The sequence below is a fragment of the Barbus barbus genome (assembly GCF_936440315.1).
Source record: "Barbus barbus genome assembly, chromosome: 46".
NCBI lineage: Eukaryota > Metazoa > Chordata > Actinopteri > Cypriniformes > Cyprinidae > Barbus > Barbus barbus.
In genome coordinates, this window is record NC_136724.1 from 1433378 (window position 1) to 1505466 (window position 72089).

The following is a 72089-nucleotide window of genomic DNA, read 5'->3' on the forward strand; positions in this document are numbered from 1 at the left end:
CTGTATGAGAAACTTCTCACCGCTGTGGAGGAGACCAGCACCTTTGGTCTGGAGTGAAGAAGTGAGACTTGATTTTGTTTTTTTTATTACTGCAAAAACATTTTCAGTAACTCAGTCCACAAAAGACTTTTTAGAGATTTTTAAACTACATATATATGAGAATTTTGTTTCAAAATGACTTGAAATAGCATGTTTCTGCACTAACATGTACAGTACTTTGTGGGAGTGTGGGATCCAGCGTGTATGCAATAGTGAAAACTTTGCTCCTTACTCATGTTTGTCCTTGGCATCATTCTATTGGTTAGGCATCAGTACATCCCCTTTCTGATTGGCTATTCCCTTAAAATGTGGTAAAGTATGATTTTCAATGCCTGGCTATGTTTGAAATGGAATACTAACATATTGCTTACTGAATACTGCACAGTATATACTCTACTTCATCCTGCCAGTATTTATTTTTTTAAGTTCTGTAGTATGTAAAACATATGCACCAAATAAACACTTCCAAGTGTAGTATGCAATGTAGTTGTCACATGACCTCATTACACTGCATGTTTAATAATAAAGCATGTATCTCCCACTTTTCATATCAGAAATAATAATAAAAACAGTTATTTTGCATTTTTAATGTGTGAATGATCAGATAAATGTCCAAGATTGGAATTATATACTAGGTATTACATCAAGTAGTCACATTGCATTATGGCATACAGTACTCTAGATATGTAATGTGCACTGTGGTGAATGTAAAACATTATCTAGGTATTGTATGCTTGCTGTGCATGTTATGGATACTGCATAAATAGTATGAGTAGTATGCTAGTACACTATTCTGAACATAGCCCCTGGCCAAACCTTAAAGGGATAGTTCACCCAGAAATGAAAATGTGCTGTTATTTGACACACTCTCAGGCCATAAAAGATGTAGCTTACTTTTTTTTTTCTTGAGTAGAACAGTGAAGGCAATTTTTAGCTGAACCCACTCTCCTTGGTGATTCATGCAAGTCAGCAGTTGCCTGTATTTGAGAATAAAAAAGCATATAAAGGAGCACAAAATGAATACTTGTGGCCAGGGGCGTAGCAGCCACAGGTGATGTGACCCTCAAAGGCAAAGAAATCATGAACATAATGAACAAATTAAGTACATTCATGTTCATATAATAAATTCTCATTAGAATACCAATAGGCGTTTTAGAGCACCCTAGTTGCAATTTTGGGAACAAGCCATGATAGCTTACAGGAACCATTCTGTGATATACTCAAGTTTGAAAAATAACTTCAGGACTTGGGATTTTGAGACCACTGTGGACATCTATATTTTCTGATTAAATAAAATACACTTTTTTTCAGCGTGTTTGAAAAAAAAGGGACGTAATCGTCCTCTGCTTTTTTTCTGGGGTGCATTTTACCCCAGACCGCTAAAGAGCAAAGAAGTGAATGAATGAAAACCTCGAGAGCAACAGGAGATTTGAAGCTCATAGCAGACGCGCCCAAGAGATGAGTCGCCTTGTGATTGGCTGAATGTTAGTTCACTCAAATCTAAGTAACAAATCAGAGAACGCGGGTGGTAATATTAGCGGTGAAATATTGCTACGCCACTGCCTGTGGCGATATGTTGAGGTCTAATGAAGTGAAATGATCAGTCTGTCAAAAAGAATCAGATTTCCCTGTTTGCCTGAGGCTCTGGACTACAGGTAATAATATTGTAAATAATATTCAGTTTCATGCACAGACCTATCATTTCGTTGTGTTCCATAAGACCTCAATATATCGACAGGAGCCACAAGTATTCATTTTGTGTTCCTTGATATTATCTTTTTTTTTTACGATCACTGATTACTTGCATTTTATGAATCACCAAGGAGCATGATTTCATGTAAAAATCTACTGAAGGAAAAAAGTCACCTACGGCTTGGATGGCCTGAGGGTGAGTAAACACAGCGCATTTTCATTTTTGGGTGAACTATTCCTTTAAATCAGTTTAAAAATTCATTAAAAAGTCCAATCGACAGCGCTGTGTTGCTCTAATACCGTTGATAATGTCATTTAAAACTGATTCTGTTTGTGGAGCAGAAATGGTTAAACTCCAGTTTGTCACCTCACTCTCACTAATATGTGCTCAAGCACACTTGATAGTGATGTAAGCGACTTCATTGTGTAACCAAATTAGTGACACTACCACTAAGCTCATCAGAGCTTTCTGCCAGCAGTGTCCATGTGGCTACGTTAGAAATAACTCTCTAACTGTTTAAACAATGCTTCTTGAAGCCAAAGCTGTTTTAGAGCCCATTTGATATGACGCTGGCAATGGCAAGGCCTTGGATTCATTCCCAGATTCCCACAAGTCCTCTTTTTTCCCAGACATGTCCTGGACGGATTTTTCTAAATTGCCTAAAACAAAAGTCTGGGTTTTGGCTTTGTTTTCTTATTGGCAGTCTCTCTACAGTTCTCATATATTATATGTACATGTATTTACATTGCTTTTGACTGTCTGTAGATCCCGCCTTCTCACACGCCACGATTGGTTGATATGTACAATGCCTTCACGCTATTGGTCAAAACACTTTTCAGTCACTGGCTTCAGCAAGAATGAAAACAAAGCCTAAACAGAAATGTTTGTCAATTTAGAAGTCAAGGGGGAAAAAAGGACATATGATCACCCTGTATAATATATTCTGTTATGAAGCTGTTGGCATTGCCACGGATAACAAATTTCAGACCCCACATCCACCTTGTATATTGCAGGTATATCTTTATGAATTAAAATACATATTTTTAATGATTTATTTGTTTAATATATTGATGCACATCTTCCATTTCGACAGTCACACAAATATGAGTTGGTTTGTCAATCATAACTAAAACTTTAAATGCAAACAGGCTTTGTCTCCTAATATTAATAAAATGACTTTATAACCACAGATGACAAAACCAGATTTTCTGTATTAGTATGAAATATCCTAAGTGGTGCTTTTATGTGTTTATATATATATTCTTATGTTGGTCGAACGCCTCTCATCATCAAAAGAGAATCAGTTCCCGGATGTTTATCCAGGCTTAATGCATGCAGGCTCTTATGATGATGCTTATGGTTGTGTTATGTTTGCATTTATTGTTTATTTATTAAACATGTTCCCTATGACTCTGGACTTTCTTTGGAAGGATGTCCATTAACACTGAATCTGTTTATCACTGACAGAACTTGTGAATGACTGTCTGACCATCTACTGTACACTGTTCAGTTGATATTATAATGTTTTTTATTATTTTTATTTGTTGGCAGTTTTGTATTTTATATTATTTTTGTACATGAGTTCAAGATAATGTGGGAAATTAAATTGCATATGAAAACCCTTTACTTGCAATGCAAACTGATAAAGTTGTTAATGAAAATACACATGTAAATATAATTATGAACACAAATGACTCTATATCAGCCTTATTTTCTGATGTCCATCATCATGAACAGGCTTCGCTTTTGCCCAAATCCTTGTACATAAATGTCAATAAACAATCACTTTCTAGTGGGTTGTATTGATTATGTTGATTCATACACACACAAGTTCTCTCTCATCCTTACACAGCCCAAACACCAGAGGGCATCACAAGAATCTCTTCTATATGTGTGTGAGTGTGTTTCTAAACAGAGAGATACAAATATTTAAATATGCCCAGCATAAGAGCAGTAATAATAATAATAATAATAATAGGTATCATCGGAAAAGGGACACTTATTTTGATGTTACATATATATTTATATATTTAGAAGTAAAATTATTACAACTCAAAAGCCATATGATTTCATTGTCCTCTCAAAATAAAACCCAACAGCAATCTTTTTTATACATCTGTAACATAATTATTTAATTAATTAATTGTTCACCTCTTATTGGTCAAAAGTCACTGTCAAGGTCCACCTCCTCCCGCCCACCGGCAAGTGCTTGATCGTGATTGGTGGAGAGCGGTGTCAATCACGCACGTTGCCCTGGCAACTGAAGTCTGAGGAGCAGCTTGGCTTTGACTGGGTTCAGATGAAAGCAGAGGAGCTGAGGAGAGCAGCAGTCATAAACTCAAGCGTTTGTGCTCGCTTAGGAGGAGTTTTAATCGAAGATGAAAGTATTAACAGTTAATGTTTTAGACACGTTTCCATGTTTTTAGGTGAAAACTCAGCGAGAGGAACTGTTTTATTAAGTGAGGTAGCGTGATAGTATCAGGTCACCTGTTGAACTGGGCTTGCAGGTAAAAACGGGTGTCGGGACACAAATAAAACGAATTGACGTTTATAACAGCCGTTATGATTCCCGAATGTCCACGAACGACCGAGCCCAGAAACCGAATTCGGTGTGAATCCGGTCAGAACCGCTCCGGTTTGCTGCGCGAGATCCGGACCGCCATCAGGAGCGAGCCGTTCACCGAGCACTATGACGTCATCCCCGGCAAAGAGCTGGGCAGGTGAGGCGCACCTTTACCTGTGTCAGTTGTACCACGTGTTTCTAAATCTGATGCATGCACTCTGAACTTCTTGTTTGGATTTAAAAGCACTCTTTTTGAAGTCAGGGCTCGAATGCATGCTCAGTAAATGCTTGGCATGCTACATTAATCCTATTTGTATTATAGTCTGCATGTGTGTATGTGCATTGAAAATGTTTACATTCAAGAGTCCCTGTGTTTTATATGGATCTGCACTTTTATGGATATTGCATGCATTTATTGCTTGCATTGCATACAGTTCATTATGTTTGTACAGTGTTTAAAGGCATGCATCACAGTATTTTGAGCATCTACTCTGCTTCAAAGTGTGATTTGGCATTGCATTGTCATGTAGATGGATTTCAGATACTGATGTATCTTGTATTCCTTTTGGATACAAGTGTGTGAAAAGTCATGGAATTGCATATGAAACCCCTTTACCTGCAATGCAGATTGATTCAGTTGTTAATGAAAATAAATATATTGTAATTGACTTTCATATCGGCCTAATTTTCTGATGTCCATCTGTTCTACATGAACAGACTTTGCTTTTCCCCAAATCGGGGGGGAATATTGCATGCATTTATTGCTTACACTGCATACAGTCATGCATTTTAAGTCATGCATTAGTGTTTTTAAGTGCTTTAAAGTATTAGTTGGCATTGCTTTGTCTTTTAGATGGCTTTCCAATAAACTTTTGCATGTGGTGCATTATAGCTGGATCACATGATTGGAAAACAGAGCTGTTTGATGGCACACTGCGTTGATGCCAGGGCTCAGTGGTTTTTAAATCAGGGAATAAGTCATACAGGGCACTCCAAGTCGCTGTAAGACTTCAGCACTATGAAAACACTGCGCTTACTCTTGTTTGTACAGAGGAGGATTTGCAGTGCAAGCAAAACTATTGGGGAAAATCACTTTAATTTCCCCAAGAGATGGATAGGGACATTTAGCTTTTTGCATGCTGGACAGACGTTTGAACTCCAGTTGAACGCTTGTGAAATACACGTTACAATAGAGAGGCCTATTTGAATTGTTTATTATCTGCTGTATTAGTCACAAGACAAACTCTGGAACATGTAATATCAGCAGGCAATCTGATCCGTCTGTTTGCAAAACACATCAGGATTAATGGGCAGAGGTTTGAGAGCGCAACTGTCTGGATGTCTGCCATTGCCGTTTAGGCCAAGCCCAGAGTCCAGTGAAACAAGAGAAAAGACAAATCCGTGAGTAGTTGATGTCCAGCATGTTGTACTAATCTCTCAGCACGTTTCTTAAAGGTGAACTTGAATGGTTAGGATTTCAGCGATATGATTAGCTGCTCCAGCTGCTTGTTGGTTGTGTTTGTGGAGACGAGACATTTTTATTCTTCAGCGAGAGATTTCAGTGGCTGCCAAAGGGTTATGAATCTGATTTTTATTCTGAGAATCACATTAGCCCAGATATTGGCTCTGAAAAGGCAATGTAAACTATATTATCAATATAATAAGGATAATAGATGGAGTGGCAAGTGATCATGATAAAACTAAATTATGAGCGTTTCGGTTGCAACAATCCCTTACTAATATTATAAGTTGACATCAGTGAGAAAACATATTTTTGATGGACGTCTGGTAAAATGATCAGTTTTCTTACTTTTCCTCAATGTTAATCAAAAGTGATCTTTCTTTTTTTGAATTTGTTTTTAAGCACATCCTCTGCTAGTCTTTTCTCTCAAGCACTGGTATTCGGTAACAACGGCTGAAGACCTTGTTGTGTTTGCCTGTTGTATACCTGAAAATAGAGAAGAACATTTTTACCCTCATCATTCTCTAACATTATAAACTTATTGCATTGTGGAAATGACCATGCATATGTGCATATCTAATCAAACAGACCTTGAATTATTTTTGATCTTGTTTGCTTTGTCCTGTCTAAGAAAAAACTGCTCAATTTCTTTTTTAATTGCCACAATATGTTGCTACAAACAAGCAGTATGTTGTCTTGAGACTGATCCAGGTAAAATATCAATAGGAAGTCCTACAAAAAAGTTTGCAGAAAGGTGCATGTTAGTATGGTTAAAAACAGCTCAATGATTTGCAAAGCTAACCATGTATTTTGGCTAAACACATGTGGACGCCTGACCTGACCATCACACCTAACTGAGCATCCCATTAAATATGGGAATGCACTAAAAGTTGCTTTGTAATAATGTCAACTAAATGCATAAATGTGAGAGTGTTAAAGTCACTAAGTTCTTCCGTACATCCAATTAAATGATTATAACAGTTAATAATAATTAGTAAAGGTGCCCACATATTTTTAAACACAGTCGTAACTTACTCATGGTGGTCTTGCTGGCATCTCAGTCTTTAGGTTTCCTTGTAATCTTATGAATTTAACTGGATCCTTCATTTTTGGGAATATTTAAGCTTTCGTAGTGTCAGTTAGGTTCATTCAAGTGTCTCCATCAATTTCAGTATCTGTTAAAACAACAGGAGATATAAAATTATAGTTATAATTAGGGATGTCAACGATTAATTGACAATCGATTAATTGTCGATAAGCGATTTAATCGATAAAAGCTGTCGATTAAGCGGTTTCATTTTGGGGTGTGTGCGGCTCATGCTGGGCTGGGTCACACAAATAATTTACTAATGTACAAACGACGCTTTTAATGTGATCCAAGCTCTTTTGTATTGAAATGTAGTAATAAGTCATGTTCAGTTATAATTTCCCTAGATAATTGTTGCATATCGGGCACTTTGCTTTGACTTTGCACACGCGAGCAGGACAGATACTGTTCATTCATACAGCTTGTTAATTCGTTCATACGACATATTAATTTGTGGCCACTGTCCAGTTTTCATTAATTTGTTCCCTAAAAAATGCGGGAGCAGTATGTAACGAATTCTTAATTCATGGCCACGAAATCTTTAATTCCCCCCCATGTGTTTACCACAGTAAGAGATGCGAAAACAGTGATTACAACAACAATAAAATAAAACTGCGAACCTAGAGGGTGAGACAGTGAGGATTTGGGAAAAGAAACAATAAATAATATTAAATTCATGACCATCTGGCAAAACAGAACAGAAAGCCGCATACAGCTTGATTTAAATGCATGCATGCGCTTGAACGGCATCCAAAAGCATGGTGGCGATGGAACATTTGCCTGCTAACCAATTATTTCTCTTATTAACAAAGCTTTGTTCCTCACTTGTGGCATAATACTCGCATTAAAATATTGCAAATGGGTAACGGTGTGTTTTAACGTTGCAACGCCGGTGGTTTTGGAAACGGATCACTGCCCCACGCGCCGTACTTACGTTTGGGATCATTTTATTTTATATCCCGATAATGTCAATTGCAAACATTGCACCGATGTTTTAAAATTAAAACAACGAGCACCATGAAACCATTTAAAAAGGGTTCAATAGAAAGGTTCAATCTCTTCTAAGAGTGTACTGTACAACATAAAAAGGAATTGAAATTTGAAAATGATGACCAGGCTGGATTTTACAAATATATGAATGTTTGAAATAATGAGCAGGTGTGTGTATACGAATGGTTAAAAAATCAGTCCTTGGAATGTTTATGCATATTAATGTACATTTACATTTAGGATGATTGTATGTACATTTCTTTTATTTTTTATGATAGTCAGGTGTGGAGTTATTGGGACTATTATAGAACGTATTACTTCAACGGAACAGATTTAGAGAACTGTCATTCTATCACTTGCTCACTTGCTTGAATGGGTGCCGTCAGAATGAGAGTCCAAACAGCTGATAAAAACATCACAGTAATCCACACCACCATCAATGAATGTCTTGAGAAGCCAAAAGAAACAAATCCAGCATTAAGACGTTTTTAACTAAAATCCGAGTCCATAATAACTCTTCCTCCAGTGAAAAAGTGTTCTGGTCTGAATCAGGGGAGAAATCTGCAGATCAAGCAGCGTTTACAAGACAAAACAGTCCAAAACACACATGTGGCTGCATTTTGATGTGAGAGACAACAGCAGATGCACTTTTTCACTGGAGGAAGCGTTATTATGGATTATAGACTCAGATTTTAGTTAAAACGTCTTAATGCTGGATGTGTTTGAGCTTTTGTCTTCTCCAGATGTTAACTGATGGACTGGAGTGGTGTGGATTATTGTGATGTTTTTATCAGCTGTTTGGACTCTCATTCTGACGGCACCCATTCACTGCAGAGCATCCATTGCTGAGACACTGATGCAGAGACACATTTCTACAAACCTGATGAAGAAACTCATCTACATCTTGGATGATCCTGAGGGTGAGGACACTTTTAAGAAGACTTTCATATTTGGACAAACTGTTGCTTTAAAGCTTCAGATGTGTCTTGAGTGTATGAGGTGAAATCGGAGCAGTGCTGTGTGATGCTCAAATGTGGGTAATTGCAGGACCGCCACACTGCATTCCTTTGCCACTGTGCTTTGGGAACACCCAGCCCTGACGGATCAGAACCAGCTCTCTACCGTTGTGTGTGGACGCCGGCCAAGCGCTTTAGGACAACAAATGCCTTGCCTGTATGGGAACACATTCTGCACGCTGCAGATTAGGCCTGAGATATCTGGGCGCCATGTAAAATGAGAAGTGTAATTGTTCAAGCATTTGTGCAACATTTTATATTCTTGCATGTACGTGCCAAGTTTCTTAATGCCGTGTCGCCGATCCAATAATGGCAGCGTGCCATTTACAGTTCTGCTAGTGTTAAAAAGATATGCCATTTAAAACCATAAATTATATAAATTGCATAAAATGCATGTCACTGTGTTTTTCAATAATGATTTAAAAGAATATTTCACCCAAAAATAAACATTTGCTGAACATTTACTCCCCCATCAGGCCATCCAAGATGTAGGCCTACAGATGATGAGTGTGTTTCTTCATCAGGTTTGAAGAAATGTATCATTCCATCAGTGTCTCAGCAATGGATGCTCTGCAGTGAATGGGTGCCGTCAGAATGAGAGTCCAAACAAAAGTGAAAAGTTGCATGTTTGTAAAAAAAAAAAAAAAATTCCAAGGCATTTTTAACCATTGCTTCTGGACAAAATAATAGTCCATAATAACATGTTTCTCCTGTACACTCTAATATGTATTTTTGTCTTGATTCAGAAGGGACAACCTTTTCACAGGAGGAAGTGTTATTTTGGATTATTGACTCTGTCATAAGAGTAAATTTTTCAAAATTAAATAAGCTTTCAATTGGTGTATGGTTTGTTAGGATGGGACAATATTTGGCTGAGATACAACTATTGAAAATACAACTGAAAATCTGGAACCTGAGGGTGCACAAAAAAAAACAAAGAAAATTGTGAAAATCTCCTTTAAAGTTGTCCAAATTAAGTTCTTAGCAATGCATATTACTAATCAAAAATGAAGTTTTGATATATTTACAGTAGGAAATTTACAAAATATCTCCATGGAACATGATCTTTACTTAACCCATTTAAGCATACTTAAATGCAACTATAGTTGCCGCAGTTGATAGTTGTAAGTATTTTTCTAGATGTTATCCATGTTTGATGTCTCAATGACATGCAAGCTAACAGCCAAATAAAGGATTTCAAGGGGGAGGTATTCACTTCCTTCCTGTCACATGAGGCTGTCAACTTCCTACTCCTATTTTCCGGAAGCATGGAAAAGGCAAAAACTCCCAAAGAAAGGTCATTTTCATGTTACTAATAAGTATTTTTTTTGTTGCCATATATACATCTACACAATCACGAAGGTCTCATGAATCATCCAAACAAAACAAATCTTACTAGAGATCTATAGTGTTTTGTGTACTTAGTCAAAAGTCCAAGCGGCAACTATAGTTGCAACTATATATGTACTATATGCCAGTACATATAACATATCATGGGGAAATGGGGGTATACTGTTGCTAGCATCATGCTACTCATGTTACCTTGTTAAAAACAGCTTGCTAGCATCATGCTAGCAACATGAAAATGCTAACTTAATGCTATCATGTTAGTATGTTGCTAGCATCATGCTAATCACATTAACAGCTTGTTTAAAACATGTTAATTTTGTTTTAACATTTGCTTGTTAACATGTTGTTAGCATAATGCTAACACAATTAACATGTTAACATGATGCTGTTGTTAACATATTAGTGCCTAGTTTTGATCTTTCATTCACAAAATTCACAAAATCAATTGAAAGTGGGGAGAAAATCTCATGATGAAATGTTTTTCCAAATGCATGTTAGCCACAATTATTGGCACCCCTTGAAATTCTTATGAGTAAAATATTTCTGAAGTATATTCCCATTCATATTTACATTTTTTTTTTTTTTTTTTTTTAGCACACCAGAGCATACCATTGTCCAGCCATGACTTCTGTTCCACAGGATTATAAATGCCAACTGATATTTATATATTAAAAAAATCTTATTTCACACTGAGATTTCCCCCCACTTTCTATTTTTATTTCAATGATAGGTTAGAATTTTATGAATTCTTTGAGTGATTGATCAAAAGGATAAACAATGCAGATTTATTTTCACAGCCGCCTTTGCTCATATTTACCAAGGGTGCCAATATTAGTGGAGGGCACTGTACATATCTATTTTTATTTATATATTTTCATTTAACGTTTTGATACCCAATGCCCTGTTGGGGCAACTTGATGGCTGCACTTTGTTCTGCACTGCTCCACCACTTTAAGACAAATGGATTTGTTGTGTTTTCATATTCAAGAGATTATATGATAGATGCAGCTTTTTTGGGTTTGCATCGAATGTTCTTCGACTTTTATACATAATAAATATGCATGTTCACATAGGACACTATTAACACGACTATATGCATAAAACCATTCAGAAATATTTGGGCACAAATGGGTATCCTAATAATTTTTGGCATAAAAGAAAAATCAATAATTTTGACCCATACAATGTATTTTTGGCTATTGCTGCTTATGACTGCTTTTGTGCTCCAGGGTCACATTTGTGCCTGAAATGACACGTACGCGTGAAATCATGTCAAAATACACGTCTCTGCAAGTATCCTTGTAATCCCAGTTGCTTATGGCTTAGGTGAAGGTAAACAACTGAGAAAGAAAATGGATGTGTAACGGTATATTGGTTCACAGCAGTTTAATGTTCCTCTTGCTTTCTGTGTCATGAATGTTAATCAAACAAAAGAAAAATCACTCTTGTAGCTTTAACAGATTTAATTTATACAGTGAAGACTATGCAGTGTTATTTTATATTTGATTATTCAACTTCTGCACCTGAATCCTGGCAGACTTACTTGAAAAATATAAAGCACTGTTTATTTAATTTGCATCTTTGTTCTATTATATTTATCTATGCTTGTAATTAGTTTATTTTCTATGCTGATTTCTACTCTCCTACAAAATCACCCCAATTATTGATTCAAGTCATCTGGTGATTTTTCTTTTCTTTTTTCTTCATATAGCAATATATATTGCAGAAAAACAATGTCGCAATGTGAAGTTTTTTTGTTTTTTTTTTCCCAATATCGTGCAGCCCTAACACAACATTAAAAGGTGTATTAAAGGTATAATTTGTTTAAATGAAAATTGCTCTGAATGTTTGCTTGATCACACTGTCCAAAGTTCAGCTTCGGTGCTGAGCTCTGTGAATCTCATGTGTGTTATTTTTTTAATTAAGCTGATGCATTTGTGAGGGATGTGTTTGCAGTGTAAAAGCGGATGACACCACAGTCTCACTGTTGTCTTAAACAGCATGTCATCAGCTGAGAATCTCTCACCCTCCTTTCATGAATCTCTGGGTGAGTTCCGCTGCTTGATTGACGGATCTGTGCAGTGTGATTTATATATTTTTCCCCTTTGTATTTCCCATTATGATTTTTTTTTTTTTAAAGCCCAGTCTTTTCCGCTCTCTTTCCCAGAAAATCCCGGCTCTAATGCCCGAATGGGATGCCATGACATCATTTTCGTGCCATTCAAGTCATATGGGGCTAAAAGCCCAGTGGCAACATCTGCTGTGCTCCATGGAAACAGAGCGGGGGGGGGGGGGTGGCGAAGCCATGTGAAAGCCAAGTTTGTTATTGAAGCCCTTTTAGTGCTTGAGGCTATGTTTACACTAGTGCATTTTCGTTTCAGAAACGTGTAACTTTTGTGACGGCCATGCCAGTCGTTTACACTACTCTGGTGTTTTTTCGACCCTAGAAAACGGAGACTTCCGAAAACACTGCAGACCCTGTTCTAGTTTGAAAACTCGGGAGTTGCAATCCAATACTCTGTGGTAGGCTAAGGGAAATTTATGTTCTGTAATGCAGTGTTTCCTACGGACGTTCTAAGCGGCCATGCAGTATTATAATTTTTCTGTCTTGTTTTCTCGTGATCTGAAAGTTTTGTCGTTATCACGACTTAATTTTCTCTGTGTATTCGGCATGAGAAAATGCTATAGAAGCAGCATCATCGCAGCATCATGGATGATCGTATTCGCTTTTACTTTGATCAGGGACTCACTCAAACTGAAATCGCTCTGTGTCTGTCAGTGATTGACGACTTACACAAGTGTTCAACACTTGAGAAGGAGGCTGGATAGTCGTGATAACGACAAAGGAGTCGTGATAACGTGATAAAAACAAGACAGAAAAACTATAATAATGCATGGCCGTTTAGAACTTCCGTAGTTTCCCATACATTGATTTATTTGTGGCGGCCTGCCACAATATCAAAACTGACCGCCACAAATAGATTTTTATTTTTTTTCAAAAAGCTTCGACTTTGTTGAAAAAGCCAGCGCTGCACGTTTCAGAATCGAATCACGGTGCAGGTGTCTTTATATCACTGCATTTCTGAAGGAAACAGACTGTCTTCAGAAAATTTTGGATGTCATTTTCATTTAATCTTGTATAATGTCTGATAAAGAGCTAATTTGTGTACAGCGTTACCGGGGAAACCGCTATTTCTCCTGCTCTAGAAGCGCCTCCTGCTGGCAGATAATTAATTTGTATATATGCAGCCACAAATAAAGTCCAAGTCTGTGGGAAACACTGGTAATGTAACAGGCAACCATTGGCAATCGTTATTTGTTTCCTGTGCCTTTCTGAATACTGAATATTTGTTTTGCTGATAGTGTTGTAAAGCACTTTACGACTCCTTGTCTGTGAAAGGTACTATATAAATAATTGTTTTTTACTTAATTCAAATTATTAAATGGATGCCACCTTATCGGGACAATAAAGCCCTCCCTAACCCTACCCGATACTTTTATTTCAACTTTTTGATTATTTCCTTCATTTTTATTGAAAATAAATGCCTTTCCGATGCGATATGAGATTTGAAAAGGGAGAAAAAATTTTTTGGTATAAGGCGAGATCGAACTCTGGTCGATCGCATCAAAAAGCATGAGCCTTACGATCTACACCATTGAAATTGATGCTATATGAGCGTCTTTTTGTTGACTAACTCAATCGCATGTTGGGGGGCGGAGTTAGTGTAAATGGCCTTTGCCAACAAGGCAAGCTATTTGCACTTACAACTTGTTTTGAACAATTTCTTTGTCATCTGCAGTTTGATTTTAAGTAGGGGGAAAAAAAATCGAAATTTACGAGAAGCAAGTAATTTTAACAAGTGCAGTTTCTGTGCTATGGTGAGGCCTGAAACCTGACTGAAATTCTTCATAGAGATCATTTTTTTGCAAGTAGGAAAACAAATGAGCAGAAAAGAAAACAGTATATTGTGAAGTTTTTTTGTTTTTGTTTTTAATTTAAAATAGCTGTTTTCTATGTGAATGTCATAAAATGTAGTTTATTGATAAGATGAATTTGATCACAAAAAATAAAACAATTAAGTAACAACTGTTTCCAACGTTGATAAGTCAGCATATTAGAATGATCTCTGAAGGATCATATGACACTGAAGACTGGAGTAAAATTCACAACAATAAATTACATTTTAAATTGAATATTTCACTATATTGCTGTTTATTTCTGTATTTTTGATCAAATAAATAATAAATGCAGCCTTAATGAGCAGAAGAGACTTCTTTCAAAAACAGTAAAAATTGTACTGATCCCAAACAGCAGTTACATTAAATAAATTTTAAAAAATAATTTTGTATCTCATAAAAAACCCCAAGCAACAAAAACTTTATTCCGTAAATTTTCCATATTTCCTTAACAACAGCGCAAACTGGGGTAACAGAGTTTGTTTGTCAAGACATGTCATTTAGGCATGGCAAGCAAACCAGATGAGTTTTCGGCATAATTACCTCCATTTAACAAAAGAGAGCTGCTGAAAGGACATAGTCAGACCTAAAAAAAAAATGTGTAAATGCTTTCAGATGAGGTAATGCTCATTCCCTAGATATTTCTGCAGTATCGGTGTATCTGTGGAGCATGAGAACAGGAGCCCCTCGCTCCGCGCCGTGTCACATGTCAGAGTTCATTATTCCTTCATGTCACAGACACAGAACAAACAGGCCTCCGCTTTCAATCCAGCAGCCTTTTCACCCTTCTGTGAACGTGCGTGCGCTGATGGGGCTTCTTAGTCATATGTTGTTTTCATTCCCTGCCTTCAAGAGCTTTTGCTCCTGTCAGAGGCTAATTACCTGTGCTCTCTTTAGATGCCTGTTGCTGATTAATGCAGCACAGAAAAGCTGCACCCCCCCCCCCCCCCCCCCCCCCGAGAAATTCTGAGCAAAAGCTGATGTTTAGCTAAAGTGTAAACTTGCTCACTTGGCAGAAAATAAAGTGCTGCTGGCCTCATATAACACATTCATTAAGTGAAGTGTGGTGTGGCAGAAAGTACACAGGGGAAAAACTGTTTTAAGCATTTTTCGCTGCCGCCGTTAATGGCTGTAGGACATCAGTAAGGGAGTTCTGTGATGTCTTCCTACAGAGCATAGTCCATCCCAAACTTACTTTGCTCTTTAAAACGGTCACTCATGATGAGAAGCAGCCTGCAGTGATGTTCCCACTGACAGTGATTTGAAAAGACAAAGCGACCGGAAATCATTCATTTTCAATGAGAGTTGCCAGATTGAGGCAACATGAGTGACAGAAACCACTGGAGATGTGACAGAGTGCTGAGATCAAACTATGGACATGCAGAGACTAGGGCTGAACAGTACTGGACAAAACTGACATTGCAATATTGTGTTTTCTGCAGTATTTATTGCATCCAGAAATTTGGATTAGATAGCTTGAAAAATATTTGAAGTAAAATTAATATTTCTAGAATGATTGGGGTGAATTTTGGTGGGGAGTGAATCTGCATAGACAATAAAAAATAAAAAATCCCTTTTACACTGAAGTGTGTGAACTTTTTGTTTTAGTTGAAAATGTGGGTGTTCACATATAGGCTACTCTTTTTAAGAACAGCTCAAATCTTTCAGTAACCATGAAGTAAACCAAGTAAAAAATAATAACCCCTTTCTACTTGAATTTATTCAGTATAGTTATTTATACAGTGCTGCGCTTCTCTCAGAAACATGCAGTGCATATTTATATCGTATCACAATATTGATTTAATTTGAAATATTGTGTGATGGATGGATGTTATTTCATTGTCGTCTGTGTGAAGGCCTCTCGATTTTCCTTTAGAGGAAGTATTGTTCTGAATCAGTGATGTCCTTCCAGCAGACAGAAGCTCAGAGACTCGAGAGGATTCAGGTATTTACCTCAAATCACCCATGTTGTGCGCTTCCTCTACAGATTATACAACATTTCCAAGTTCAAAGTCAAATGAACCTTAAATGGCTAGTTATTGATCCTAAGTCTTTGCAGCTAGAGTGTTCAAATATTGTTCATATGAACTAAACCTTTTAATGCTGGATAGCCATGTAATGAGTACAGAAGCTCTTTGGGTGTGTCTTTGTATCGTCTGACCTCTTAGGGTACGTTTACATGACACTGACTCCTTGAAAATGACTTAAAACACCGTTTTATGCATTCCAGGCCAGTAGTTGGCGATGTAAAAAAAAAACTACACGGACACACAATACACATACGCACCATGTAACCATTTTCACAGATTTGCATTTTTGTAGTTTACGTGGAGACAATAACAATATTGCTTTTAAAAAACTTGCACTTTAAAACATGTTTGCATTGTCAGGCCCCCAAAACATTGTTGTGATGTAAATAAATGGCTCAAATCAGTGTTGGGGAAAGTTACTCTTAAAAGTAATGCATTAAAATTGTGTTACTCCCTAAAAAAGAAACTAATTGCGTTGCTTAGTACTTTGTATGGAAAGTAATGCGTTAAACTACTTTTGCGTTGCTTTTTCTCATCTGGCCTAGGCTTGCTTGTTTGTTTTTAATATAAAAAAAAGTTCTGTTGAAAGTAATACACGTTAGGCTAACGGAAATGTTAATTCACGTCAGCGCTCTCTCCACCCTCAATACCACGACTGAGGTGCCCTTGAGCAAGGCACCGAACCCCCAACTGCTCCCCGGGCGCTGCAGCATGGCTGCCCACTGCTCCGGGTGTGTGTTCACGGTGTGTGTGTGTGTGCATTTGTTCACTACTCACTGCTGTGTGTGTGTGCACTTGGATGGGTTAAAAGCAGAGCACCAATTTCGAGTATGGGTCACCATACTTGACAATACGTCACGACTTTACTTTACAGTAGAGGGCGCAGCTCAAACTAATTTCTAAATGAAACCTCCTTAATTGGTGTATTAGATGTGGTGTAAACACTCCATTATAACTAGCCTAAACGATTGAAAGAAGACTTGAGGTTAGTGTTTGCTTTAAATGCATTGAGCTTCTTGTATCTTTTGAATCAGGTGTATATAGAAAGAAATACAGCATCTTCTGCATTGTCAGTGTTCTTTCACATGTAGCTTGCTGTTCTGGAGACCCGTCAAACCGCCATCCTTGTCATTTTTACACATCGTCCAACTGGACAATAGGTTTCCACAAGAATTTGTCTGATTTAATGACCTCCTTTGCTCAGGAGAAGACGCCGGAGCTGCCAATGTGATTTAAATGCTGTAAGGCTGCTAGACCGCTGCAAGGTCTGTCACTAACATAACACTAAACACACGGCAAACATACGACTGACGTCTAGTGCACTATTCTGATGCAACAGTCATTTGTAGTCTTTGACTTGAATCCAGTGTCTGGTTTTATTTAGATAAGCATAAATGCAATTAAAACCATTTTATTCTGACAAACGACAACCAGAGTTCACCGTCTCAAATTCTGAATAACTTTCTGACTCTCCTGCAAGCTGGCCGACTGCTGACCTAAACCGCGTACTCAGACAGACAGACCATCTGCTCTTGATATGGCCTCTTTTTCAAGTAAACCGTGACCCTGCCGTCAACCCTAGACCCGCACACATGAAAGCCATCGCGCTGGGGTGTTGTCTGTGAGTCCAGAGGCTCTGGAAATCTGCTGACATGGCTGCGGAGAGAGACAGCAGCTCGGTTTTAAAGACACTAAAGTCGGCCGAATCCAAATCACAGTCTGTCCCTCCAGCAGGCCCTCGACTTGGGTTAACCACACAGCACTTTCTGCATTCCATACAATAATAGAAGTCATATTTGACATCTGCAGCAAATCATGCAGAGTGTGACCTGGAAATTGTTCTTTGGTCAAATTTCATTTGTAATTGATCTGCTCACGTTGCGAAATGTTGTCACACGATTAGTTATAGGCAGGGCGATTGTGGCCAAAAAATGATCATGCTAAAATTTCATATCAGTAGATATTGAAAATTATCACGATAAACGTCAACTTTATTTCTTTCAAGTGTAAAGACCTTCTCCTGAGTGAAGTGTTTTCAATTTTAACAATTTAAATTTTTTTTTTTTTTTTTTGTCAGAACATCACAGAACACTTGCCAAACAGTTCAAGATTTCACAAATCTTATGCCGAGTTCACACTGCACAGTTTTCAAAGTCATCGGATCACTGTTGTTTTCACTCCGCACGACTATCAGGGGTAGCATTCAGTTCAGTCACTGCTGTGTTCACATTGCATGATGGATCGTTCACACTGCATGACTTTACAATAAGAAGAATCACTGACAACTCTGTCTGGTCCGCAAACTACAGCCAAACGCACAAGAAGTGATAAGGAAATAACACAAGATCACGATGATATTCTGGCCTATAAGTCCTCCCTGAACACACAATAATTAACCAAGATGACTTGTTAACAACATACTTCTGCTGGGAGAAATTTAAGCAGCCTACTTGAAAGTGAAACCAGCGTTTTGTGCATTTTATGAGTTTATTTCTTATAGCCTATAAAAGCCCTGAAAGTGAGGAAAAAGTCCTCTATAGAAGAATAGGCTATTATTTACAGGAAAAACCCTAGCCCCTTTTTCATCTTCTTCATGAAGCCTACCTGTTCTGTATATTCTAATGCAAAAATGTAGGCACGTTGTTTGGAAATGGCTAATCGCGTTATTAAAGAAAAGTCCTCCCCAAACTTCCCGCTGCTCTGTATCTCGCTCTCTCATTGGCTCTAGGTCATCGCCGATGTAATTAAGTCAGAATTCATTCACACAGCAGGACTGGGAATCACCGACAGGTATTTAGCCTGCCAAATATTTCACGGACGACGGCGATGCATTGGCGATTCCCTCAGATCGCGTCTTTGATCATTCACACTGCGTGATTGTCACTCCCGTGAACGAGCACCGATTTGCCTCCGATTTCGGACATTTGTCGGCGAGTGAAAACTCGGGCTAAAATCGTGCAGTGTGAACTTGGCATTAGGTACAATAATCAAAACATTTAGGCTGCATTTACGAAATCAAGTTTCATTTTATTTTTTGCTTGCCTCTGACACAGATCGGAATTTGTTGCACACGTATAAACGCTTCACAATTCAAGCACTGGTCGTATAATCAAGACCAATCAGCGAGTAGACGCCAGTGTTGGGGTAATGCATTACAAGTAACGCGAGTTACATAATCACGTTACTTTTTAATTTACAAGAAAATATCTGAGTTATGCAAATTCAGAATGACGCAAACCTGCAATAAATGTTAATTAATATAAATATCCTATATGTATTTAGTCCTAGTTTATTAACCGATATCTTTGCTGCTTGTCTTCAATGATCTAATTCAACCACACGAAGTGAAAATTACTTTAGATGAACATTTGTTTCGTTTTTTCTTTTTTTTTCTTTATTGCTGCGAGTGATGATCTTTCTTCTCCAAACTTTATCTGGAATGTCACTGCAACTTCCCCATCAGGCAAACACACACACACACACACACACACACACACACACACAAATGAAACCGTCTGTCTGATCAAAAAATGTCATTTTAAAAAAATGTGGTTAATATTTGCATCATTTACGATTTATTTTGTCCTCCACAGTTTACTATTGGATGCTGTTTAAATAAACCATGTGGGTTGCATCAGACTGCTCCATTTTGTTTTGTATTTTTGTCTTATATTAAGTATTCTGATATACATAATGGTATGCATAACCCCCGTTTTACAGGCATATTCAAATGTTCATTGTATAAGGAACAATGTTTGTGATTTATTTATATAACAACATTATCACCATGACAAGAAATCGGTACTCCGTATCGGCTGCAAAAATCCTGATCGGAGCATCCATGACACACTACTTTCCATAAAAAGTAACGCAATAAGTTACTTTTTTTAAGGAGTATTGTAATGCATTATTTTTAAAAGTAACTTTCCCAACACTGGGAACGATGGACTCTGAAGCTGCTTTGGCTGGACGACCGGACTCCTCTGGAGTGGCAGGTATTATGTGAGGAGATTAGAGTTTCTTTATCGCATTCCCTCGTGGCATTCGTATCCTGAGAAGCAGAAGATTAACGCAAGACTGTGGAAATGAAGGTATGCCAAAGCCGCGCAGTCAAGGGCAGTGAAAGCCTATTAGTTTTTTTCAAAGGAGCGGAAGGTGCTTTAGTGTTTCTGAATCCGTCTCAATCAGAGCGATTACGAGGCCGTTGGGATTTTATTCATGCATGCTTTGTTCGAACATTTACACTAACTGCAAGGTTGTATTTTTATTTTTTTTCATTGCTTGTCATCTACCTATTAGTTAGGCAGTTAATTTATATTCTAGAGATGCACAATACACCATATCAGCTGTTGGCTGATATTGTATGGCAAAATACAATTTGGAGATATATGAATAAGATCTTTGACATTACACGCAGCCAATTCTGAGACAAAACACACGGAATTGATTTAAATGCAAAACCGCAATTAGCGAGCGCGTATTGAGAATTGTGACATCCCTACCATCCATCTGTCTGTCTGCTTGAGAAGGGGTTCATTTATTTTGAGAGCGGTATTATTTTCTCAAATTTTTTACCTAAATTAGGATGGATTGGCCGTTATTGAGCGCTATAAACACATGTAATGTGCGTTTCATTCATACTGGTAGCCAGAGGGCGCCCTCGTGCAGAAACACGTATGCACCACAGAAGTAACACTGATGATGACGTTCCAGGAAATCCCTAATATGGATAAAGACATCGCTGTAATTGAATAAAAATATATAATGTTAAACCTTTAATATGATGAAATGCAAGGACAATAAACGCTCTCCTGCGACAATATGGTTTATCTGTGTTTTTCAAGCCATCTCGGGTATTTTCATAATGATAAAGTATATTTATAAGCCATTTCTAAATGACCTAGCCTTTATTACAGTATATAATCTGCCTCATTCTGTCATAAGAAGCCACATCAGATCACAAAAGGAAGTTATTTCAAACACGCAACTAATGTTGTGACGTAAAAACTGTCTGTCTGTCTATATTTAAGAAATTGGTAATTTTGTTTAGCAAGGATGCATTAAACTGATCAAAAGTGGCAGTAAAGACACTTATAATGTTACAGAAGATTTCTATTTCAAATGCTGTTCTTTTCAACTTACTATTCATCTGTGAATCCTGAAAAATAAAATGTCATTGTTTCCACAAAAATATTGTGCAGCAAAGTTTTCAACATGGATAATAATCAGAAATGTTTCTTGAGCAGCAAATCAGCATATTATTATGATTTCTGAAGATCATGCAGAAGAGCATGAAAACAAAACACAAATTACGCTACTTTGTCGTCTTTGGAGCCTGAAACTTTTGGACCCCACTGACTCTTATGGACAAACAAACAACAGCTGAAATATTCTTTAAGCATCTTGAAGACATAACTATCCTTTTGATTAAATTCTATAGTTGATTCTGAATTGATCTGCTGCACCTTGACATGGACAAAAAGGGCATCTTGTCTTTTCCATGGGTCACGTGTTGGATGGGTTTGTTTCCATATCAAATGAGCAAATGAAAACATTCCTGTCGTGAAGAAACCCGTTACAGACATGCTTAACTTTACAGACAGATTTTATTGGGCCAGCCAGAACAAGGACATTTTTCTCCCACTTACCCATTAATCTCCACATTTTGTGAAGGAATGAGGAAGGCAGTCCCAGCTGTGTGTAGTAAATCTGAGGAGATCTGGACAGAATGGGGATGGAAATAATGAAACCTTCCTTCTCTGAACCCGTGACTCACGTGAGCTGGTCAGCCCAGCCATTATGGTTTACTTTACAGGTCTGGGTTTAGGGATACAACAGAGTAATTTTCTTCATCTGTCCATTGCATTCATCATTTGCTATGCTTTGGACTGAATGCACGTTGCACAAGGAATGCAGAAGGCAGTTTTCTCTCAATTTCCATATTCCTGCAAGGGTTCGTGTTTTCCAGCAGAGCACATATCTGTTCAAATGAGCAACACAGATGCTCTAGCAGAGCCACCTTGCTTTCACTTTGGTTTATGCTCGATGTTCTGCTGATCTTGGAGTACATTGGAGGATGTGCTGGAATTGCACTTATTTGGTCTATGGGCCTGTCTTTGGCAAACATCGTATAGTGCCTCCAGAGATGTTTGCTCAGACATGTCTTGTTAGGACTTCTGCTCTGAGAATGGAGCAGTTGTGAATAACTCAGGACATCACGCTGGGATTGAGGATCCGCTCTCGCAGGGATGTTTACTCAAGTGTCCTCCACAGCTCAGCCGTCTCTTCCGCTGAATCTTCCCCGGTGTTTCTGAACGGGGCGCTGAGCCGTGTCTGTGTCACATGCCCCGCGGCTCGGCCGCGTTTGAGACGTCACCTGCTGCATTTTCAATCACTCTTGAGTCTGTTTTAAGGATTTGTCTAGTCGCTCTTTAGTCAGCCATCTTTTGTCAAAAAATACATTTCGGATCATAAATTAAGAATTTAAAATTTAGTTTGGAATTCTTTTATTCAATTTAATTAATTTATCTTATGTAAATTTAATTAAAATAATAATATCAATATAGTAAAGCCATACGATGTTGCTGTTGTTTTATTATTATTATTATTATTTATTTTTTATTTTTTTGTAAGGTAATAAGACATTTGTCTTTATCATACTATTTGTTAGTTTTTATAATAATAATAATAATAGACAACATTTATATTTTTCATTAGTGTAGTACAAGGCATTTTTATTATTATTATTATTATTATTATTATTATTTTATTTGGTTAGTTGAAGTAATAATAATAATATTAAGAAAGACCAATTGTATTGTGTAATTGTATAATATAATGTATTATTACATTTGTCATTATTATTGTAATTAGTAGTATTTTATTTGGTTATTTTTATAATAATAATGTTTTTTCCATTCTGTGTAATTTTGCTAAATTGCTCTGCTTGGATGGTGTGTCACGTCAGCTTCTGGCTGAAGCAGTAACCTGGGTTCTCTGTTTGTGCATAATATAAAAGTCCTGCTGTGGCTGGTACAGAAATGCCACAGTTCATCCTAGATCTGCACAGTGCATTTTCAACACGGATGTAAGCCAGAACTGCCTGCGCTGTAGGGAATGAGTCCGCAGCGCAGCGGGACTGTGTCGTTTCAATATACCTCTTTCTCAAGAATCCTCTCAGGCCACGTGTGTCCTCATCTGCCGGCATGTATTTGAGGTTTTTTCTCCTCATGTGCCCTGCATATTCAAGTTCAGCACTAAAAGTGGGACACAGAGGGTCAGTTTGGGCTTTGGGATGATTTCATCCTGCAAATATGCCACCGGGACAAAAGCACGTTCAGCTGCGGTGATAACAAGTGTGCCATCTTTAGACACACAGCAGCCTTTCATGTCCCTCAAAGCCTCCAGCTCCAGCCTTTCTCTCAGTCCAATGGAAAGGGGCCCTGAACAGAGTTGTGTTGTCTGTGTTTGTGACCCGCGCTCTTCAATGGGATGCGAGGAAACATAAGCCCTGCTACTACAGTATATCTGAAGCAGATTGATGGAGTAAAAGCACCTGTATGATCCATTTTGGGATCAGTTTCTCAGTTTCTTGCCTTTAAATATCACTGGTTAGTAGTTTTACAAGTAGAAGAGATAAGTAGGAGGTTCCAGATCAAATTAAAACCATACTGTGAATTTGGCTCTGTGAGACTACCATGAAATTACGGCTGGGGGATGTGGCCAAAAATATTGACAATATCCCCCCCCCCCTTATATGATATGATATAAATATATATCACAATATTCATTTAGCATTGAATGGTTAAGGAAATGCTTTCCATTTGTTTGTTAGACCTTGAGAATGATTGTAAATATTACTTGTTTGTTCACAATTAAACTCCACCTAGAAAGATCCCTTTTTATCCATTTTATTTTCCCATAAATTCTGTTTGATCAAATTTAATGCAAAAACATTAATAATATATATTAAAATATAATCAAATGAAAATTTTAAAATTAATTTAGATTTTTATTCTTAATGTTATTTAAACGGAGTAAAGCTGCTGAAGTGACTCAGAGCAGCTCTGGAGATGACGTTCATGTCCTCGTATATTGAGACGAGCATCACATGTTACTACATCACTCATTCATACACAGAGACACACAGAACATGCAGATTTATTGCAGATTGATTTCTGCTGTGTGAACAGCTTAGATTAATCCATATTGAGTAAAAAAAAACAATTTATCCACTACATAAATGTTATTGCAATCGCGATATGAGGTTGATATATATTCTAACTGCTAACAAACACTCTTCCTCTGGTTTTCTCTCCCCATCAGAGGTAAGTTTGCTGTGGTGAGGAAGTGTGTGGAGAAGAGCTCAGGGAAAGCCTTCGCAGCGAAGTACATGAGGAAGAGGAGGAAGGGCCAGGACTGCAGAATGGAGATCATTCACGAGATCGGCGTGCTGGAGCTGGCAGCGGCCTGTCCACGAGTGGTCAATCTCCACCAGGTCTACGAGACGGCCAGCGAGATGGTGCTCGTTCTGGAATAGTGAGTAATTAATATCGATTCAAGTGCCCCTATTATGGGTTATGAAAGGTTCATGTTTTGGGAGTCCCCAACAACAGGTGGACATGCATGCAAGGTCAAAAAACACTATCATTGTCTTATAATATGCATTTATTTTTACCTTACTTGCTCAACGACTCCCAAACGATTCACTCAACGATTCATTTTTCCGAATCCCTCCTTTGCGTGACGCTAATCTGCGGTGATTGGTCCGATTGGTCTCATTTTCATTTCATTGTGAGCTCAGTGCTGCTTTGTGTACAGCGTTACCAGGAAAACTGCTATTTTTACCGCTCCAAAAGCGGCACCTAGTGGCAAAGAATGAATTTGCATTTTCATTCAGACCAACACGAAAAGACCAACAAGTGGACGGCAACGTGAAACGGCTTGGTTGGTTTTAAAAACGACTCGTTTCAATGATTCAGAATCGACTCTTTCTTTTGAGAGACAATAACTTTGTACACGGTGCACTTTCAGATTTAAAACGTTGAATGTTTTAATTCACTTACACACTGCATGAAAGGTGATTTTCAAAAATCCATAATAGGGGCACTTTAAATCTCATGGTTGATCTTTATCCAGTGCTGCTTTCATAGTCCCTTTATTTCTATAGCGCTTCATATAATACAGATTGTGTCAAAGTGGCTTCACAGAGATAAATGATTCTGAGATATTCCTGTTTATGGAAACTCATCTTATAGAGACAGTTCAGATTCTTCTGTGAAGCAGCTCTGAAACACAATAGAGTCATTTTTCAGATCAGTTCAGTTCAGTGTTGGTTCTGGTCAGATAGGGCTGCACGATGAATCATATTTTAATCATGATCACCATTTCTGCTTCCCTTGATTTATTAAGCATAATCATCTGCGATATTTGCCCGCTGGTTATTAATGCTGAATGCACTTCATTGTAATTTGGTATTTGCAGTGTCTTGCGTTCATGACGGCGGTTGCCAGATTTCAAGAGTTTCAATCCCCCAATTTGAACTTTTCTTAAATCTTTTTTTCTGTCCAGTTGTTTGCTTAATCTTCCCAACCTGACTAAATAATATTTGTAGAGTATCTCGCATCAAATAATCATAATAAACTTAGTGTTTTAATTATGATAAGAAACAAACTCTCCGCTTTCAAATTGTCAGTTTTATCATGAAATTCAAAGAATGAATTTAATGTGGCATGACGGATTGCTGTATCTGTATCCGATGTAGTCTTCTTCAGTAGTTATTTCAACAACAAACTGGAGCAGAAACAATCATATTACAAAGTTGATATAAAAGCTGCCTTCTGTGTAATTTAAAGCTTTGTATACAACTCTGCTTTCTTTTGGATGTTGATTTTATTATATCTAAATATAAATGGAAATGAGATTTTAATTGTTTAGACTGTTGTTAATTTCGTGTATTTGCATCATTTAGAGGGTTTTTATTTTCTGTAAGAAAAATATGCAATAAACATTTAATTTGTCAATATCAATATATATAGCCCTTGAAGTTCACCCAAAAATCATTTAACCTCCTGTCATTCCAAACCCGCTGCTCTTTCCCATTGAATGAAAACATAGCTCTCAAATATCATACATATTCAGACATGATGTTTCTCAGCAGGTCTGATCTTCAGTCATTGGTTATCATCTCATTCAGTCTGTGCATTAGTGATTTTGCAGGCTTGTGAGTATAAACTGCACCGTGCCTTACTCCATAATCAATGGCCAGGATCAGGCTGTTAAATATTGAGGTGAAATCCCATCCTATCCAAATAAGAAAATACATTGAGACTGAGCTCAGACCGCAGACCCGAGGATCAGTGAAGGTAAATGAGCAAGACGCTGAAATAAGAGACAAACACGAGTACATGGAGAGAAAACAAGAGCGAGTGAAAACCAAAGAGCACTAATCCACCTATAAACCCCCCAAAGCGAAACTGAGCACGCCTCAGTAAGCACTCACTATTCCAGCAACGCTCAGCATCCACACACACACACACACACACACACACACACACACACACACAGAGTTATTGTGGTAATGCATGCATGTGCACTGGCATATTGGGTTTCCCTTGCAGCCAAATGCTGACATTGACATTGAACTTTGGGCTACGGGACAAAGCATTTCGGGCCCCTCTGCTGCTCATCATCTTTACTGTACAGCTGCTGTGGTCCTTCACCCACTTTATTGCACTCAATGTTAGGGGTGTGCGGTATTTATTGTCTACGATAATATCCTAATTGTTGTTTTAGCGATGTGCGAGCTAACATTATCAGGTATGTCTTTAGAATCCAAAGGCATTTCCTGTGTGATGAAGCTTATTAGAATATAGATAGAATGCCTTTATAATTCAAGTTATGAAAACACAAATATCCCTGTATGCGTTTTTGTTTCTTATAAGATAGGATATAGTTAAGTAATATCACACAAGCAAGAGTGCTGTTTTCCTGAATATTAGCCCGAGTGTGATCTCGAATGTTATATTTATTTATACAACCGTTCAAACAATATGAAGTTAATATTGAGGGAGTTATATTTTAGACGGAATATTGCCTTTTTCTGTTTTGCCAACAAAAAGATCCAAACAAAGCCGGAGAGAAATATTTGTGCATCACAGAGATTCCTAAATTAATCTGTTTCTGAATGAATCATTTGAGTTTAGTTCATCAACTTTTATTTTGGATGTGATTTATCACGATTAATTGTTTGACAGCACTACTAAAAAATACTGAGATCAATTTTTATAATTTTTTTTGTCAATATCACACAAGCCCTACTTAATATCTAATGTGTGTGCTCCAATTCAGCCATTGTTTTCATCCCGTTGGTGTCATATGAAGCAGATTTGATGTTCTAGGAAGGTCACACTGACAGTTTATTTCATTTGGCATGAAGTGGGTCACACATTTCTGGCTTCCACTGAACCATATCCTCTCCCAGACAATGAGCGCAGATGAGATTCAGCTCTGTCTCGTTGGACATTTTGTTTTGATCTGGAGTTTGATGGATTCATCGACTAATAAAATTTGGAGCAGATGATCTGCATTATTTCATTATGGCTCTGGGCTCATATCTTTCAAAAGATCAAGCAGCAACTGATTCTTGTTTTTCTGTCAAAGTGCAATGGATTCCTACAAGTATGTCAAAGCATTTGCACTTCTGCATTGGAATATAATGCAGATCCTCCAGCAGAAAGTGAGTGGAGCGTGTTGGTTTGTCGCTGCACAGCTGCCTCTGTCCCGGTTGACCCGGTTCCCAGTGTCCGGTGTGAATGGACTGACCCTCGCGGCGGGGAGAGGGGTCAGCGCAGGAATTTTAATCTGCCCCTCCAAACACACAGAGCCCATAGACTCTTCCCAACCATGGAAACTGACGAGACGCCTCCGTTTACAAAGAAACGTGTTGAGGAAAGCAGAAGAGAAGCCATGAAAGAATCAACTATGATGAGGAAGAGTTGATTATCTCGCTGCCTGCGTGACCGTATCGACCGGTTCGTTGGTCAACACCGATCCCATTTTCTCCCTGCAGGCCGATCTATATCAGTCGGCTGGGTTTGCACGAGCAGCGAGGTCACTGTCGTTTCCTCTCACCCACCAGCGATGGCATGAGCTCAGCTGGACTGCGATCAGATCGCTCATCATCTGCCCACACGCCCGTCCTTCACAAGCAGCTGTCTCCCAACATGCAAGCCAGAGCCTGAATGAAAGAATGGGGGAATTTCCAGAATGCATTGTTAAAAATCAAGTGGAGTTTTCTGACACTTTGGCCAACATTGTTCTGAAATTATTGCATGCATAACTATGTTTTACAGTAGGGCTGCTCGATTATGGCAAAAATCATAATTATGGTTATTTTGGTCAATATTGTAATCACGATTATGAGTGGGCCATATGACAAACTTTATATGAGTGATTTATTTAAAAATAGTGATATATTAAATATATATTGTCTGTAAATAATGTTGCTATACATCTACATTTTTTCACAATTCTCAACACCACAGCAGAGTATTAGAGTAACTGATATTAGTAACAAACAAACAGTCCTCAATTATTGAAAATTATTAAACTGTCAGTAATAAAGCAAAGGACAAATGCAACAGAAAAGATACAAACGAAACAAACTGCTTTAATTTTTTTTTTAATGCGAGTATTTGGTTAACAAATGAATAATCAAATGTAAAATAAAACTGCATAGTCTTCACTATAAGAACTTTCTTTGTTTCTTATTAAAGCTACAAAAGTTCTTCACTCAAGAGCAGTGAGTGATTTTGAATGTCTTTTGTTGTTTGATTTAATATCAAGCACACAGTCGCAGCAGGAAATATTAGCCTGCTGTCACTTTAAGAGCCGCACGCATCCAATTTACCATTACGCATGTATTTTCATTCATACACTTCAATAAATTAAGTACATCCCATTTTGCAAAAGTCACCTTACATGATTTTACGGATTTGCACATGAAATTGGGCTTTTATGGAGGAAAGAAAGCGCAGCGCTGGAAAGGGGGCGGAACGGGGCGCAATAATCATTTTATCTCTATTTTATTTTCATAATCATTTGGAGGCCGAAATTGAAATAATTTTTCAATCAATTGCACAGCCCTATTTTCAGTTTGTACATGGACTTTATGAAGCAAGACAGGTGTCATTAGTTTCACTTGCTTAGGTTATTCTTGCTATTTCCATCATGCACCCTTCAAAAGTCCAGATTAGTATTATTTTTAACAGAAATATTGCCAGATAGTCGCGTTTGCTTTTTGCCTTGACACCAAATCCATCATCTTGTCATCATCTCTCCTTATATTACTCGTGATACGTGAAATCTGACATGTGAATCTTATTTCTGTTAATAAAAAGTCAAATGAAGTAACGTAATCAGTGTTATCAGTTTCATCTCTTTACTGTGTTTTGTGCTGCTTTTCTTCAGCAGTAATTAAAACTTGTTTAAACTAGTTGCATGTATCTCAGGCCATCTCCAGTAGTTTGTTGTTTTGTCTCATCACTTTACACATTATTAGTTTCTCTTGACACTGTTTTAATTAGACTAATCCGCATGTATAAGCATAAGTGCACTGGTGCTCATGTTGTCACATGTTCAAGCTCTCTGGTATCGTGACGAGTGACCCTACAAATCTCAGCAGTCGATACAAACCCATGCCACTAACAGCAAAGCTCAATATAATTTGTGATGCATGCTAGGTCACTCCCGCTGTGCACAGCCTAAATCTGCAGCAGATTAGTCAAGTTGCTTCTAAATAAATACATATAAATAACTGGAGCAGTTGGTTTATGCAGAGAGAACATAACTGTGTCAGACTGGCAGGTCGGCTGAGACCGCACACGTTTGATTTGTTATATAGAGTGCCCAGCTTTTAGAAATTGCAAGGTGGGCGTGACATATTTAAAACCACACCAGTTTTTATCAAGTAACTGATGAAATATAATATCCACAGGCCCTGTTTTAGACGGCAGTTGTCAGTGAGCTCCTGATTGCCTTCATATGGTGCTGTAAATCTGCTCTGACCACATCTTGCCAAGACCCCGGGGGGTCAGACGGGCCATTAGGCAGATAATAGATTACACCGGCAGATTAGCATCCTAAGACAAGGCCAAGAACCTGCTGGTCAGGCAAATGTTCAACTTTGACCCCAATAACCAGGATAAGCATTTTTTCCAGATGAATTCACTTGGGGTCTATAAACCTGTCCAGATTGGCCACAGAAGGTCATCACGAGTGAATAAAGGCATGCAGACTTTTAGTAAACAGTGCAAACGAACTACTCAGCCTTGGTCTACAAAATCAATTGCATTAACAAGCTAGTGACCCAACAATGTAGAAGCTTTTTGTTTCTCCATAGCCCTCATTATCAAAGACTATTATTATTATTATTTAAAGCTTCAAACTTTATTTATGGAAACTAGGAATGGCAATATATTAAAATAATCATACATTATTAAAATAACTGCTTGTTATTCATAGTTTACACTAGTTATTTTTTCAAATTATTTTTACCCTACAAATAGCAATTGCTACCAGTATAATAATTTTAATCATTAAAATTAATTAAAAAATAATTTTTACTTCATTTATTATTTTTCAACAAGGATGCATTGATAAACAAGTGACACTAATGACATTTATAATGTTACAAAATATTTGTTTTTAAAATTTTACAGTTCTGTTCTTTTGAACTTTGTTCATCCAAAAAAATAAAAAATCCTGAAAAAATGTATCAATGTATCAAAAATATGAAATTCATATGAAAATATGAATATCTTTCTTGAAAATTCATCAATTCAAAAATAAAACTAATTGTACTTTAAATATTTCACATTATTACTGTTTTACAGTATTTTTGATCAAATGAATGCAGCCTTGAACATAAAAAAATACTGACCCCAAACTTTAGACTGTAGTGACACTATACTGTAAAAAATATTGTTTTAAAGTTGTAAATAACAGAGACTATTACAGTTCAATTTACAAGAAAATACTCTCTACTTAATGTTATTTAATTCAACATGCTACTTGCTGTTTTTCTAAGTAATTTCTGAGTTGAATTTCTGAAAATTGTTTATAAATGTAATTTACTTATTTTATTTTTTTAAGTCTAGAAATATTCAAAGTCATTTGAAGTCCTATTGCAGCCCCCTTGGAAATCTGCTAAGGTCTCCTTAAAAGGATTATATTCTTTTTGGGTCCTGAATTAATGTTTAATCTCTTTCTTTAATTGCTACCACGCGTTCCTCGTCTTAAACCTCAGTCTGTTGAGCTCTTATTAGAGGTGAGATCAAAAACATGATACGAAAGCAGTAAAGTGCCTCAAATTAGCCCTTTTCTCCCCGTCAGCACTGTCCGCCGTGATAATAGAGCTCGTTTAAGGGCTCTTACTGTGACGGGGAAGTAGAGCGTAATGCATCTCTCTCTCTCTATAACTGATCTAGCATGTGAAATCCAGAAACATTTCCTTTCTTTCCATCTTCCCCCGGGTGAGGGATATTTGGGGGCACTGGGACGGTTTGAAGGAGGGGATGTGGTTTTGGATGGGGGTCTGGCTGGAATGATAGAGGGCTTATTCATGCTTTTTCTGGCTGTCCGGGGCTAGTCGGGGAGCTCCAGCTGGGAGTTCATTATGTCAGCGCTCTCAGCAGCAGCACGTGAGCCGATGGGTTTAATCTCCAGAGCCGGGGTTGGGAAAGCCCTGTACTGCTAGTTTAAGCAATCGCTCAATAGTCAAAGAATGCATATCAGCCCTCGAGACCGAGACCAACAGCTCAGTGCACCTGCTGCAACACATCCTAGTTTTACTGTCCATTCTGGATGGGTCACAAATATGTTTCTGAAGTAAGAAGTCAGTAGTTTAGTTAACTGCATTGACAAGGCAGAACAATTAGTTTTCATAGTTAAAGTGAGATTCTCCTCTCTTTGGCTTTGCCAGCCTTCACATGTTTGTTTGTTTGTGTGTGTGTGGAGAAATAACAGGGTTTCTGTCTTAATTTTCCACAATTTAAGGCCTTAGAAATTATTTAATCAGAGCAGAAAGTCTTAAATTCATGGCTTTAAATAGATTAAAAAATATACTTGTACTGAAAAACAAGATAAAAATTGTGAAAAAGATATTCATTTTATGCAATACATGCAACAAAAAATGTAAGTTTATGCTTAAAACAAGAACACATGTCAATGGAGAATAAAAAATATTTCCTTCTGAATCAGTTTTTTTATGACCCTATTAGGCGATTATTTGTTTGTTTAATCATAATTTGACTTCATTTTGATCAATTTCTTTAAAAAACAGTTATTTTTTGTCATTTTGTTTTTTAATGTATTTTGATTTAAGAATCTTTAGAGATTTTTATTGGAAAACAGTACAAAAAATACTGAGAAAGAGCAGCACTTTTTTGTGGTATGATCAGAAGGAAGAGTAAATGTTATTTCCATATTCTTATGGTTGGGAGCAGAGCTATTCCAAGCCGTAAACATTCATTCATGCATTCATGCAACTCAAAGATGAATTGATTCTGTAATTCCAGTGCTGTTGATTTATGAATAAATAGCATTATGGGTGTGGTGTCGTCTCTTCCAAATGAACGTCTGTAGGTTTTGCTGAATTTTACTCCATTGGTTAAGGTTCACAGTACAGACGCGTTTGCACTAGAGCTCAGTTTGTTGTGTTGGTGTGAAAGATGGTGTTGCAATTGTACATTAGTAATTTTTGGTTTCCATCCATGTGTTTTTGTGCAAATTTTGAAATACTGCATTAAAAAAAGCGCTGGATAGAAATTCCAAAATGTACAAAATATTAAAATGCAGATGATAAAAAAAACTCATGCACTCAGTTGAGGCGCATTTTTTTTTCATGCAATACGAAAATGTGCGCACATTACAATGGAAACACATTTACCAAATACATTTCTTGAAGCACCACAAAGTCATGCAGTGCAGTTCATACAGATTTGAAGCAGCTGCTGCTAGTAATCACTAGGGCTTTCACGCTCATGAAGCATGTGGTTCTGAATCATTAATACAGTGTGAAAAGAGCCTTAAATCTGGTTAGGGTGAGTTTTGTTTTCCCACACTTAAATGATCAGTTGTAGAATTGAAATGAAATAAGCTGCAGCGTTTCAAGACACGGTTTAATAAACTTTTTAGGTGACTTACCAAGTTCACATGCACATTTAGTTTCAAGTCATTTTAGTGTTTTGCATCATTATCATATGTCATATCAAAATAGCATCATCAAGATACTATTATAATTAATATTTCAAATTTTTTTTTTTTTTATGTAAAGTATTAGTATATTTAGATGCATGTTTATTTGATCACATCAAGTTAAACTAGATGAAATTCAGAAATGTTGAAAACTGAAATAAAATGCAAACAGAACTGCATTCTAGCGTATGTTTTAGTTAACTATAATAGCAGTTTTACAGGGGCTCCAGTAGCACATGGTGAATCTGTTGGTAGTCAAGTGCACAATCTGCTGTTTATATGTGTTGTTCTCACACGCTTCAGCTGTTTCCTCCTCCACAGTGGGAGATTGCAGCGACTGCAGCTCCTGTGGCGTGAGATCTGAGCCCAAATGGAGGCTGATGCTGGCCAGAGAGGAATGCAGTGGGTGCAGCAGAGTGTTCTCACAAATACACCCTGAGCCTCTGCTTTCCCATCATACAGCTCCTGTTTCTGTGTTTCAGAGGTTATTTCAAATTAATAATAATACTGTATGCTAATATAATACAATATTTAGTTCTTACTAATGAAGTGATGGTTATTTTATTATCATGTTATTTAAATTAGTTATAATAATAACAAATTATTATAACTAATTATTATATTATGCAAATGGTGTATATATGGTAATATAATACAATATTTTGTTGTTGATAAATAATTAGTAGTAGTAGTTATATATATATATATATATATATAAGTAATAAAAATAATATCGGTGTGAAAATCATTTATATGGTTATATAGTTTATTATTATTATTAGGAATATGTAAGTTAAATTAGTAATGTGCAAATAATGTATGTAGGCTATATCTATATATATCCAATGTTATTGTTTTTTCTTCTAATTTAAATAACGTTAGTAATAGTTGTACAGTTTTACATCTTAATTCTAATAATAATAAATGTGTTATTACCATATAAACATTTACACATTATTATTATTATTATTATTATTATTATTAGTAGTAGTATGGTAATATAACACTTATTGTTATTATTACTAATGCATTTATGTAGACTGAAGTTTGCAAGATGTTGGGAAAAGATGATTGGCCAAGATGTGGTACATAAAATGAATTGAAGTAATCAACATATTTATCAACATATTCAATAAATCTAAATAACAGTACTGAGTGCTATCTAATATCTGACTCGCTGAGCTCCACACAGGCTGGTCTGCGCTGATTCTCCAGCTGTGATCTGTGTGAAACCCTTACTGCTTTTAACAGCATCTTCCGTCAGAGGAGCCTTTCAGTCAGTCCTTATGATTTACTCGGACCGGCTCAGTGTGCTTTTGTCATTTAACAGTGAAGAGCTTCTGGAAATAGATCGGTGGTTAATGGCATCACCCTTCTGTTTGATCTCTGATGTGAACGCCATCCAGAAGAACAAGCTTCTCGTGTGTGTGTGTGTGTGTGTGTGTGGACTGACCCCTGCGCTGCATTAGTGATGTGATCGCTCTGTCGTCCCCTCATCCGGCCTCAAATCATGACCTAGTTATGCTCTGGCTGCATGTCAGTTTTTCTCCTGTGTTCTCTGGAGCGGGTTTGGCTCCGCTGGACGCTCATTACTCGTGTCTCTAGAGGACGGCAGACAGAAGAGCCTCTGAAAGCCCATGTTTTACAGCTGTGCTGGTGTTAATAACTTTCCCTGCCAGACAGTCTCGCTCGGGTTATGAGGGTCATAAGACGGTCCTGGTTTACGGTTTTATAAACACTGAGCATTGCTGTAGATTTCACTGAATAGAATGGGGTTTGTGTGTGCGAGTATTTATGGTCATGGTTAACTAAAACTGTTGAAGAGTGTTTTCAGGCATTGAAGTCAAGCAGAAATAGAAGGTACAGTAAATGTTTAACGTAAAAATTTAAACTAAAAATTTAATTAGATTACATAAATAGAACAAGCTAAAAAAAAAAAAAAAATTACTAAAATAAAAAAAAAAAGAGAAAACATTATTCAAACTTAAACTAAAATGAAAAACCTGGTTCAAAACAAGATTATCATTAACTAAAACTAAAAGTTTTAAAAACATTTTAACTGGAGAAAAGAAACAAACAAACAAAGAGAAAGGAAAAAAAGATAAAAGAAAACCTTGAGAAATAAGCTTCGACTGAAACCCAAGTAGTAATATTAAAATTAATTCATTAAAAAAACATAGAATTACTAAAAATGAAAGTGAAATGTTAAAGATATCAACAGCTACTGGTAGTTGAGTGAAATATCAATACAGTTCCTCGAGTCAAAGAATGGGAGCCCTGCTGATGTCTTATAAGGTTGCGTTCATTATTTTTAAGTTTTTTTTTTTTTTTTTTTTTTTACAGTTGCATATCATCTTAAATGGTATCATTTTAAATGTTGCGCTCTCAACTTATGCATCTCAACAAGTTAATGCACAGTATGAAAATATGACTATTCATTTACATCTGCTAAACAGGGTTATTTAAAAGTTTTTGTTTTTTTACTTTTCCTTTTTTAATCATGTAATACTCAAGATAAAAACCAAATAACTTGTTTTGCTTTTACATCATATATTCATAATGTTTTGCTTCATCTCAGAGACTAGAGAACAGGATTACAGGACACACAGTGAGAATCACGCGCACAGGGCTATGTTCTGGACACTTGAGGATGTCTGCGGTCTAATCCACACAAACAAATGTCTCCTCCGTCACTGATGTCTCGTATACACACTACAGCTTATTTATAAAGCCTCTAAAACATGACACAGTGTTAATGATATGGGCTAGCCTGATGTTTTCAGTGTTACTGTTGCTCATAATTACTGAAAGACTGGGTTTGAGCAAAGGAGAGACCGGTGTGCTGGTAGTGGTACACACAGGAATTATAAAAAATAAATAGTGTGTTAATCCATGAAACAAACAAACCAGCTACTAGGAGAGTCACGACAGTGCAAACTTTGGAAATCAGGGAAAAAGACAAAGATACAAGACTGTACTTAACTGCTTTAGTGAATAAAATAACTACAATCCAATGAACCATTGTAAACGACATAAATTAAATTAATAATGGAGAAATATACAATTGTCCATTTAAAGTTATGATTCTGTATATATAGAAACAGTATGTTTTAAGTTTATTGCAAAATATGCATATGTATATTCAAAGTGTTTTGAAAGAGCGACACCATAGCAACCACCCCGGGCACCCTAGCAACTGCATAGCAACACCTTAGCAACCGCGTAGCAACACCTTAGCAACTACCCCGGGCACCCTAGCAACCATGTAGCAACCACACCGGGCACCCTAGCAACCACATAGCAACACCTTAGTAACCGACCTGGGAAGCTTAGCCACTGCATAGCAACACCCTGGCCACTTCCCCAATTACCCTAGCAACTGCATAGCAACACCCTAGCAACCATCCAGCATACCTTAGCAACCACATTGCAACCACCTAGTATACCCAAGCAACCACTCTGAGGTCCTTAGCATCTATCTGTCTGTCTGTATTGCCTTCAAAACATTTCAAAGTTTAAGCTTTTAAAACTACTTTAAACTTCAAACTCTTTCAGACTAAAAACCATCAAACTTACAACTTTTTAAAAATACTATTTATTTTTCAAACTTCATTTATACATCCGGAAATGACTACTGTGCTCTGTTAGCTATAGATGGGCATTGATGGAGGGATCAGTGTATTATAGAGACCTGAGACTGAGCCTGTAAGAACCACTCAAAACAACATGACAAACAACTCTTGTGTTTTATTTTCTTATGGTGTCCTTGAAAGCCAGACTACATCCTCACATCAACTCCACACACACACACACACACACACAGCTCTGGCCTGAGGCCTGTCTTTCCCTGTCTGTGTCTAATCGAGTTCATCACGCTGTCTGATCAGGAACGCAGGACACTGGGAATCGTCTGCCAGCATGTGCTGAGGACATGAGCCGCTGCCTGCGCTGACATTAAATCAAGCTTAACACACACTTGGATTAAGGGTTTTTCAGCCTGCGGGGCGTTTAAAACTCTGTTTAATGTGCATTTAAACACACTGTCTTTTAGTATTTTAAACACTGTTTAATGCACTATTCCATAGACATATTTGAGGAGCAAAGTAGAAAAAGCAGATCAGATTTTAGATGTAGTTTATTTTCTTTAGATTTTGCTAGGATGGTCTGTTGATCAAAATAACAAGCTTAGTGTTTATTTTGGTTGCAGGCATGTCCCGTACCCAAGCACGAGAGAGAGAGAGAGAGAGCGTTCATTGTTCTGGATGTGCTGTAGTTGAAATCACATGGTTGTAGAAACATTTTTAGAAATGTTATTTGCTCAGCTCTTCGCCGTGTTGTTTTGGGGTAAAGCAGCTCCTCTGTGTTAAAATATCCCACGACAAACAGAGGAACACACTCGCACTCATCCAGCACTGGTCTGGAACATGATGATCACTTCTGATTAAACCGCTCATCTCACATAATTCAGGATAAACGTAATACTAATATGATTTAGCAATCTGAAAAGCTTGCATGTTTAGAAACTAAAAAAAGTTGATTGAAAGAATTAATTTAAAATATCTTTTAACCCCAAATGGAGTTGAACATTCAGTCTGATTATATGAAAATACCCGTTTCAAAAGAGTGATTCAATCACTGATCTGGCTATTGAGTTCGGTTCACTGAATGGTTATAGTCATTATAAACTTATGTTTTATAGAAAAGAGCTGCGTGAAGACTCTTCAAAAACTCTCCTTATATGTTCCACATAAACATGTGTGACCCTGCAGCACAAAAGCAGTCATGAGTAACACAGGTATATTTGTAGCAATAGCCAACAATACATTGTATGGATCAAAATTATACATTGTCATTTTTGATTAGTAATATGCATTGCTAAGAACTTCATTTGAACAACTTTAAAGGAGATTTTCTCAATATTTAGATTTTTTTGCTCCCTCAGATTCCAGATTTTCAAATAGTTGTATCTCAGCCAAATATTGTCCTATCCTAACAAACCATACATCAATGGAAAGCTGAATAATGTATAAAACTCAGTTTTAAAAAATTGACCCTTATGACTGGTTTTGTGCTCCAGGGTCATATTTCACAGTGAATAAATAGTGACATTTTGGGCGAGCCGTTGCTTGCACGTTTCTATCTGTAGATGAATGTGTTTATTTGTGTCTGTGTGTTCAGTGCTGCAGGAGGGGAGATTTTTAACCAGTGTGTGGCAGACAGAGACGAGGCCTTCAAAGAGGAAGATGTGAAGAGACTGATGAGGCAGATCCTGGAGGGAGTTTCCTTCCTTCACAGGAACAACGTGGTGCATCTGGACCTCAAAGTACGTCAATCACGCTTCACTCCGCTTGAAACTGCTATGATGAAAATCACTACGTTTTAAAATTCAAATTTAGCGAAATCTGACTTTCATGGCTAAATCAGTAAAAGTGTTAGGGTGTTGTTTGATGGACTGGACGTTTTTGTGGGCTAAATACATTTGCTTTATTCACCAGAGCTACAAGTGTGTAATTATAGCAGAGGTACAAGTGTATAATTATATCATCATTATGATTATAGGTTTCTCTGAGCAGTTTCCTTATTGTTTGTCCGTTTTACTGAGTGTTTTTCTCCCTCAGCCTCAGAATATCCTGCTGACCAGTGAGTCTCCTCTCGGGGATATAAAGGTGGTGGATTTTGGCCTGTCGAGGCTGGTGAGCAGCGGTCAGGAGATCAGGGAGATCATGGGCACACCGGAGTATGTGGGTAAGATCATATTCATATCATAGACCGGCCTAAAAATAGCATCTTAACACACCTGTGGCCAGTGACCAATATTATCTACTAGATGCAGAACTGTACATGCATTATTTCATTTAAAAAAAAATCTTCTTAAAAATATAACAATAATATTAATAATATTTTTTATGAACCAAGTTATAAAAATAAACAAATCAGTAAAGAAATATCACTATAATACAAATCAACTATATAGTTAATAAATTTTATTAAAGTTAATACATAAAAGTAAATAAATTTAACTGAGCATTTTGTTTATAATACTAATTATTATTATTATTAAACTAATTATTATTGTTATTATTTTATGATTTATTTTAAAAACAAATATTAGTAATATGCAATTGTACAATTTATCTATAGATCTCAACAGTACAATTCCAATACTAATATTAATTAACTAATTGATTAATTAATTAATTAAACCATGGAGCTTTTAACTGAACTGCAGGGAAACAGATTGAGTGATTTAAATTATAACATTTATTATTAAAAAATTTACAAATTAGTAAGAAATATCACTATAATACTATTGGAAAGTATAAATGTTTCATATTAATTTATAATAATAATTATTATTGTTATTTTATTATATAACAGTAAAATTACAATAATATTCATTCCTTCATTCAAACATTTTTACTCCTGTTTGGAGCTTGGTGAGTGTTAATTTTAGGCCCTGGTCATATATACTGTACATACACTACCAGTCAAATATTAGGACATACTGGACTGAACTTATGTAAATGATTTGCTTGATCATTCCAGCACCAGAGATCCTGAATTATGAGCCAATCAGCACAGCGACTGACATGTGGTGAGTTATTTTCCCACATTACCATGTTTCACGTGAGGATCCTTATGTGTCCTCCTGAAGGTCGATATTACACAATAAATGCTTCTGTGGTTGGTTTATCATGTTTGTGAATGTAATTGTGTGTTTTCCTCTGAACAAACAGTTTATTCACTGTTTAAAGGCTCTCGCACCATCACTGGTTTAGTGTGTTGGTTGTTTTCCAGCGGTTTGGCTTCAGGATATATTATGCAAGAACATGTATATCCTAAAGTCTTGTATCAACAATACTGCTTTGAGAAGAGTCTGTTTGTCACCTGTAAACAGTAGGTCTGGGAAAATAAATCGAGAAATGATTCAGCATCGATTCTGAGATTTTCCGAATGCATGCCGATTCTTTCTGGAGTGGATTCTGAGCTTAGTTTTGAACAGCAGAGGGCGCTGCATGCTTCAGAAACAAATCCTTACTAGTGGTCGACCGATGTTGTTGTTGTTTTTTTTAGCGCTTGTGCCGATATCTTGGAAAGCCGGGTTGCCGATATAAAGCCAATATGATTTTATTTTCATTAATATTTTAATAAATTTGAAATCATTTGAAAATGGATTAAAAAATAAATGTGAAAAATAAACATTAATAGATGACAAAGTATTTTTCACAAATAAATAAATATATAATTCAAGAGGAAGTAAACACTGTAACCAACAGGGCACTCGGTAGTCTGGGAAGTTTGGGTACATTGGGAATCATTTTTTCTTTCAAATATTTGCACACAGTGAAAATGACAAACTTATCGGCCGATGCCGATATTTGAAGAAAAATGCCTAATATCGGCCGATATATCGGTCGACCACTAATCCTTACAGACACTCAAACCTAAAATAATTTGGTTAAAGCGAATTACAAGGGTGTTCACAGTGGGCTGTGTTTACATTAATCTGGTGTCATGAAAGCATTGAGGTGAGATTACAGACTCAGCCGAACGCACAAGCGCTCTTCTTCAGGAGCATTTCAGTGTGCAGTAGTGATGCACGGATGGCGGTTATATCCGTGGGTCGGGTTATAAAAAAATGCATTCTGATTATTTGCGGGTGGATAAGATAAATAATGATGCAAATATTAACTGCATTTTCTAAAATATGAACTTATTGAATAAACGGTAAATTAACATATTAAAGTTATTCAATAAAACATTTAGTCAAGAGCAGTGAGGGATTTTCTGTCTTTTGTTGTTTGATTAAAATTAATGACAAACAGCACAACTTTATTAGGCTGCTGTCACAAGACTTATGTCTCGGATCCAATACTGATACAAATGTGTTCTCATTCGCAACGGTTTACATTCATTTAAGACAAAACTGACAGTGCTTATGAGGATACTCGCCAGGATGACCATGTTGACGTCGTTTTGTGTGTATTTGGCCTCTTAAGCAACCTGATCATTAGGACCAAGCTCAGAATCGATTCCAGAGAGAATCGGCATGCTTTCGGAAGGTTCCGAGTCGATTTATGGTCACAGCCGTAATAAACAGTGGTGTTGTGTTAGCGTGAGCGTGCTGATCCTCTCCTCCATCTGACAGGAGCATCGGTGTCCTGGCGTACGTCATGCTGACGGGCATCTCGCCGTTCCTGGGGGACGATAAGCAGGAGACCTTCCTCAACATCTCTCAGATCAACATCAGCTACACGGAGGAGGAGCTGCAGCATCTGGACAGAGCCGCCATCCTCTTCATCAAGAGCCTGCTCATCAAAGAGCCAGAGTAAGACCGGCGAGAGACAGTCAAGACATTCATTATATCACAAAACGGTCACATAAACACTGTTGACCCTTCCATTCATCCTGAAAAATAAAATGCATGACCATTTCTACAAAAATATTGGGCAGCACAACTGTTTTCAACATTGATGATAATCAGAAATGTTTCTTGAGCAGCAAATCAGCATACAATATCTGTCCCTGCAGCACAAAAGCAGTCATCAGTAACAGTAATTTATTTATTTCTACATCAAAACAAACATTACTTTACAAGCGCTACAAAACTATTTTACATCTATATTTTACAAAAGCAGTCATCAGTAACACAGGTATATTTGTAGCAATAGACAACAATACATAGTATGGGTCAAAATTATACATTTCTCTTTTATGCCAAAAATCATTAGGATATTAAGATCATGTTCCATGAAGATATTTAGTAAATTTCCTACCGTAAATATATCAAAACTTCATTTTTGATTAGTAATATGCATTGCTAAGAACTTAATTTGAACAACTTTAAAGGAGATTTTCTCAATATTTAGATTTTTTTGCTCCCTCAGATTCCAGATTTTCAAATATTGTCCTATCCTAACAAACCATACATCAATGCAAAGCTCATTTATTTAGCTTTCAGATGTTGTATATGACTGCTTTTGTGGTCCAGGGTCACATTTAGGAGAACTCTTAGCGGTCAGATAAAATGTTTTGAGATGTTGTTTCCTCAGGAGCCGAGCCACCGCAGAAGACTGTCTGAAGCACCAGTGGCTCCAGCCGGAGGAGGCCTGTCTGGAGAGCGTCTCGGAGCCTGCCGATGAAGATGAGGAGGAGGAGGAGGAGAGCGCTCCGGAGCTGATCGTAATGGCCTCTTACACCCTGGGCCAGTGCCGCCAGTCCTCCGACAAAGAGAGCCTGACCCCGGACCAGAAGGCCATCTCCAAACGCTTCAAGTTTGAGGAGCCCTTCTCTGCGCTGCCTGGAGAGTTCATCTACTGATGCACACTTCTGCCCTTCGGTCTGCTTTTCTCTCACCTCGTGATTTCAATTATAAGCCAAACAGGTTTTGTTTCAGTGTTTGCTCTTGTTTCTGTTTGTGCTGCTTTATATTTTCACGGTTAAGATACTGAAGCCTTGCTGTGGTTTTACTCTTTCCATTTTTCTTTCTGGTGCCATGCTTACATATTTGATAAGGGTCAAGCTTGCGATCATTCCTTTTTGCCATGTTTGTACAAAATGAATGTTTGTTTTTCTGCGACACGAAGGCGAGCAGAATTAAATGTAAATTAATCCAGTTTTATTTTAAGAGTATTTCCGTGTTATGTTTAAAAAAGCCATTCTGTATGTTGAGCTCCTGACCGATGTTAAGGTCATTCCTGGGTGAAGATCCCACAGCAATAACACTTCATTCACACGCATATATATATGAAGAACGTGTCTTTCTGTGTGTATTTGAACTCATGTTAGAGATATAACTGTACATTGAATCGTCACTATAAAGAATATTTTAATGGCAACAAATTTCAAAGTGACTGTCTTGATGCTGTAAATAAAAGTTTGTCTCGACTGTCAGTTTCTGCTTTTATTATTATTATGAATACTTCAACTAAATAATTTAAATATAGCATGCTATAATCCTGAAGTTGAAGCCAAACAAAGCAGTAATTTAATCTTTTAACAATACCTATGAAGCATTTTTAAGATTTTTTTTTTTTTTATATAATCTTGGTCCTTAATCTAATCGTCAATTTAAGTCTTTAATGCATTTATGAAAAAATATAAGTGTATAAATCTCTGAGGGAAATTGTAACTTTTTTTTTTTTTAAGTACAACAGCTCAATAATTACATTCATATAATTAAAGAAAACTTCTGCCACTTATAAACCTTCAAACGTGTAGCCCCGCCCTAAACTCAAGCGATTGGCCGAGAGCTTCCTCCTGAAGTTCTGATTGGCTAACTGTAGTTCATACAAACTCAAGCGATTGGCCGAGAGCTTCCTCCTGAAGTTCTGATTGGCTAACTGTAGTTCATACAAACTCAAGCGATTGGCCGAGAGCTTCCTCCTGAAGTTCTGATTGGCTAACTGTAGTTCATACAAACTCAAGCGATTGGCCGAGAGCTTCCTCCTGAAGTTCTGATTGGCTAACCGTAGTTCATACAAACTCAAGCGATTGGCCGAGAGCTTCCTCCTGAAGTTCTGATTGGCTAACTGTAGTTCATACAAACTCAAGCGATTGGCCGAGAGCTTCCTCCTGAAGTTCTGATTGGCTAACTGTAGTTCATACACTCAGATCTAGAAGATTTCTCTAGAAACATATTTTAGAAATATCTGTCATGTAGGGATATTTATGAGTGGAATTCAAAATAAAAAATCATCATCATCTTCCAATAATAAAGAAGCATCTCTATCTAACATACATACAGGACATTTATGTATTTATTTATTTTTGAGAGCATTCATTTTTATCTTCATTGTAAACCTTTTTTTTAATACATAAGAGCATTAATGCAACATACAAATATAGAGGTGTTTTAACTATTATCAATTACATTCATAATAGCTTCAAAGGAACAAATAAAAGAGAAGAAGAAACTAGTACAGGGATAACTTACAAGAAATGTCCATAAGTGAAGGATTCAAACATTATTTACATCCTTTTGGCTTTTTTAAAGTTTCAGTGTAACGTTATGTTAGGTTTATTATTAGAGCATTTTTGTTTGTGTATATGGTATTTCCCATACATAATTATTAAAATGATGCTCCAAATCCTCATTTTTAAACGACAGAGCTGTATCTGCACCTGCAGCCGGCGCCCTCTGCTGGTGACGTCATGCAATTGGTTTAAACGGCAAACATTTATTTATTTGTTCATTTTTATATATATATCAAATATGCATTAAACGATCGATACAAGTGTTTTAAAATATTACAGAACTTAATAAAAACGTAAACAATAAAAAAGAATGTATTAAACTGTCTTAGCATGTGCATAATTAGCGCATATTAGCATCGCACGGAAGCGCTGTCGGTCGGATGCTGCACGGATCCCGTCTCCGTGATCGGTTAGAGGTCGTGCAGGCCTCTCTCCGCTGACCCGCTGATCGTGATGGAGGACTGGAGCGGCTGTTTGGATGTAGCCGTGCAGATGGCGCGCAGGGCCGGACAGGTAGCGTTATTCAGCGGTTTGTGTTTGACCGGGTTCTTCTGATAAAGCTGCATATCTCCAGCGAGCGCTACAATGAGACCATTACTATTATAGCATTGCTAGCACTAGGGTTAATGTTTATTATAATTATTATGTTTTGTGATTTTATTATGTTGATTATATTAATAACACTTTCAAAGCAATCACAAACACTGTATAATATGTATTATATATAATGATATTACAGTGTGTGGTAATTCCCTGTGTTTTTCTCTAGTAATCTTTGCACAAAGTGTTATTTTAGTATTTATCTGATAATAGGCTATATTTGTTACTGACTTTTTAAAATTAATTCTTTCTTTTTTGATTGTTTCAATTTTTGTTTAAGGTTTACTCATTTTGTGATGTGATTTTCTCATTTTTATCAAATATTTCTAGCTTAAATTTATTTTTATTTTAGTTTTGGCATTTTTATCACATCAAATCAAACTTATTTTATTTCAGTTAGTGGCTAAGGCAAAAAAATATAAGTTTTTCATTTAATATTTATATTTTATATAATTTTTCTTTTGTTTTTTTTTAGCTTTTTATATTTCTATAAAGCTTTAATTAATTTTTTAGTTTTAGTAAATTTCAATTAGCTGCTAAAGAAAAGTTTTATCTCATATTTATATTTCATGGCATTTTTGGTATGTGCTTTTGTCATTTTTATTTAATTATATTTCCATGTAGCTTTAATTTATTTTTACTCTAGTTTTAATAATATTAGTATGTCAAATTAAACTTTATTTTAGTTAGTTGCAAAAGCAAGATTTCTCATTTTCATTATTTTTCTGTTTATTTTTAAGTGTAAGAGATTGATCTAATGTTTATATTTGATTTTATTTCAGCTTTATTTCATTTGATGGAAATTATATTTAATAGTTAACAGTAACACCAGATTTTGTATTATGGTACAGTGACGTATCAGTGATGGTAGTATTTAATGTTTCTAATATATATATATCCCCATATCACTCTACCAGCACCAGGAAATACCATAGTATTAGTTACCATGGTTAGAGTGAGGAGTGACTGTGTGTTCTCCATCAGATGGTTCAGTGTGCGGTGAAGCAGGAGAAGCAGGTGAGCAGCAAGAGCACACCGACAGACCTGGTGACGGAGGCAGACCATCAGGTGGAGGAGCTCATCATCTCCACGCTCAGGGAGAAATACCCCTCACACAGGTCCTAACACACACACACACACAAATACCCCTCACACAGGTCCTAACACACACACACATACACAAATACCCCTCACACAGGAACAAACACACACACACACACACTCTCTCACACACACACACACACACAAATACCCCTCACACAGGTCCTAACACACACACACACACACACACACATACACAAATACCCCTCACACAGGTACAAACACACACACACACACACACTCTCTCACACACACACACACACACAAATACCCCTCACACAGGTCCTAACACACACACACACACACACACAAATACCCCTCTCACACACACACAAATACCCCTCACACAGGTACAAACACACACACACACACACACTCTCTCACACACACACACACACACAAATACCCCTCACACAGGTCCTAACACACACACACACACACATACACAAATACCCCTCACACAGGTACAAACACACACACACACACACACTCTCTCACACACACACACACACACACACACACAAATACCCCTCACACAGGTCCTAACACACACACACAAATACCCCTCTCACACACACACAAATACCCCTCACACAGGTACAAACACACACACACACACTCTCTCACACACACACACACACACACACACACACAAATACCCCTCACACAGGTCCTAACACACACACACACACACACACACACACACACACAAATACCCCTCACACAGGTACTAACACACACACACACACACACACACACACACACAAATACCCCTCACACAGGTACTAACACACACACACACACACACACACACAAATACCCCTCACACAGGTACTAACACACACACACACACACACACACACAAATACCCCTCACACAGGTACTAACACACACACACACACACACACACACAAATACCCCTCACACAGGTACTAACACACACACACTCTCACACACACAAATACCCCTCACACAGGTCCTAACACACACACACACACACACAAATACCCCTCTCACACACACACACACACAAATACCCCTCACACAGGTACTAACACACACACACACACACACAAATACCCCTCACACAGGTACTAACACACACACACACACACACACTCTCACACACACAAATACCCCTCACACAGGTCCTAACACACACACACACACACACACACAAATACCCCTCTCACACACACACACACACACACACACACACACACACACACACACACACAAATACCCCTCACACAGGTACTAACACACACACACACACACTCACACACACAAATACCCCTCACACAGGTCCTAACACACACACACACACAAATACCCCTCTCACACACACACACACACACACACACACACACACAAATACCCCTCTCACACACACACACACACAAATACCCCTCACACAGGTACTAACACACACACACACTCTCACACACACAAATACCCCTCACACAGGTCCTAACACACACACACACACACACACAAATACCCCTCTCACACACACACACACACACACAAATACCCCTCTCACACACACACACACACACACAAATACCCCTCACACAGGTACTAACACACACACACACACACACTCTCACACACACAAATACCCCTCACACAGGTCCTAACACACACACACACACAAATACCCCTCTCACACACACACACACACACACACACACAAATACCCCTCTCACACACACACACACACACAAATACCCCTCACACAGGTACTAACACACACACACACACTCTCACACACACAAATACCCCTCACACAGGTCCTAACACACACACACACACACACACACAAATACCCCTCTCACACACACACACACACACACACACAAATACCCCTCTCACACACACACAAATACCCCTCTCACACACACACACACACACACACACACACAAATACCCCTCTCACACACACACACACACAAATACCCCTCATGTATCTAATGATATTTCAAGCCCTACCCCTAAACTTACCCATCACACAAACATGTGCAGAACACTAGATTTACATCAACAACATCTTTTGGCTGATTCAGAAGCCTTTTTAACTAGTGAGGACCAGTCAGATGTCCTCAAAGTGGTCCTCACAAGTGTAGTTAAAGTCCCCCTGAAACCAAAATTAAAGTTTTTTTTGGGGGGTGTTAGTATCAATGTTAGTCTTAAGGTTATCTATAAGCCAGTGTGCTCCAAAACAAAGACAATATTCGCATATAACGAATCAAAGATTTTTTGTTTTTATGTCACTTCATACCTCAGCTTCTCATCAAATCTTCTGGCCAATCAAATGCGCTCTAGAATCCGAAGCGCCCGCCCCTACACTACAAATAGACGCTGCGGCTGAGATCGGTCACTCCATTGTGTGTTAAACACAATCTACTACATATAGATAACTTCATTTGAATGAAAAGTAACAAATATATAGTCGTAATCTATGACAAATATACTATTATAAACTAGGTTAGTAATTCAGCAGCAAAAGATACTCTAGAAAAATCACGGGTACGCAATAATTTTATAACATCTAGTGAAACATTTATTGACATATAAAAGTGGACGTGTACGACTAAATCAACGTTACACGCTGCTCTTTGTATTGTTGTAAAATACATTCATGAAAAAAACAAGTAAATACATTTAAATATATACTATAAAATTAAAAGACATTTCTTTTAAATCTATAGCACAGTAATGAAGGCAGCAACATATGATAGATAGGACAGGACAAGAAAGGCTATTAATAATCTCTCATTGCACAGAAAAGTATTATAAAACGAAAGGCTCTAATACAGAGCGGCACTTATGCACATCCTGTGCGCAGAATGATGTGCTTGAAGCGACACGGAGTCTCAGCGCGCAGGCTGCACAGCCCTCCGAGTCCGCACGGAAGAGTTCAAAGCACAAAGTGAAGAGATATTGATGCGTATTGTATTAAATCTGTGCGTTAGTTTGAGCCTTTTCTTTTAACAGCTTTAAACCTCAGTCTCTTGAAGAGAGTTTGACTGTAGTAACCGAGCGCAACGCACAGTTTGATTGCTGAATGGAGGATAGCTGAATGGAGGATAGCTGAATGGAGGATAGCCGCAGCGGAAAGAAGTGTTTATGTGAACTTGAATTTAATAACTTAAAATATTCATCTGTACCTCACATTGAACTATGGAACAGCTTCAGAACACTAGAAATATTGTGCACAAAAACTTTATAATGTTTTTGTGCCTTTCGTGTGGCTCAACAATAACACAGAATAGTATACGCACAATATCGGATTTGGATCGGTCTCATCTGACCGATACCTGATCCGGCAGAAAATGACCGTATCAGAGCCGATACCGATACTGAGGATCGGATCGATGCATCCCTACAGTGAATGGCACGTAGTGCACAATGTAGGTGATAGGGAAGGATTCAGACAGTGTAAATATGCTTTTGATTGGGGCAAATGAGGTCTGGTTTCGCGTTGTCTCACGCGAATCGCAGAAGCGTGCACAGTCTAATCCGGACTTTAGCTCCGGTCCAGAGACGCGATCACGCGCAGCGGATCATATCCGCGAGTCAACATATATTAAACACTTTTAAAACTCCTCTGCCTCAGCGTTATTATGATTATTATTTTGTTTAAGAGTTTCATATTGAATCTAGGGGGTAATCTATTAGACTATGGCTGTCAAATGCGGCTTTACCGAGCTCAACAGCTCTGGCCTGAGCAGATATAAACAAAATGCGATTGGCTATTTTAAAAAGGGGGCGGGGGTGCTTGATATGCCCCACCCTGTCTTCCTGTTTGAGTTGAAATTACGTCACCACATAGAATAACGCTGCATGTTTCAAAGCACTTCAGGGGACCTTTAAAGGGATAGTTCACCCAAAAATGATAATTCTGTCATTAATTACCCTCATGTCGCTCCAAACCTGTAAGACCTTCGTTCATCTTCGGAACACAAATTAAGATCTTTTTGATGAATTCCGAGAGCTCTCTGACCCTCCCATAGACCGCGAGGATCCTAACAAGATCAAGGCTCAGAAATGTAGTAAGGAGATCGTTAAAATAATCCATGTGACATAAGTGGTTCAACCGTAATTTTACGAAGCTAAGACAAGCGATACATTGCCAATAATGAACGCAAATGCTGCTCCATCTGAAAGCAGGTGATGGAGATTTACTACTAATCACAGAACTGGCTTTACAGACAAGATGCGCATGCTCTTTGCATTCGATTAATTGCACAGCCCTATTCCTGAGGGGTGTTAGGAGACTAAATCCTCCTCACCCTAACCCTGCACCCTCTTGGGATATCCCTCTGGTGCCTACGGCATTGCAGAGGGCCCCTTTTGAGACATTGTCATATGTCTCAAACATAGCACCTGCAGCCCAAGACCGGTTGCCCACTGAAGCTATGCAGGGTTGAGCCTGGTCAGTACCTGGATGGGAGACCTCCTGGGAAAGCTAGGTTGCTGTTGGAAGAGGTGTTAATGAGGCCAGCAGGGGGTGCTCACTCTGTGGTCTGTGTGGGTCCTAATGCCCCGGTATAGTGACAGGGACACTATACTGTAAAAAGCACCATCCTTCGTATGAGATGTTAAACCGAGATCCTGGCTCTCCGTGGACATTAAAAATCCCATGGCACTTCTCGTAAAGAGTAGGGGCGTAACCCTGGTGCCCTGGCCAAATTCCCTCCACTGGCCCTTATCAATCATGGCCTCCTAATAATCCCCATCCACTGGATCTCCCTGTCTCCTCTCCACCTGTAGCTGGTGTGTGGTGAGTGCACTGGTGTTGTTGTACTGTGGCTGCCGTCACATCATCCAAGTGGATGCTGCACACTGGTGTTGGTTGAGGAGAGATCCCCCCCTCCACATGATTGTAAAGCGCTTTGGGTGTAGAGGAATATACAATGAAAGCGCTATATAAATGCCTTCATTCATTGATTCATTGCAGTCCACAGAGCTGAGAAATCTGTCAATACAGACAGTGCATCCTCATGCATTTTCGGTCAACGAATCATGCCTGGAATTGTCCTTACAGGGACCAGGTGGTGAACCTGCAAGCGCTGCCCTCGGAGGAGGCAGACCCAGCCCTAGCCTTGCTCTGTCCTGTTTGCACTTTACACCTATACTTGGCCCGTACGCAGAGCTTTAGGACCTCAGAGCAGCTCTTTGTCTGTTACAGAGGCCAGCAGAAGGGAAAGGCTGTCTCCAAGCAGAGGCTGGCCCACTGGATAGTGGATGCCATCGTCTTGGTGTATCAATCCCAAGGTGTGCCGTGCCCGCTCGAGTTGAGAGCACACTTGACGAGGAGTGTTTTCCGCTTCTTGGGCATTGGCACATGGCGCCTCGCTGACAGATATATGTAGAGCTGCGGGCTGAGTGACACCAAAGACATTTGCTAGGTTTTATTGCCTTTGAGTAGAGCCAGTGTCCACTTGTGTACTCGCCTTGAGTAACCAGTAAACTAGAGAGACTGCTCGGTGTCTCGCTTGCTGTGCCTTCCCATCTCCGCACGTGTGCTTATTCTGCTCTTCAGTTCAGTTCCCCACAAGGTGAACCCTGTTGACTTCCTCCATCACCCTCAGCAGCCTGACAGGTGGAGCGTCCTGTGGTAGGCCTACCACTTGTAGGTTTCTAGGTGTCCATAGGCGATCCCATGTGTATATTCTTCCACAGTACAGTTCCCCTCTTGGTGAGTCCGTGTCTTTCCCTTGGTAGACTCCGCTCTGCTGTCTCTGCCGGTGTTGACTCCCTCCTAACTGGGCCAGAGCCACCTCAGAGACATTCCATATGTTGTACTGCCCTTCATGCCCTAAATGTGTAAGCTCCACATGATACCTCCCTGCGGGCAGGATGTGGATTCCGCAGCATCCCTGGAAAGGGCACGCTTTCCCAGTGTTCTCAAATAAGTCTTACTGTATGGGTCAAGAGGAACAACTGTATAGACTCTCTCCACGTAAGCTCTGTCCCGTCTTCTGCCCCAGTTGCCATGGGTGGATTCAGGTGGCTTACTAGGGGCGCTGGAAGGGGCAGCAATAGTGGCGCTTTGTTAGGGATCGCAATTTCATCAGTACGTTCTGATGTGACTTCGAACATGACTGACTGAAAGGGAACATCTCCGTTACGTATGTAACCCCTGTTCCCTGAAGGAGGTAACTGAGATGTCATGTCCCATCGCCACAGTTGCTGTACCAGCGCGGGGCGCCGAGTCATTGGCTTGTATGTATGTATGTATGTATGAATATATACAGTTGTGCTCATAAATTTAAATGCCCCTTGCAGAATATGCAAATATGTTAATAATTTTAACAAAATAAGAGGGATCATGAAAATCACAAGTTATTGTTTATTTAATACTGTCCTGAATAAGCTTTTTCACATATCACATGTTTATATATTCTCCCTAAAACAAAATAATAACTGAATTTATAAAAATGACCCTGGTCAAAAGTTTACATACCCTTGAATCTTAATACTGTGTGTCATTTCCTGGATGATCCACGACTGTATTTCTGTTTTGTGATCGTTGTTCATGAGTCCCTCGTTGGTTCTGAGCAGTTCAACTGTCTGCTGTTCTTCAGAAAAAATCCTCCAGCTCCTGCACATTCTTTGATTTTCTAACACTTTCTGCATATTTGAAGTCTTTCCAACAGTAGCTACTGTATATGATTTTTTTCAGTCGATCTTTTCACACTGAGGGTAATTGGGGGACTCATGCAATGAGCATTAATGTATTAATTATTTAGAATCCATGAATTACATTAAAATGTATTAATGTACATGTATTAATGCTCAAGGCGGCAACACACTGCATTAAGAGCTGGGGGATGTAAACCTTTTTTTAAATTTTTCTTATTTTGTATAAAGGTCATAATGTTTTCATTTGGTACTACACTTAGAAGCTACATAACTACTTAAATGTTTCCCAGAAGACAAAATAAGTACAATCGACCCTGATCATCCTGTTCAAAGGTTTACACCCCCCAGCTCTTAATGCATTGTGTTGCCGCCTTGAGCATTAATACATTTTAATGTAATTCATGGATTCTAAATAATTAATACATTAATACTCATTGCATGAGTCCCCCAATTACCCTCAGTGTGAAAAGATGGATCTCAAAATCATACAGCCACTGTTGGAAAGGGTTCAAATATGCAGGAAATGTTAGAAAATCAAAGAATGGAGGATTTTTTCTGAAGAACAGCAGACAGTTGAACTGTTCAGAACCAATGAGGGACTCATGAACAACGATCACAAAACAGAAATACAGTCGTGGATCATCCAGGAAATGACACGCAGTATTAAGATTCAAGGGTATGTAAACTTTTGAACGTCATTTTTATAAATTCAGTAATTATTTTGTCAAGGGACATGTAAATGTATGAGCACAACTGTGTGTGTGTGTGTGTGTGTGTGTATGTGTGTGTATACACTGCTTTCAACTGTGCTATTTTTGATGATAATCATTCATTATTAAGATTAACACCATCACTCTATTTTCTCAGAATTGTTTTACAAAGATTAATTTGATAAAATCAGCCCATTTTCCTATAGAAGATGTTTAGTTTTGCTATCCATAAAAGGGCACAACAGACTTACTGTGAAGTGTTTAATGATTCATAATTTTTCTGTAAAAACTGTTTGTGTGATTGTTCTCTGTGTCAGATGTTGATGTGATGTTGATTATAATAATCTCAGGTTTATTGGTGAGGAATCATCTGCTGCTGGTGTGAAGTGTGAACTGACAGACGACCCTACGTGGATAATCGATCCCATCGACGGGACGTGTAACTTTGTGCACAGGTACCATAACCATCATATATTGTGTTTAAATCATCATAGAAACATATTCTTGAGTTCCCAACACGCAATCCTTTATTTTCAGTTTCCCTATGGTGGCAGTGAGCATCGGATTTGCTGTAAGGAAAGAGGTAAACCCTGATAAAGCTATACAGGGTCAGAATTATGGGTGTTTTCATTGTCATGTGTTTGTTCAATAATCACAAGAGTTCTGCCCCTCAGCTGGAGCTTGGAGTCATTTACCACTGTTTTGACGGGACGCTGTATACGGCCAGGAAAGGACATGGAGCCTTTTGCAACGGTGTGCGACTACAGGTTTCGAAAGAGAAAGGTCAGCTTGTTTTTCTACATGTTTTAATTACTTTTTTGCTATAAATGGTAATCATCTTTTGGATTTATAATGGCATACTAAAACTATTTAAATTATAAATGAATAGTTACAGTCCTCGATGCTTATTGGTCAATATATGCACAACCATTCAAAAGTTTGGGGTCAGTAAGATTTTTCTATATTTTTGAAAGAAGTCTTTTCTCACCAAAGCTGCATTTATTTGACACAAATTACAGTACAATTTTTAAATATTACAATTTAATATAGCTGTTTTCTATGCCGATATCTGTTAAACCGTAATTTATTTCTGTGATCTGCAGCTGTATTTCCAGCATCATTACTCCAGTCTTCAGTGTCACATGATCTTCAGAAATCATTATAATATACTGATTTACTGCTCAACAAACATTTCTGATTATTAGCAATGTTACCAATATTTTTGTGGAAACTGTGATACATTTTATTTTTCAGGATTCACAGAGGAATAGAAAGTTCAAAAGAACAGCATTTATATGAAACATCTTTACTGTCACTTTTAAACAATTTAATGTGTCATTACTGAATAAAAGTATGAAAACCCTAAATATTTGAGCATAGTATATTTAAATAATTCATGAAATTATATAAATCTCATATAATATAAATAAATAATAGATATATGACTGGTTTTGTGGTCCAGGGTCTCAAATAACGTGATGTTTTCTCTGTCAGATGTGTCGAAGGCCCTCATTCTCACAGAGATCGGGGCGAAGAGAGACCCTGCAACACTGGATATCTTTTTAGGAAATATGAAGAAATTTTTGAGTGCACCTACTCACGGGTACGTCAGAAAACACTCCGTCTCATCCACTTATGTGCACTGTACATGTGTCAGCTGTAAAATAAAGAGTGATGTGGCTCATATCTGACCCTGCAGCACAAAAGCAGTCATGAGTAACACAGGTATATTTGTAGCAATAGCCAACAATACATTGTATGGATCAAAATTATCAGTTTTTCTTTTATGACAAAAATCATTAGGATATTAAGATCATGTTCCATGAATATATTTTGTAAATTTCCTACCGTAAATATATCAAAACTTCACTTTTGATTGGTAATATGCATTGCTAAGAACTTCATATGGACAACTTTAAAGCTGATTTTCTCAATATTTAGATTTTTTGCACCCTCAGATTCCAGATTTTCAAATATTGTCCGATTCTAACAAATCATACATCAATGGAAAGCTTATTCATTTAGCTTTCGGAAGATGTATAAATCTAAATAAAATAAACAAATAGACCCTTGTGACTGGTTTTGTGGTCCAGGGTCACATATAGTCGGTGTGTGATGTAAAGGTCAGGATTTGACCTTTGACCCACAGTGTGAGGATCATCGGCAGCTCGACGCTAGCACTCTGTCACATCGCCAGCGGCGCGGCCGAGGCCTATTACCAGTACGGTCTGCACTGCTGGGACATCGCAGCGGCCGCGGTCATCATCCGAGAGGCCGGCGGATACGTCATCGACACCACAGGTCAGTCACGCTCACACATCTACTTCTGGATGCGGAAAATGACCATGGTTGGTCAGTATTGTCATTATGCTGTTATCAGGAGTGTGTTTAATTCATAATGTAGGATTTTAAACAATAAGGGATTTTGTATCTGGATGGTTGATTTGGGATTATTATTTCATTATGAATGTTGAACTTGAAGGTGTTGGGCTGCGTGAAACTTCAGTAACTAAACATGAGGATTTGGGTGAGCACATGATGAAAATCTAAACATTTACATGATATTTCATACACGGTTTAGTATTTGTATATAAACTGTAACTTAATCTACAGTCATAAAAGGATATTTATACTGTAGCATGTTAATATAGCATACTATTCTTTATACAGTATTATTAAATATGAGCAAAGGCGGCTGTGAAAATAAATCTGCGTTGTTTCTTTTCACAAAGTTCTAACCTATCATTGAATTAAAACAATTGAAAGTGGGGGAAATGAATGTTTTCTCCAATGCATGTTGGCCACAATTATTGGCACCCCTAGAAATTCTTAAGAGTAAAATATCTCTGAAATATATTCCCATTCATATTTAATTTTTTTTTTTTTAGTAGGAGAAAGAGATTTGTCCAGTCATGACTTCTGTTCCACAGGATTATAAATGAGGAACACAAAGACCAAATTCCCTTAATCATCCATCACAAGGAGGAAAACCTGAGAATATAGTTCTGATTGGTGAGCTTCACAAAATAGAAAGTGGCTGTAAGAAAAGAGCTAAAGCACTGAAAATCCCCATTTCCACCATCAGGGCAATAATTAAGAGGTTGCTATCCACTAAAGATGTTCTGAATCTGTCTGGAAGAGGACGTGTGTCTATATCGTCCTGATGCACGCCGAGGAGGAGCGTTTGAGCAGCCAGAGACTCTCCAAGGACCACAGCTGGAGAATTACAGAAAATAGTTGAGTCTCGGGGTCAGAAAACCTTAAAAATATATATCAAACAGCACCTACATCACCACATGATGTTCGGGAGGGTTTCAAGGATAATTCTCTTCGCTTATCCAAAAACAAACTCCAGCATATTCAGTTATCAGACACCACTGGAACTTCACATGGGACTGGCTTCTATGGTCAGATCAAACTAAAAAAAGAGCTTTTTGGCAGCAAACCCACCAGATGAGTTTAGTACAAACGGGGATAAAAAAGTACCCCATGTCTACGGTTAAATATACTGCTGGATCTTTAGTTTTTCAGACGCATGTCATCATGGATTCTGTCAAATACCAACAGATAAAACATCAAAACCCGACTGCCTCTGTTAGGAATCTTATAATGGACCATGTTTGGATCTTCCACCAGGACAATAATCCGAAATAAACACAAAAATGGGTCACTGAGCACAAAATGAAGCTTCTGCCATGGCTGTCCCCGTCCTCTGACCTGAACCCTACAGAAAATGAGTGAACTGAACTGAACTGAAGAGAAGAAGCTGTGAATCTGAAGGATCTGGAGGGATTCTGGATGAAGGAATGGTCTCTGAGCTCTTATCAGGTGTTCTCCAAACTCTTCAGGCATTACAGGAGAGACCTCAGAGCTGTTATTTTGGGAAAAGGACGTTGCAATAATTGTGGCCAACATGAACTAGAGAAAGCATTAATTTCACAATGAGATTTCCCCCCACTTTCTATTGTTTTATTTCAATGATAGGTTAGAATTTTGTGAATTCTTTGAGTGATTGATCAGAAGTATAAACAATGCAGATTTATTTTCACAGCCGCCTTTGCTCATATAAAAGTGTTTTTCACAACAGATTACAAAATGCATGCTTTAAAAGGTTATTTGTGACTATTACTTTTAATGTACCAATCAAAGCAAAGTCAATATCAGTTAACTCATTAAATGCCATCTCAATATAAATATATACTCCGTGTAAACTGGTTGCTAATGAAACAGCCTGCAGGTGTGTTTTATGGAGAATCAGCAGGTGCTTCGTTAGTAACTCTTCTTCTTCTTCTTCTTCTTCTTCTTTGTTTGAGTGCAGGAGGCGCGCTTGACCTCATGTCCAGACGGGTCGTGGCCGCTGGCTCGCGTGAGATCGCAGACTATGTGGTCAAGCAGCTGCAGCCTATAAACTACGGCCGTGACGACACTGACCCCGACGACCTGCCGTGACCTCTGACCCCATCCTAAGCCTTTTACCTCAGAACACGCCTCAGTCCTGCCACGCCACATCTGCAGTGTCCTTTAACGCTACAGTCACATCTCTATCAGTTTAACATCGTCTGATCACGGCGTACGCTTGAGTGATGAACACAGATCAGTTGTGACCCTGGAGCACAAAACCAGTCATGAGGGTCAATTTTTGAAAATTAGAATTTGTTTTTAAATGAGCTTTCCATTGATGTATGGTTTGTTAGGATCGGACAATATTTGAATAAAAAATCTGGAATCTGAGGGTGCAAAAAAATCTAAATATTGAGAAAATCTCCTTTAAAGTTGTTCAAATGAAGTTCTTAGCAATGCATATTACTAATCAAAAATGAAGTTTTGATATATTTACGGTAGGACATTCACTAAATATCTTCATGGAACATGATCTTAATATCCTGATGATTTTTGTCATAAAACTGATAATTTTGATCCATACAATGTATTGTTGGCTATTGCTGCAGATATACCTGTGTTACTGATGACTGCTTTTGTGCTGCAGGGACACATGTGTTCAAGCATATTAACTTTTTATACCTTGTAGTTTATTAAATTGCTTCATCCATGGAAATAATGTTGGCATGTTAAACACTGGGAGTCGCTTCAGATACCTTGAAATCACAAGGATGTTGATGATGCCAAATTCAGCTGATTTCCCATACGCACCGCTTGATTTGACATTACAAAATGGAAAAATCTGCTTTTGATCGAAGAAAAGCAGCTGGTTATGATTCCTTCAGATTGTTACGGTGGAGAAATACACACAGCTGATCAGATCATCGCTCAGGACTGGTTTTACAAACTATGCTTCACTTTAGATAGAACTGAAGATTTCTGTAATTAATCAACATTTTTTGTCTTATTTTCCAGTAAAATATCTAAACATCATTATCAGAAAGAAGATATTACACCTTGTTTTTAGAGAATGTGAAAAATTATTACAGTTTGGAATAACTTTTTTTTTTTATTAATGTTAATGATTTCTGAAGATCATGTGACACTGAAGACTGCAGTAATGATGCTGAAAATACAGCTCTGATCACAGAAATAAATTACACTTTAACACACATTCACATAGAAAACTAAAATTTAAATTCTAATAATATTTCACAATATTACTGTATTTTTGATCAAATAGATGCAACTATGGTGAGCAATATATATATACTGTATACACACTGTGTGTCTATATATGAGGAAAAAGTACATATTAATTTAGTTTTTCTCCTCTACTGGAATACATGACAAAACATATTAATAAAAAATGTAAAATGCAGTGAAGAAATCTAGCGATCTGGTTGTGTTCACAGTTTGATCTTGTGCAGCAGCTGACATTATGGTCATCACGTCTAAACAAACAAAACAGATCCTTGTGATTTTATACAAACCTTCCTGACACGCACTGCAGTTTTCACCTGTATTTTACCTTGATGTTTTTAATACCGGATGATCTGCAGATCTAATACTTGTATAATACATGGAGGTTTGAGTTTTGCTCTGCCAGTTTTGATAGTTTTTCCTGCTGTGTTGATCTTAATGAAATCCACTTTTAATCTCTCTGTATATCAGGGCAACGTTCCTCTGGTATTAACTATTAAAAACATAAAGTAAAATCAACCGCGTCCAGTCATTCAGCCAAAATGAACCATATTCAGTTTCTAATGACTGTCTTTGACAGATTATTGTGCTTATTTTAATTTCAGGCTTTGTTCATTTCAGAGGAGTTTACTAAGTATTCAAACACTGTTCAATTTTGAAGTGATTCAGCTTCATTTATCTAAATTAACTGTTAATTATGAGTGGATTCAGATACTCTAATTAGTGTCTTTTTGGAGTGGTGTGGATTATTGTGATGTTTTTATCAGCTGTTTGGACTCTCATTCTGACGGCACCCATTCACTGCAGAGCATCCATTGCTGAGACACTGATGCAGAGACACATTTCTACAGTTCATATAAAGTGCTCATATAAAAAGATATATAAACATTTTGAGGTCATGTACTCCAGACAAATTTATTTTCAGGTAAAGTGGGCCATTATCAAACATTATTCTGCATCTTAATTAAAAATACAGGATTTATTAACACGTATGATCAGACAAACATATTTAACAGAACCAAAAGATATATAACCTACAGGTTATGAGTAAAATAAATCATGTGTAAATCCAAAGAAAGACCATGCTGTGTCGACAAAACATTAGATGAAATTAAGAATATTGATTAAAAACCTCTACAAGACATGTGACTATAACACATGCAACAGCAACCAGGCTAAAAATATATATATATATATTATATGAACATTTAAAATGGTAACCATAAAAAATAGTCTATGGTCTAAATTTTTTAAACAATTTTTAATGCGTTTCCACATTTCAAAGCTTTATATTCTACATCTATATTTTTCTCCTTTCACCCTTTCTTCACTCCACAGATTGAACTTCATGACTTGAATTTCCTGACTGCAGAAGTAAATTATACATGTCAACTATAAAATAACCAGTCAATGTCCATTTATTTAATGAATTTGGATATAATTATTGAAGGTTAAATGTCGGCCCACTTTACCTGAATCCAACACATTCAGCAAAAAGTGGGCCAGCAATATTTCAACACCTTACAAGAAAACTAACAAATGTATATATATATATATATGTATATATAAAGTATTGAAACAATAAAGAGAAAATTGCTCTGTTGGCTGTGGATTCAAGACATTTGCAAATATGATTAAAAGATGAATATGAGACAAAACTACAGAATGTCACATTTTATTATTACACAGATGTTTTAGCAGCTAAGAAGTTCAGCACTTTTAGAGTTCATCCCTCTATCTGATGTGAGCATAAGTATTGGAGCAGTTTCCTCACAGGTCTTTCTAAGTGATCAGCTGTGTGCTGTTGCATTAATTCTTCAGATATTAAAAGCAGGGAATGTGTCGTATCAGTTATATCCATTACTTCTGTATTCTGAATCTTGCATTCGATGATGACACAAACCAGGATGAAGATGAGGGAGCTGACTTTGAGAGAAAAGCAAGCAGTTTGGATGCTAAAAGAAAAGAGGAAGTCAATTAGAGCTCCAGCAAAAACAAAGGACATGGAGAAATCAAGAGTTTGGAAACCACCAGCAACTAACAACGACCAGATCGGCTGAGAAAACAACAGTAGCTGATGACAGACAAATCATAAAAGCTGTGAAAATGAATCCTAAAAGACGTGTCTGTAAAATCACCAACAACTTCCAGAAAGCTGGGGTGATGCTCTGACAATCTACTGTCCTCAGGAGACTTTGACACAGAATTACAGATGCTACACAGCAAGATGCAAACCTCTGACCAGCACCAAACATAGAAAGACAAGAGTAGAGTTTGCTAAAAAGCACAAAGATGAGCCAGAAGAGTTTTGGAACTGTGTTTATGGACCGATGAGACAAAGATGAACCTTTATCTAAGTGATGGGAAAGCAAAAATGTGGAGAAAAAAAAGAGAACTGCAATGATCCCAAGCATACAGCCTCATCTGTAAAGCATGGTGGAGGTGGTGTCATGGCATGGGCATGCATGGCTGTCTCTGGAACAGGCCCTCTCAACTTTACTGATGACTTAATGTATGATGACAGTAGCAGAATGAATTTGGAAGGATACAAAACCATCTTGCCTACCAATATTCAAGAAAATGCCACCAGAAGAAAGTGTTAGATTTCCCAAGTCAATCTCCAGATTTAAATCTGATTGAACATGAATTTCAGCAGCTGAAGAGGAGAGGAAAGGCAGAAACTCCCCAAAACAAGCAACAATTGGAATTGTCTGCATTAAAGGCTGGGAAAGTATTTCAAAGGATGAGAGCAAGAGTCTGGTGATGTCTATGGGTCACAGACTCACTGCTGTGATTGTGTGCAAGGGATCTGCAACTAAATAATAGCTTTTAATCTTTTATATCTGCCTTATGTTCAACTGTCCCAATACTTATGCTCACATCAATGAGTGGGATGAACTCTAAAAGTGCTGTTCTTTTTATTTGGTAAAACATGTATGTGTTGAAACGGCTAATAATAAAATGTGACATTCTGTAGTTTTGTCTGATATTCATCTTTTAGTCATATTTGTAAATGTCTTGACTCCACAGCCAACAGAGCAATTTTGTCTTTACTGTTCCAATACTTATGAAGGGCACTGTGTATATATATACAGGTCCTTTTCAAAAAATTAGCATATTGTGATAAAGTTCATTATTTTCTGTAATGTACTGATAAACATTAGACTTTCATATATTTTAGATTCATTACAACACAACTGAAGTAGTTCAAGCCTTTTATTGTTTTAATATTGATGATTTTGGCATACAGCTCATGAAAACCCAAAATCCCTATCTCAAAAAATTAGCATATCATGAAAAGGTTCTCTAGACGAGCTATTAACCTAATCATCTGAATCAACTAATTAACTCTAAACACCTGCAAAAGATTCCTGAGGCTTTTAAAAACTCCCAGCCTGGTTCATTACTCAAAACCGCAATCATGGGTAAGACTGCCGACCTGACTGCTGTCCAGAAGGCCATCATTGACACCCTCAAGCAAGAGGGTAAGACACAGAAAGACATTTCTGAACGAATAGGCTGTTCCCAGAGTGCTGTATCAAGGCACCTCAGTGGGAAGTCTGTGGGAAGGAAAGAGTGTGGCAGAAAACGCAGCACAACGAGAAGAGGTGACCGGACCCTGAGGAAGATTGTGGAGAAGGACCGATTCCAGACCTTGGGGGACCTGCGGAAGCAGTGGACTGAGTCTGGAGTAGAAACATCCAGAGCCACCGTGTACAGGCGTGTGCAGGAAATGGGCTACAGGTGCCGCATTCCCCAGGTCAAGCCACTTTTGAACCAGAAACAGCGGCAGAAGCGCCTGACCTGGGCTACAGAGAAGCAGCACTGGACTGTTGCTCAGCGGTCCAAAGTACTTTTTTCGGATGAAAGCAAATTTTGCATGTCATTCGGAAATCAAGGTGCCAGAGTCTGGAGGAAGACTGGGGAGAGGGAAATGCCAAAATGCCTGAAGTCCAGTGTCAAGTACCCACAGTCAGTGATGCTGGTGTTGGTCCACTGTGTTTTATCAAGGGCAGGGTCAATGCAGCTAGCTATCAGGAGATTTTGGAGCACTTCATGCTTCCATCTGCTGAAAAGCTTTATGGAGATGAAGATTTCATTTTTCAGCACGACCTGGCACCTGCTCACAGTGCCAAAACCACTGGTAAATGGTTTACTGACCATGGTATTACTGTGCTCAATTGGCCTGCCAACTCTCCTGACCTGAACCCCATAGAGAATCTGTGGGATATTGTGAAGAGAAAGTTGAGTGACGCAAGACCCAACACTCTGGATGAGCTTAAGGCCACTATCGAAGCATCCTGGGCCTCCATAACACCTCAGCAGTGCCACAGGCTGATTGCCTCCATGCCACGCCGCATTGAAGCAGTCATTTCTGCAAAAGGATTCCCGACCAAGTATTGAGTGCATAACTGAACATAATTATTTGAAGGTTGACTTTTTTTGTATTAAAAACACTTTTCTTTTATTGGTCGGATGAAATATGCTAATTTTTTGAGATAGGAATTTTGGGTTTTCATGAGCTGTATGCCAAAATCATCAATATTAAAACAATAAAAGGCTTGAACTACTTCAGTTGTGTTGTAATGAATCTAAAATATATGAAAGTCTAATGTTTATCAGTACATTACAGAAAATAATGAACTTTATCACAATATGCTAATTTTTTGAAAAGGACCTGTATATGTTTGCATTGTATTCCCTGATGATGGTAGCATTGAATAAAACAGGAACTGTCACAATAATGTTTGTTTACATTTAGAGAGCAACCTTAGGCCTATAAGTGGGAAATAAAAATCTTATGTCAAAGAGTTTTCTATAACTTTCCCCATGACACAGTCCTCCTCTGAGATGTGGCCAGACACACCAGTGTCATCTTGCATCAAACAATACTATTTTATCATTTAGAGAAATAGTGTCCCTTTAATTAAGAGCCATTGTTATGCTCTAAAAGTGTAAACCATTTGAGCACAGTACAATCAAGCTTGAACGGCCCACTTTACCTGAATTCACTCTATAGGCTTTAAACCAAAGGAAGAACGTGCGAATGATGACGTGTGGAGGATTCCTCTGACGGTCGGCAGGTGGCGCTGCAGGCACTCTTATACTATTTATTTATTTCTACATCAAAACAAACATTACTGTACAAGCGCTACAAAACTATTTTACATCTATATTTTACAAAAGCAGTCATCAGTAACACAGGTATATTTGTAGCAATAGCCAACAATACATTGTATGGCTCAAAATTATACATTTTTATTTTATGCCAGAAATCATGATAATATTAAGTATGCCTAAAGATCATGTTCCATGAAGATAGTAAATTTCCTACCATAAATATATCAAAACTTCATTTTTGATTAGTATATGCATTGCTAAGAACTTCATTTGAACAACTTTAAAGGAGATTTTCTCAATATTCAGATTTTTTTTGCTCCCTCAGATTCCAGATTTTCAAATAGTTGTATCTCAGACAAATATTATCCTATCATAACAAACCATATATCAATGGAAATATTATTTATCTAGTTTTCAGATGAGGTATAACTCTCAATTGTTTTAAAAAAAGAAAAAAAATAGACCCTATGACTGGTTTTGTGCTCCAGTGTCTCATATATAGGCTAGTTAAATAAAATATAGAGAAAAACAATATAGTAAAATAAAAAAGGCCTATAATTAAAAATATATATAAATGTACATTTAACAATAAAAGAAAAAAAGAAATGAGCATATAGGCGTGATCCCACAACCCTTGATTTGCTTTCCAAAAGTTTCCTTTTTAGTTCTTTTTCTTAGTTTCTGTCTGTTTGTATCTGAAGCGGGTAGTGTTGATCTCAGAGAGCAGATGTAGTACCTGAGCCGGCGAGCCTCCACCTCTTCCTCTCTAAACACCAGCTGAATGCTGAATGGTGGAGTCATTTGTCAGTTTTTGCAGGGTGGTCCTTCTGTTCATTGAGGAGGAGAATAAGTGCGTCCAGATGCCAGTGAGGCACAGCTCCGCGGCTCAACACTGCGCTAAACTGCTCCAGGAGCTTCAGACTCGCTCGGACTGGGATATGTTACACCACACGGTCTGGAGGAAACCCAGCAAACTCGGGACGGATGAAGTCGCAGCTTGTTGATGTTTGCAGGGCGTCTGAGCAGCAGCATGATCTCTCCTGTCAACAGGTAAGAAACGCGCAATCTGCTGCTCTGAGGGGAATAAACCATGTCTGAGGAGAACTGAGGAACCTGTGCGAGATCTTCGCCATTATCTGGACTTCTTCAGACTTTCATTACCATGAGGACTAGACTAGACTGAATCCAGGCTCCACAGGGCCGGAGCGGATCAGTAATATCGTGATATGATGGCCTCGGAGGTGGTGTGTGGACTCATCTTCAGACTGCTCCTGCCGGTGTGCCTCGCCGCAGGTAAGACTTTCTTTACTGAGACATGAAACAGTACAACAGAAATAAACAATGAAACATAATACCAGCAGAATTGGGCTTAATATTTGTATTAAACTCATATAAACTTGGCTATGTAATTAAAGAGAGAAAGAAGGAAATATATTTTAAGTAATATAAAAAATTATTATTATTTAAAAAAATAATATTTTTAGTTTTAATTTTAATATTTTAATTTTAAGTTAATATTGACTATATTTTAATTAAAATTCAATATTTCACTAATTTTCTCATACACGTTTTATGGTTATTAAATATGATAATTTAATAAATAAAAATATATATACACACACATATATAGACTTGATTTATTAAGATCATTATTATTTCTGTTTATATATATATATATATATATATATATATATATATATATATATATATAAACAGAAATAATAATTCGTATTATTTTAAAAATGTATGTTTATAGTAATTTTAATGTAATGTATTCAGATAATTTAATTTAATTAAAGTTCAATATTTGTTATTATGGTTATTAAATATGGTAATTTAATTAAAACAATAAATCAATTATTTAAAAAAAAAATATATATATATATATATATATATTATAATATAAGTAATTATTCCTATTATTTTAAAATATTTATATACATTTTTATGTAATTTAATTCAGTTAATTTAATACATTTGAACTAAAATCATTTTTACTTAGTCATTTTAGGAATAAAGGATCATCTAAGCATAAGCTTCACTTTCAGTATATTTGTTAAATAAAAACACAAGATTTGTTGTGTGGAGCCTAATATGATAAACCTGAATGCTCTTTTATTCACATTACAGTGATAAATGAGCTAATCAGGTCTCGATTTAAGGTCTGGAGGTGAAGAAGTCACCCAGGATATAGAAAGCCATCAGTTATGATTGTATGAATTATGATTGATTCATTGATCATTTGCACTTCACAAGCAGTTCTCTCACTAAGTAGGCCAAAGGTCAACAATATAGGCAAAACTCAGCCACATTATTAATTAGACTTTAACTAGTACAATGATTCGATACGCTTGTCTTACATATTAAGTACATACTTGCGTTATTATATTCAATGTTCGTAACCTTCCATTTTCATTGCTTTTAATTGCAATGGTGGTTGCAGTTTGATATGTTTTTGTTGTTGCAACAAAAAGTCTGAGCATTTGAGAATTCTAGCACTGATTTATGCACAGTCTTGTTATTTAGTTGGTTTTCACCCAGCATTTTTAACTCTTTCCCTGTAATTAATCAAACTCACTCTTTTGTTCGTGCAAACACGCTGTCTGGCTAAAGTAAGCATGAGTCTGATAGCAGAGAGACAGACAACAGAGCTTCTGTCTATCAGCGCAGAGCAACTCTTCCTCTCTGTCCGCTTCGGTTTTCCCCTCTCGCTGAGATCAGATACACAGCACTTCACTCTCAATTGTCTGTTTTTGAGCGAAACGCCTTCTTCTGCGTCTGCCGAACATCTGCCTCGTGTGACTCACGCACAGTGTTTTCACAGATAGTGAGGGCTTGAACTTCTTAAGGCTCCTGCCACAACAATCCAGATCTCTGCTTTCCCACAACCCACTGTACGCCCCATTCTTCAGCAACACCAAAGACTGTTTATTTGTGATAAAACGCCCAACTGAAACAAGATCAGAGAGAGAACAGTCAGCCTACATAACACAGAGCTGGTTCAGTCCCTACCTAGTCAGCAACATTTGAGACCCTGGACCACAAAACCAGTCATAAGGGTCTTTTTGTTTTAAAATTGAGATTTATGCATCATCTGAATAAATAATCTTTCCATTGATGTGTGGTTTGTTAGGATCGGACAATATTTGTCTGAGATGCAACTATTTGAAAATCTGGAATCTGAGGGTGCAAAAAAATCTAAATATTGAGAAAATCTCCTTTAAAGTTGTTCAAATGAAGTTCTTAGCAATGCATATTACTAATCAAAAATGAAGTTTTGATATATTTACGGTAGGAAATTTACTAAATATCTTCATGGAACATGATCTTAATATCCTAATGATTTTTGGCATAAAAGAAAAACTGATAATTGTGACCCATACAATGTATTGTTGTCTATTGCTACAAATATACCTGTGTTACTCATGACTGCTGTTGTGCTGCAGGGACACATATAAGAGCTCACTACGCCAAACCAAAAAGTGTGTGTGTTTTTGCATTCCACTTAACTGCGTTTCCATTGTGTCTTTGTAAACATGCACTAGCTGGATGTTTTTGACTAATGCGTTCATATCTTGCGTCTCTTGCAGCATCTCGTGCATGACACAGCATGCTAAAAATATGGCGCTCAAGTAAAAATAAGTACAAATGCATCTCTAGACCTTGTGTTTTTTCCATACCACTGCCCTGCGTCACGTGTTTTAAACTTTACATACTGTTTTCCCCACACATGTCCAGGCCGGATTTTTCCAAATTGCATTATTGCAATCCTCATACTTTATATGTACATGTATTTGCTTCGCTTTCCCCGCCCTCTCAGAGGCTAAGATTGGGTGATTATGTTCAGTGCCTTAGCCCTATTGGTCAAATCACTTTTCAGTCATTACCTTTAGCAAGTATGACAGCAATAGAAAAACAAAGCCAGACATTTTAGGTAATTATGGCCAGGTAGGGCTGGGCAATGATAAACTGTGGAAGAATCTAACAGCAGAAATAAGCATGACAGCAGCAGTTTAGTCACTAGTAAGGCTCATGTTATGCATGTCTTTGAGTGAATGAATGGTGGAGTTTAATCTGCTACACAAACTCAAACACACATGGTGCTCGTCTCAGTATATGAGGACATGAACTTCATCTCCAGATCTGCTCCGCGAGTCACTTCAGCAGAAAAACTACCATCAAACACGCAGATCTTCACCACAACCCGCCAAAATAAAAGTTCAGTTTAAATTGAAGAAACCATGACAGAAATATATTACTACTGTACACTAAAATGTAATTCTCAAAGTAATAATAATAATATTTTAAAGCAATATCATACAAGCAAGATCTTTGTTCATCCATGTTTTAATACTAAACATACAGTTCTGTTGTGCAGCATTTTATTTGACAAAAATTAAAATGCATTTTTTTTTGTAAATTAATTGTTATATTTTCATTTGATTATATTTTAAAAGATTGCTTGAATTTTATATTAATTCATTTTATTAGACAACATTTTTGATGATACGTTTGTATTAAATCATAAAACAAAGAATCCAGAAAAAAATTAAAAAGTAAAACACAATTTGGGGAAAAATAAAACTGATTTCACGAGGCCTTAAATTAAATGCGGTTACTTAGTTTAATTAAGAAAAAACAAGTTCTGTTCACTCTCAAGGTGTAACAAACATGTATTTCCTTCCCCATCAATGCTTAATATTAAATATTGTAATAAATATTGGTATCGTACGGCATGGAAAATATATATAATATCATAATATTGTTGGCCACATCGCCCAGCCCTACAGCCAGGCCGGGAAAAACATGACTGATAGTCACTTTATTTAACTGCAAAAATGCTTTCTGAGTGAATGAGGAGCTTTTGGACTTAGAAAGAGCAAGAAAGTGTCTTTCAAGGATGATGCAAAGGTCAAATCCTGCTCTTTTGTGAGCACAAACCATCCATTTTGAGTTATATGGCTTGTCTAAAGAAGTTCACAGAAATAATAAAATCAAATCCAAATAAAGCTTTGGCTTCCGCTTGTAACCAAATGAATGATTTCTAAATGTTATCAGTATCAGGTCAATAAGTTAGGCATCATAAACACAAGCTGAAGCTATTTGTGTAGACGCCGGACCTCCGCAGTAGTGGGACGTGACTAAGGTGAGCGTAGATCTCGCTACACCTAAATATTTTATTGCACTCAAGGGAAATATTTAGTTTGCACGTATACAGGAAGTAAACAAGTTATTTACACTTATAGGACGATGTGATGCATCCAAAACTTCCAGCATCAAATATTTGCGACTACTTCTTTTTGTACATCTCTCTACATCCTTTCTAAGGCCATAAACATCATCCACCCGTATATGAATATGAGCATTTGACCTTGCGTAGGTAGAAGCGCTTATGTTCACGCACTTGCATGTGTTTCAGGCCTTAAGTACACTATGAAGATCTACTTAAGAAGGCCACGTCTCTGGGTTTTGTTTGTGTTTAAACTGGAGTTTGGAGCTGGTTAAACCACACGTAGTGTTTTGTTAGACAGCTGCTTCATTTGTGGCTTTGCAGAGTCAAAAAGACTTTTAATGTCGTTTGAAACATTAAAGAGATGCTGTACACAGTCACGCTCTCATTACAGCTCTGTATTCCTCTAAATGGCCAACTATGACGTCACAGAGAACTAGTAGACGCATGTAACCCAGTGCCCTTCAGTTGGGTTCGGCTGTAACTTTAGTACTTCTCAAGACTTTACTGTTGTTTGAAAGCAAACATGATTTGTTTGGTAAAGGAATACCACTGTTGTTAGTCAAAATCTGAAGCCTGTTTACTTTTATGCTGACTTTTCCTTGTGGATAGTGTTAGTCAGTGGCCAAATAACTACTAAGTGTAAGCTAATTTGTATTTGGGAATATAAAGCTCATTTCTTTTCACAATCCAATCACTTCCAAAGGATAAAATCAAGTCCCACCCCTTGTTTTGTTGTTGAATGTCAAATATATATATAACCCAGTTTCATTGGAAAAAATATGCTTGTGGTGACATTTTTGTGAAATGATATTACATTGCTTTGTGCAGGTTTCATGACTAGAAATACACTTCCAGAAATACTGTAAAATGGGTCACCAACATCAGCTCTTGGTTTTTACCTAAAGGCACATTCACACCATGAACAATAATTATAATAATAATAATGATAAAGTTTTAATAATTGCTCTAATTCTGTGAGTTGATAACAATATTGACTGGAATCAGTGCTGTTTTATTATCATTGAGAAACTGTTATATTGTATTCATATTTTGATCAACTTTTCTGTTTTTATTTCAATTTTAGTTAAAGTTTTAGTAATATTGTTTTGTTTGTTTTTTGTCACTTTTAGAGATGTTATAGATAAGTTTTAGTCATTGTAGCGCAAGTTAAACTGAATTAAGATGAAAAATGTTGCCTTGTAACTAGTTTAAATAAAAAGTTTATCAACACTTAAAGCTCTATATATTATGCATTATAGAGGTACTTATAATCATATGATTTAATGTGTTATTTCATAAATAATAGTAACCAAAGTTAAAATGCATTATAATATTTGAAAGTTTGTCATATTTTAATGCATTATTATTTCTAAAGGTGTAACAAGTGTTTACAATTATCCATGAATTATCCATACAATTCATGCATTAAAACTACTTCTATAATACGTTATATATAAAGGCTTTAAGCAAAGTGTTACCAAAGTCTTTTTATTTTTAAAGATTAAGTAAAGATTTGTTTTTTATTTATGTATTTATTTATTTTGTTTCAGATTTAGTTTAATAAACTATAACAGTTTTTTTTCTTCTTTTGAACAATAAAAACATTGAAAGCCCGTCAGAATCCACTTTAATTAACTTGAGCATTTAAAGCAGCAGACGACAAAACTACAAGCACTCTCATAATGAACAGAAAAGTGATGTTGACTTAACTTAAAAAAGAATTAAGGAAACCCGTTGCCTTAAAATTATTAAGTACATAATAATAATAAAAAATTAAGTGAGTTGTCAAGTTCACTTAACTTTTTTTTTTTTGTTTGTTTTTTTTTTACTTAATAATTTTAAGGCAACGGGTTTCCTTAATTTTTTTTTAAGTTAAGTCAACTTATCACTTTTTATCCATTAATGTAGTTATTGTTATCGTTATAGTTTTATGTATGGTTATGTTTAAAGTATTTGCTGTGAACGGGCCTTAATTCCACAGTAAAGTTGTGCAGAAGGTCTGTTATCTATTGTCAGTTGTGTAGAGATGTAGAAATCACTTTCAAACCAAGCCAGTGAATTTACGTCACCAACTTGAGCTACACTGTAAAAAAAATAAAAAACTTAAAATTTTAAGGCAACCAGCTTCAGCAGATTTTTGAGTTCTCTCAACTTAAAATGTTGAGAATCTCCTACAAAAATAAGTTGAGAAAACGCAAAAATCTGCTGAAGCTGGTTGCCTTAAAATTTTAAGTTGGCTCAATTTTTTTACAGTGTATCATGGAAAATATTTTGCCCTAATGCAACATTCCCAATTATAGATTCCTATTGAAATGACAGGATTTGGCCCACAGAAGTCTGCCAGACAGCGGTTAATGCGACTGCACCTTCAGCACTCTCCTGCAGCCATGCGTCCGTCAGGAGCAGCATTCACTGACGCTGACTCAGAGTCATGCTCCATTTAGCCACGGTTTAGTCCGACTCTGCGCTTTGTCTCGCGTCTCCACGCTCTTTTGTGTCTGAATCCAGGCAGGGTGCCACCCTACACAGCAGACAAAAGCGCTCCGGATTAGAGGAGATGAAGGAGTCATGAAACATCAGCGATCGCGGGATTTCTCCTGCAGAAAATCCGCTTCATTTGTAGCACAGTTGGCACACCACTTTATCTTCCACTGAGGAGAAGTTTTAGTT

At 37.4% G+C, this 72089-nt stretch overlaps 4 protein-coding genes across 4 annotated transcripts in view; all 4 read left to right on the forward strand.

Moving 5' to 3' along the window:
• The window catches only part of hecw1a (HECT, C2 and WW domain containing E3 ubiquitin protein ligase 1a), a gene marked incomplete at both ends in the record, with an annotated part of 61451 nt that extends 61394 nt beyond the window's left edge, over positions 1-57 (forward strand). The window contains one exon of the mRNA XM_079408844.1: positions 1-57. This exon is cut by the window's left edge and continues 55 nt beyond it. Coding sequence (XP_079264970.1) covers positions 1-57 — 57 coding nt within the window.
• A 3939-nt stretch (positions 58-3996) lies between these two features.
• stk17a (serine/threonine kinase 17a) lies at positions 3997-43338 on the forward strand. The gene is made up of 7 exons (XM_079409203.1): positions 3997-4452; positions 24513-24725; positions 38622-38766; positions 39062-39188; positions 39990-40038; positions 41593-41772; positions 42497-43338. The coding sequence occupies exons 1-7, from the start codon at positions 4295-4297 to the stop codon at positions 42762-42764; spliced, it is 1140 nt and encodes a 379-aa protein (XP_079265329.1). The 5' UTR covers positions 3997-4294; the 3' UTR covers positions 42765-43338.
• A 1425-nt stretch (positions 43339-44763) lies between these two features.
• On the forward strand, positions 44764-59582 carry impa2 (inositol monophosphatase 2). Its single transcript, XM_079409262.1, has 8 exons — positions 44764-44933; positions 46005-46138; positions 53833-53937; positions 54020-54065; positions 54157-54265; positions 54977-55085; positions 55632-55783; positions 57801-59582. The coding sequence occupies exons 1-8, from the start codon at positions 44874-44876 to the stop codon at positions 57929-57931; spliced, it is 846 nt and encodes a 281-aa protein (XP_079265388.1). The 5' UTR covers positions 44764-44873; the 3' UTR covers positions 57932-59582.
• A 5322-nt stretch (positions 59583-64904) lies between these two features.
• piezo2a (piezo-type mechanosensitive ion channel component 2a) overlaps positions 64905-72089 on the forward strand; it is a 139830-nt gene continuing 132645 nt past the window's right edge. Inside the window, exon 1 of the mRNA XM_079409605.1 lies at positions 64905-65479. Within this exon, the coding sequence (XP_079265731.1) occupies positions 65413-65479 (67 nt within the window). The 5' untranslated portion in view covers positions 64905-65412. The remainder of the gene's footprint in view (positions 65480-72089) is intronic.

Bases quoted from the DNA above. Each gene is read 5' to 3' on its own strand.
- impa2 (XM_079409262.1), top strand. From the start codon at position 44,874: ATGGAGGACTGGAGCGGCTGTTTGGATGTAGCCGTGCAGATGGCGCGC. The intron at 54,266-54,976 runs GTCAGCTTGTTT...TTTCTCTGTCAG, and splicing joins ACAGGTTTCGAAAGAGAAAG to ATGTGTCGAAGGCCCTCATT. The intron at 55,784-57,800 runs GTCAGTCACGCT...GTTTGAGTGCAG, and splicing joins ATACGTCATCGACACCACAG to GAGGCGCGCTTGACCTCATG.
- stk17a (XM_079409203.1), top strand. From the start codon at position 4,295: ATGATTCCCGAATGTCCACGAACGACCGAGCCCAGAAACCGAATTCGG. The intron at 38,767-39,061 runs GTACGTCAATCA...TTTCTCCCTCAG, and splicing joins TGGTGCATCTGGACCTCAAA to CCTCAGAATATCCTGCTGAC. The intron at 39,189-39,989 runs GTAAGATCATAT...TGATCATTCCAG, and splicing joins GGGCACACCGGAGTATGTGG to CACCAGAGATCCTGAATTAT.